This window comes from Camellia sinensis, chromosome 6 (assembly GCF_055761805.1).
Source record: "Camellia sinensis isolate YWXY chromosome 6, ASM5576180v1, whole genome shotgun sequence".
Taxonomy (NCBI): Eukaryota; Viridiplantae; Streptophyta; class Magnoliopsida; order Ericales; family Theaceae; genus Camellia; species Camellia sinensis.
The window spans coordinates 191,470,397-191,542,485 of record NC_138966.1 but is presented as its reverse complement, the minus strand read 5'-3'; the positions used below and the strand labels follow the sequence as shown (position 1 = coordinate 191,542,485).

Below are 72,089 nucleotides of genomic sequence, written 5' to 3'. Positions count from 1 at the left end.
AAACAAAAAGTGAAAGAAAAAAAAAATTTGATGCTTTTACTTCATTCACTTTTTCCTACCCTTTTCTTTTCCCCCCAACAAATTTAAAATCCAAACACAGTCTTTGAGTTGGATCTTTGACATGAAAAATGGTTTAACCTAAGTTATGAACAAACAGGAGATTCAGAAAACTGAAAATTGCAAAATACATATATAGGAAGAAAGCATATACCATGGCTGAAATTGTTGGTTGCAGTTTCAAGCTCGGAAAGGGAGAAATTCTGCCAGTAAGACTTGAAGCAATACAATCCAGTATCTAAAGTTGGGTCATCGTGTGCTGGCATGCTCTCTCTTGAGTTTCTGCTTTTAACCTTGGAGAGCCCTTTCATGGAAGGCAAGCTAGGATGGATGCTATTCAAGCCCTTTGTCGGTCCTTTTCTCAATCTATGGAAGAACCCATGCCATTGAGGACCAGATTTTTGATTAGGTTGAGCATCAGAATCTGAGGTCGGCGAAATAGTTTCTGATTCTGGGTCATCCTTAGAAACTTCACTTTTCAGGGAGGACTTTTCTACTTTCTTGACCTCCATACCTAAAGATCTCAAGTCTAAAGAAGTTCAGAGTAAGTTAGACCAAAACACTATAAACAGGTTTACTAAATATGACAACATAGTAGAAGTATAAGAAGTTTTCTTATGAAGTTTTGAAAAATAAAGAAAATGTAAGAGAAAAAAGATGTGTTGTTGAAATATGTAGATTTTACCATCCCCAGAAAGGAAGGAGGGAGCAGAAAATAGCATTTTCTGTCCAATGGTGAAAAACTCCCCTTCTGAATTTTCTGCAGCAATGTCGCCAGCATTGTCGCTGCCAATGCAAAACCAAATGTTAATAAAGGGCATGGAATATGAAGAAGTTGAAAAGATGCATAAGAAAGTTCAAACAGCCCCTTTAGGTTGTGTTTGGATCTTGGATTTGTGAAGGTGAAAAAGAGAAGAAAAAAAACTGCATTTCTCGCTTTCTTTCTTTTTTTTTTACAAATCCTTCCACAAATCAAGATCCAAACGCAGCCATAAGGTAGAAGTGCCAAAAATTAGCAAGGGACACAATGGAAGAAAGTTTCGAAAAATGTAGATACAATATATATTAGCAAATTCAACTTCGCACTGTTCACAAAATTCAGGTCTTCTTTTTCATCTCCCATCATTATTACTTGATAATTTCCACAACCATTGAACTTCAATTTTTATGGGCCCAAAAATTCTTTCACAAAATCAACTTAACATATAAATATAATCAGAAAGAAATAGAAAGGCCATTGAAACATTATCTCCCAAAATCAAGAAAAAAAAGAAAAGAAAAAGGCTGAGAAAACCTAATTCTTAATCCACAGCCTTGAACATATAAAACCCAATAGTGAGAAAAAGCCCAGAATCAGATATATAATTATGCATGTTTTGAGCTCCTTAAATTTGCATGTAAGATGTGGAAACTTTGTTATCAAAGGCACCAATCTCAATTCGTAACATGTTTCACAGCTTTCATATCCTTTCCCGCCTTTTCTTGGAAAACAAACGAAGCACCAAATAAAATAAAATGTCACTACAATCCAGCATATATCACAAGCACACAAACCAATGAAATTCAAAATTTACCCAATACATGTACATCTATAATGCATGAACCTATATATATATATATGTATAAGTATATGCACAAATGCATTGAAACAGAGACAATGTCCGATTAGATACTACATATGAACACAAAAACAGCCAAACCCAGAAACAGAAATTGAATTGAAGGAATGAGGACCACGGAGAAGTTGAAGATTCAGGGGAATGAATTGAAACAAAATGTAATCAAAATTCCGATTGGATACTGTATATTAAAAACAAAAACAGGCAAACCCAGAAGTTGATAAAATAAATAAATAAATAAATAAAAACGAGGCATAGAATTGAAGGAACGTACCATGGGGAAGTGGGGTGTTGAGGGTCAGGGACATTTTCCATGAAAATTCGAATGCTAAGAGGCAGGGCCGCCTCTGAGGAGCCAAAATGGAGGGGTGTCTACATGAAAAGATCTACATGAAAATGCAGAGAGAGAGAGAGGAAGAATTTGTGAAGAACAGCGACCGTGAAAAGGAAGAAAAGATCTACATGAAAATGCAGAGAGAGAGACACAGCTAGGGGGGAGAATTTTGAAGAATATCGACCGTCAAAACGAAGAAAATATCTACATGAAAATGCAGAGAGAGAGAGAGAGAGAGAGAGAGAGAGAAATTTGAAGAAGAAGAAGAAGAAGATCGGTCGATATTATTATGGGTCTCCAGAGTTTGTTTGAACTCCATGAAGGGTTTTCATGCATGCCTGAGACACTTCCCCGGAATTCCATGCCCCAAAATCGGTTTTCTCCTCAATTGCTCCCTCTATTTTTAAACCAAACAAAAAAGTTTAATTATAAAATATTAACCAAACAAAATGAGAGCAACATGATGTAATATGTTTTATCTAGAATTTTACTCAAAAATTTCAATGTGTGGTCAAATTAAATCTCAACCATATTTCTTAATTCATGATAATTTTCTGAATACGTTTTTATGTATACCATTTTTCTAGTATGGGATATAAATAAGAAGAAAATAGAATTGTAAACATGTTAAAATTGAGCCTAATGTTAGATTGTTCAATAAATTACGTTTTCCTATGTATCAAGTCAATCTCCAATGAATTTTTGGATATTAGTCAAGCTCAAATAATTTGATTATTACAATATTATAATGTCATTGAGACCCAAAAAAAGTAAAGTGTTTCTAGTTTGAAAAGTTAACTAATTTTAAAATATTTTTAAGTTTGACTTATTTATCTAATAAATTGATCTGAACTGAATTTTAAATGAGTTGAATATAAATCAAGTTTGAATAATTTGGTTCGTTTTACAGTTTTTTTTTAAAAAGAATAACGCATGGCATTGTTATATGAAGCCAAAAATTAGACCCAATTTTCAACTCTAATAATATAGCAATCAATTAGGATATCCAATGTAACACTCTCTCTCATATCTTCTCAATTATCAATCAATTATATCACATATACATCATTCCAAAAAATAAATTTAAAAAGTAGACTTATATATAATTTTCCATAAAGCATATATCCAAATAATTTTGAATTTTTTTGGGACGAGTGAAAATTGAACCCCAATTTCCTTATTTTCACTTATTTGATATTTTTTATAATTTTGGATTTTTTTTTTTTTTTTTTGCATAAATCCAAATAACAAAAAAAGTAATAATAATTTGGATGAGTTTCAAACTTTCCCCCCCTGTTTTTAGATTCTTTCTTCTTCTTCTTCTTTCATTCCTTCTTTCCTTTTTTTTTTTTTTTTTTGCAGGGTCTTTTTTTTTTTTTTTTTTCCCCAATTAATTCTTTACAGGTCCAAGATTCAAACAGAGGCTTAAGCATGCAGCCGTTAGCTGTATAAAGAATACTCAAGCACAAAAGACTTGCATTGCTAAAAGCATTTCTTGGAGTTCAACCAAAAAAAAAAGGCTATCTTAAAAAAATGGATTAAACTGCAATGATAGGAAAAATAGCTGTGGTGGATATGAGTCTCAACTGCAAGCATGGCCCTCATCACTCAAGAAGGTTTGCCAAACAAAAGTTTAAACCATTGGCAATGCAGACCTGGCACCAAAAATGAGATTAATATAGTCATCACATTTCACCCACCAAAAACAACACTGAAAAGAATCAATAATATCATTGCCATAGCCATCTTCACGGGTGCAACCGATTCCTATGTCAAGCCATGAAAGTGGACAGTTCTTCCTCTGCAATTCTCAATATCCATAAAATTTGAGAAATTTACAAAAAAAAAAAAAAAAAGAAAGAAGAAGAAGAAGTGAGGGTCAGGTCGGGGAGGGCAGAGGAGAGTGGGGAAGGGGCTGGCAGCAGTGGGGGGAGACGGGGGAGGGATGCTGGCACCAGGGAGGGTGGAGGAGGAGTCAGCCAATGGGTTAGCATTTACAGGGAAGAGGGAAGAGGGAAGAGATGATAGAGAATAGGGAAGAGAGTAGAGATAAGGGGAAGGGCATTTTGGTAATTTTACACAATATTCCCCCCATTATGTAATTATTTTGCATCATTCCATGGGTAGTGATTCCCCATTCTTCTATAAATAATTGCCCCAATTGCCATTATTTCTTAATTTTGCCTACAAATTTTGAGATTCAAGAATCATGCAGTGAATGACTTAGCAAATCTAATATCTACTTCATCTACTCTTCCCTTTTGCCACACTATAAGGAACTAACTCCTAGTCCATTAGACAAACTCAGAACAAGTCACCTAAACTTTTTGCTTATTTATTTTTTTCCAATAAAATTGCAATACAGTGGTTTGGTGTGAAATTGACAAACAAGTAACAGAGAATGATGTCACGACACAAATTATATATTTTACAGCATAAAACCACATGAGAAACTATACAGTGGTATCACAGCAATGCTTACAAACTTGAGGTACAGTTGCTGCTTCGTACACTGTCAATGGACATTACGAGTGATCAATCCCTCAAATACAGCATATAGGTCCTTGTTATCAGGGCCAAAAATCTCATCAGCTATCCGTAGAGTCTCCTGAAATTTTCCATATGTACAGACAGGTGAGACATTGATGGCAAGAGGAAATGCTAACAACAAAAAAAAAAAAAGAGGAGAGAGAGCGAGGGAGAGACTATAAACCTCTTTTGTCCGCTTGTGGGAATTCAATTCCTTGACATTTGCCAAAAATGCACTAAATTGCTCATAAGCCAATCGACTCCTGATAAAAGAAGAGGTGATCAGAAGGGTAATTTTTGAATTTCCAAAATTGACCATGGGCCAGGAGTTGAAATTGTAAGCAGAGGAGCACATTCAGAATCAACTAATGTTCAAATAAAATCAAAAAATAAAATAAAATCAAGTGTTATAAAGCATGAAACATATGGTGTGAAACAAGCAAAGAAAAAAAAGTATTAGGACTTTTGACAATTTGCCCCTTAAAGGATGTTAAAAAGTGCAATTGGCTCTTGAAACATCTTTCAAGAGTCCATGTTCTCACCATACTAGAGCGCTACATGATATACTTGTTTGCAAACTCAGAACATAGAACCAATTATTGGACCTGACACAACCCTCTCACATGGGGGTGAGAACAAGGACTACTACCCCAATAGATTAAAGTACATTGGAGCTCATTGCCAGGAAAAAGGTAGATGTATATTCATGCTGAATCTTGGCATGTTTCACTGCTTTGAAACAATTTATAAAAATTCTCTTCATTAATTCAAAATTCCAATCTCAGCATGCCTTTACCTGACTTGGCGGAAGAATTCTTTCCCATCAACTCTAGTTCGTCCTACAAAAAAAAAAATACAAATTGTTTACTAACATGGCATAACAACATACAAACTTACAAGGATGCCCTTAATACGATATCAATAAGAAGTCTAGCAAAGCACTCTAGCGCATGAGCACGTTGTGCACAAATATGGAAGACCTTGGTGTCTTTGAAGGAATTAGTTTTTTTTCAATGTGCAGTGTACTGCTGAAAAAAAGGGTAATCTCTCTCCTTTATGAATATTCCATAGAAGGAAGTTTTTGGAGCTAACCAGATTGTGATCCCGCATCCATGCTTGACATCGAACCATGCTGGCTAGAGGGCACAGAAGAAGACCTATCATCAAGCATGCTTCTTGTCGTTGAAAATGAAATTGAACGTCGCCTTGGGGATGATGCCTTGGATGTTCTTGTTGGAGATACAGATGCAGATAGAATGGGAGGAGAACCAGGAGGAGTAAACCGAGGTGTGCTAGCTTGTGATGCTAACAACAGGCCTTGTGATACACGAGGTCTTGAGCCTGCCATGATAAATAAATAAATTGGTCAAAAAGAAAGATGTTGTGCACTTGATTGAAGAACTTCGCTGATTTTATCTAAGCTTGAATAATGGCAGTATACCATCTGGCTCGTGATCCTCTGAATACGAATTACCCATTTCTGACAACTGACTGCGTAATGAGGAAGCACTTGAAGGTGGCAATGTAGCATCATCTTCTGAAACAATTAGACAACTTTCGGTTAAGTGATAGTTGCAAATTGGTATGAGTTAATATCAAATAAATGTTTCACCCCTGGAATGTTCAAATAATCATCCGAACATTAAAAGTGTAACCATTCTTAAGGAATGGATCTAATTAGCCAAAACTATTGTGTTCTTTTAAACAGTCATCAGGGGAAAATAATTTTCTTAGAAGGCTTTGATAGACACTGATTTTGAATGATCTTATGCATTCAATTTCAGATGTGGGTAAACCATTGTTATGATAACTAAACTGGACACCTCAGATTTTCCCCGATTTGACATAACAAATAGAAACAGCTAATGAAACTGTAGATGAACGGTTGACATGACCTCCAGCAAGTGATTGAGTGGACAAGCTTGCGTAACTTGATATATGTGTAGCAATCTGAGATGCTCCAGTCTGTAGGCAAAATAAGATTTTGTTAGCAGTTAAAGTTCACAAGTACTTTGAAACTTTTAACTAATGGCTTGGATTTGAGTTGCTATTATCATTAGTATTTTGTCAAACTAACAAACTAATACCTCATGTCCTCAAGCAATGAAATAGTTTTTGAACTTAAAAAAATCTATATGAAGAAAACTTACAGGCTGGTTTTCATCCTCTTGAAGTGATTGCATGAGTGTTTTCTTGAAGCTTTCCAACTGCATGTGTTAATAAATAGTAAGACCATTGTTATGAAATCTTGAATTGAATCGTGAATCGTTTTGCTAAATTATTGAATCGTGAATAGTAAGATTCGCTTTAATTAATATAATATAAAAATACACATATAGTGTTTAAACTGAAAGCCTCGTTTGGGAATAAGCTATTGTAGTAACTTATTGACTTTTTACGAAAAGATGTGCAGAAAAATAATGAGTGATGTGACAACTTATAGTGACTTTTTGATTTTTTGGCTAAAATATGTAGTTGCCAAAGTATATATATACTAATTTGTATATATGTATATATAAAATCATGTATAGCAATATAACTAATTGATCTCTTTTCTATTTGTTGACAAAAAGGCGAAAAAGACCGCGTTGCATGCATTATGCAAACAAAAACAAACAAACATAGAATTGAATCACGGTGAATTGAAGTGAATTAGAGTAAATAGCAAATTGAATCACACAATTTACTCAACTTCTGATTCAATAGCATGACAAAATGCAATTTGGATTGTTTCAATTCTCAACTCTTAGAATTGCATAAAATCGAGATTAATGATGTTTGGATGAAAATGGAATTTGGATTGTTTAATTTCTTGAAAATTTATCATTGCCAGTGCATGCAATGCAAGACAAAATGCAATCACATACAGCTAACTTGAAAAGGCCATTCATGCCCTTTGTAACTATGAAACAAAATTCTCAAAAGCCAAATCATCTTTTCTCTCTCTCAGATAACTATCTTAAGTCATCTTCTTTCAAAAAATTAACAAGATTTTACATATTTCTGGGACAATTTGTCAACTCCTTTTTTTTTTTCCCTCTGAAATTGCCAAAGGGAGCACTATTTTTGATAAATTAAACGTTATTTGACAGAAAAATTTTCATTGTTGATCATTTTATACCATGCATAACTCTCTGTTTGGTTGCATTTTCATTTCTGTTTTCTGTTTTAATTTTCCAAAAAAGACAAATTTTGTTTAGCAAATTCTTTCTGAAAACTGTTTTCAATAAATTTTTGTAAAAATATAACAATATAAAAACGATGAATCAACAAATTCCACAAAGTGAAACCAACAACGAGATCCAATTACCAATTTACCACAAGTCCTTATTTTCCAGTCTGAATTCCCAGGAAACAAACAGGCCCTAAAGATTCCCAGGAAACGAACTAGACAGCTTAAAACAATTACTAAAATAACTCCAAAACAGTTTCAAATCAAATACAAATCAACAAATTGAATCAAAGTCTAGAACAAGCACCAAAACATATCAACTTTATCCCAAATTCCAAATCACAAAGCCAGAGATAGAAATTCACTTGCCCACTTTGATCCTCCAAACACAACAAAATTACACAATTCAACCTCCCACTCACCTTGGAGACATCTCGATTGAGCTTCCTCACTGTGTTAGACAGCGCAGCGTTCTCTCTCAACAAGCTCTCCTGCAATACATAGACAACACAATTACATACATATAGAGAGAGTGAGTGAACCCGTGAATGAACCGGATTGAGATTGGACCGGGGACCTTCTCGTGGTCGGCTCGAGCGAGCTTGTCGGCGGCGTCGGAGAGAGAGGAGTCGAGCGAGTCGATCTGGGACTGGAGGTCGGCAATGAGGTTGTCCTTGTCGGTGAGCTGAGCGCGGAGGACAGACCTCTCTGATTCGAGGGAGGAGACACGTGTCGACAGAGCAATGGAGGTGATTTTGCGAGCAACATCGAGCTGTTCGAATGGATCGGAAGGAAGCACTTCTAAGACCTCCTCGGGAAGGTCGAAGTTCGGACCAGCCGATTCCTTCGCTAGCATTTTTTCTTTCGTTTTTTTTTTTGGTAAATTTTTTTATTTAATTTAATATTTATTTATTCATATGTATACTTTGTTTTGGGTGAGTATTCATATGTATACTTTATATACAGGTTATAGATACAGAAAAGAGAGATTGTAATGGAGGAGAGAGGGACTTCAATTAGAGGTATACAGTGTGTGTGAGAGACACGGAATGGGTAGCAGATAGTGTGATGGTAGTTTTTGGCAAAACGTGTGGTTTTCTAGGAAAGTTTGGGGATGGATAGAAAAATATCAGACAAGCAAGTGGCACAAATGGTGCGTTTGATTGGACGGACTGGATAAGGAGATTGAAATTTATTGGACTTGAGTTCTGGGATTGTGAATTTCTTGGACTATTTGATTGGATTGGATATGTATTATGCGTTTGTTTTTTTATGGGATTAGATGTCTGGAAATGACTATTTTTAGTGAATCCAACGTTTGGTTGGACAAACTGAATAGGATAAATGAACAAAAGATTATTTTACTGTTTTTTAATTGTTTACTAAGTAATAACAATATTAAATATATCTTTAATATTTTAATTATTTTTAGTTAGATTAAATAAAAATTTATTTTATTTTATTTTTTACACAATTAAATAAAATTATTTTTTTAATTAATAAATAAATAAATAAAATATCAATAAAAATTTATATTATTTTTTTAATTAAAATTTTAAATAAATTTGTTTTTAAAAATAATAATAATTAAACAATGAAATTAAATAAATCATCTATTAACATTTAAATAATGAAATTAAATAAAATATAAACAAAATTTTAAAATAAAACATCAATAAAATATCTATAAAAAATTATTTAAAAATATAAATAAAACATTAATAAAAATTTAAATTAAATTATTTTATTTTTAAATTGAGACATTTAAATTTTATTGAATTTTACTAAATATAATACATAATTAAATAGTAGATGGTCAAAATGATCATTTCGCCACCAAATCCAAACAGTAAATAATATCTCTAAAATTGTCCCACACCCCCCAGGATAGTATAATCCCCATATGGGGGATAAGGAGTCCGGCCGGACTCCATGTCCAACGGACTAAAAAAAACAAACATTGAATTGAATTTACTGTGCAGATTACAATCCGCACAGTAAATAATCCCCCCTCTTATCCCCCAATCAAACACACCCAAAGGATTTGTGCCCAACTAAGAGAGAACTTAGAAAAAATTGGAGTGCATCTAAATACATTCACTAAGGTATAAAATCGAAAAATTGGAATGTTAAATTTTAAAAATTTTAATCAAATTTGTTCAATCAACTCTTTGTAAGTGGTGGTGGGTTGATAGCCGAGTGTCAATAGTCGTAGTATGATAATAGTGAACATTATATTGGTGATTTTTAAAGTTTAAATATTATTATTATTATTTTTGGTTACTTTCATTTAATAAAAATAAGTAAATGATTTAGATAAGTAAATAAAAACATTAGGTATTAAATTCATAAAATAAAAAACTTAAAATTTATTTTACGGTAAATTACAAATAGATCTCTTGATATTTGTTTAAAGTATAGATTACCTCTGTAATTTAAAAAATTACAAATATTCCCTTGTTAAAAAATTTTATTTAATAGAATTAATTAAAAAAATAAATTCATAATTACTCTCCTATACAATAATAAAATTATTTAAATTATTAATTGAAATATATTTATAACATTATTAAAAACTGTGAATTGACTTGATGATTTATTAATAAAAGAGACAATTTGTTATGAAATTAGAAACCTTATAATTTCCAGAATCACAGTGAGCGATTTATGTTTTAATCAAATCTCAGGAAATATATTTATAATGTATAATCCATTTTAGGGAAAGTTATTTATAAGTCCTATTAGGGAGACTTATGTTGCATATGGTCCTACTAAAAAACTTATGTTCTCATAAGTCCTGTGGAAAGTTTGTTGACACATTTACCCTCAATATTGTTGTTAATATTACAAATAATAGTAAAATCATATATAAGAAATTGAATTTTACCATAAATCATATCTATATAAACGTAACGTAACGTGACACCTACATAAACGTAACGTAACGTAACACTTATGATTTATGGTAACATGCAATTTCCTATATATCTACATAAACGTAACGTAACGTGACACCTACATAAACGTAAAGTGACACCTATGATCTATGACAACATTCAATTTGAATGTTGTCATAGATCATATCTAAATAAACGTAACGTAATATAGGAAATTGAATGTTGTCATAGATTATATTTATATGAAACGTAACGTGACACCAACATAAACCAGCAACATTTTCACATTCAATTTAAAAAAATAAAAACGCATTAAAGCCTTGTTTGGCATAACTTATTTTAGTCCATTTTTTTATCTTTTTATATTTTTTGGATCACATCAATCAATATCTCATCTCTACTTTTCTACACATCTTTTTATAAAAAGTAAAAAAGTACACTTATTTAGGACATTCCAAACCACCAGTAAGTTTGCGAAACTTAACGTGACACATTACGTTACGTTTCTGTAGGTGTCACGTTACGTTTATGTAGGTGTCACGTTACGCTACGTTTATATAAGTGTCACGTCACGTTACGTTTATGTAGGATCTTGTGGAATACATTCCTATCTAAATAGGACTTGAGGCTCTATAAAAAATTACACAAGATTTAACCTACCATAAATGTATGAAAAATGACTTATAAATAAGTCTCACATTATTTTATTATAATGCTCAAACCTTATTTGGTACAATTTAAATCCTCAATTTTAACCGTTGTGTATGCTAAGCTTGTTTTATTGAAAAGTTGTGGAAGATTAAAAAAGAAGTAATAAGAGTTCACTTTGTTGCAATTTAGATATCAGCAAGTGGAGCATTCTTTACGACCTTTCTAATAGGAATTTCATTCTATTTGAAGGCAAGTAACTAATCCTCTGCATATACTACATATTCAAATTCAATCAAACTGCTTTAGTATCATTTTATTCGATGGATCATACGATGCTTTGAATTGAACAGGATCATGACATGCTTCTGAAATGGATTCCTATGTAAGTTCTAACAGGTATACTGGTAAGAATAATGTTTAATTCCCAATTTGTCTTTACCATATCAGTTATTCTAGGCTTGTACCCAAAAGCCTACATCAAGAAATTCCAAGATTTTGATAAATAGAGCCCATTGTTTTCTCATATCTTAATTCCTAAAATCAGCTCAGCTCTACCGGTGGTCGTTTTCGATGGGCTTGGCACCTATTTCATGGATCATCGTGACAGAGGCAGCATAGAATTATAAATTTTTTTATTGATCTTGAAGTGTCTTGACCAACACCAGGAAAACAAAATATGTAAAATAAAAAATTAATTGCTTTTATTTACTATGAGAATTAATCACTTTGATTTAGACTTCTGAATCAGATTATATGGTTAGATATACGGTATGTGATTTTTATCCATAACCTTTTTTTTTCAGACCCTCTTTCTGACTCTCTCCCAGAAAATAACGATCAAGCCATTTTGCACTGTGACTTGTATGGGTGATACTCATTTTGTAGTATCACTCCACTGCTGGGTTCGTTGACTGATCAGATTTTGGAAGCACGTGATTTACCCACGAGGTTGTGTCATTAAGGTATGATCCGAATTATTTTTATCCGCTGTGTTAATTTATAATGTTTTATGATTTACATTGGTATCAGAGCCTATATGGGTTTTTTTGTGCTTATTTTTTATGCATTAAAATGTGTTTTTTTTATATAAATATATACACATTATATGCATGAAAATTAATAGAGGAGGAAGACGAAGTGCACGGTTGTTTGCACTTCAACTGTCATTGATTGAGAATGCGATACACTTCATTTTTATGTTCATTAAATGTTATTTTTAATGCCATAAATGTTTTTATTGTGAAAAATGGAGTCTGGCAGTACAAAAAATCGAACCAGAAAACACCCTGGAAGGTGGAGCGTGGGCCTTACGCGCCACCTGACACCGTGGGAGGCTTCTACGCACCTCCACCCGCTCTCACACGCATCCACGCGCCTCCATGCCCGCGTTGTTCCGCGATTTCCACGCTCGCGCCCTCCGCACCACACACCCGCGGCGCGTGCTGAGCCGCGCGCTGAGCCGCGAGCCGAGCCGCGTACTGAGCCGCGCGCGCTGAGCCGTGCCGTTTTTCCTCCGCCGGCTTGGCTGCTGATGTGAGGGTCTGTTTGTTTTGTTTTTAAATTCAGAATTACATTAAATGGTCATAATTAATTTGTTATAGCTTTGTTTTAAGCGTGGTTAGTACCGTTAGACTCAGAATTATATTTTCTATCTTTTGTAAAATTTTATGAAAATAAAAAGTATTTTTCCTGTGATTATAATTCATTATTTATGCTTTAAAATGCTTCTGGTATTGCATAAATTATTTTCTGGGGTTGGATTTTTTATTGTAGACTTCTGAAATGTTTTACTATTTACTGGAATAATTTTTTCAGTTTATCAGATTCTGAAATTTTTTATTTCTAATTTAATGTGTGTTTATTAGTTATTTAGAATTCCCGAAAATTTCCGAAAATTTCTAGAAAATTTCAGAAGTGATACAATTTCTGTTATGGCATAATTTGAATATTAATTACAACATATTATTTTTTTTAGGGTTTGTAATATGTTGTGATTAGAATAGCATGATTAATTGTTTTTTATTTTAATTCCGTTATTAAATGTAACATAGCATGTATTGATTGTGAATCTACATTATGATGCTATTGTATGGAATTAGAAATTTTTGTCATGCTTTTAGACATGCCATAGTCAGTGGGAGGTTATTCGGTTGAGAGAAATCTTTGTAGATTAACTCCCGAAAATCAATATTTTGCGCATAAATTAAATTAAATTTTGGATAATTGTCACCTGTGGCGCAAGAGATGATTATGAGCATAGCGAATTTTCGATCTTGCGACTTGTGTAATATTGTCACTATTTAATTTAGATTTTTGTGGCAAAATTATATTATGCTAATCAAATTAATCTCAATACGAATTTCTCTCTAAATTGACTTAGCTTATGGAAGTTAATTGGTTGACCTAGACTTAGTAAAGATGTTCAAATGTGAACAATGTAATCCCATTCTTTAGATGAACAAAAGTTTTGGAGACTTTAGGTCAAGTCTTAATTGAGCCAAAGCAAGGGAACATGACTCAAAGTCACCGTGGTTTTGTTGTCTTGTTTGGCATAATAAAAACTAATGTGTGCGCTATGATTAGCGGCACGCTACGTAGTTTTGGTTGGCAAGTTTTGGAGTTATGAAATTAGTAAGCCCTCAATTGATCTGTATATGATCTTGACTATTGAGCTGCGTGGCTTGACTTTGTAATTTGACTTGTAAATAATGTTACATCATTGGATGAAGTAACATTCAAGACTCACGTCATCCAAGAAATGCGAGTTTAAATAAATTAGTCATTAAGTGTAAGACGAGTAGCCAATATGAGCAGTGTTTTGCTCTCTACCCAATTAATGGGAGTGGATAGAGCAAAATTTCATGCATTATAATAGTGTGTGTTGAATTAACACCAAGTGAAAAGATTAGCGCTTAGAAATTGCAAAATCTATTAACATTATGTGAAAAGAGTAGCACTTAGAAGCTGCAAAATTTATTGATACTAAGTGAAAAGATTAGCGCTTAGTAGCTGCAAAATCTATTAGCATTGCCAACTTGTCTAAGACTGGACACTTACTGTCTCCATACTTGAGTGTGAGACATGAGGAGGGGCTTCTTTGTATGATTCCTTAGCTAGGCTAACGTTTTTGAATGACGTTTACCACTAGGCACAAACGTTGCAGCATAATAATGAAAAGGTCAAGGCTGACAAGGTTGTTATAACTCTAAGAATTTGACGCATGGCTCGTAAGAGTATTGTGTTGAATTAGACTCTTTAGCCTAATTCGCGCTTAAGTTACTTCAGAAGCTGTCATAGTTGATAGCTTATTCTCTCATTCTTGTGGATAGTAGAATTAATTGTAAGTAACTATGAAGCAAGAAATAGATATGGCAAGAGGAGTATCGTCATCTTTCAACTAGATGCAGTAAAGTGTATGGAGAATAAAATTGACTTGAAGGTACAGGGGATTAGCACTTACTAGTTAAATTTGCGAATTAGGCGCACTTGATATCTCCATGACATCCTTTTATGATCTAGTGAATATGAATTAGTCGTGAGTTATTACCTAGTTGGACCTAAACCTTTAAAACTTGTCTTTGAGAACTCACACATTAAGATGATTGGAATTAGTTTATGACATTGGTCATGAACCAGTGGCTTATTATACTTAATCACATTAATGAGATGATGACATGATGGTTTGAGTAGGCCTTCTCGGGCCCACTCGCTTATGTCATCCTGCTCTCATGTGAATGTGTAACTTTGTTCGCAATGGGTGCGCACAAGTAAGTAGGAAAGCCGTAGAAGGTCATTTGTTTTGGCGCATTTAGTCCACTATGATATTTGTGACTAGATATGTGTAAGGGTATGATAGCTAAGCCTCAATCTCGACACATTTATAGATTACGATACGCATCTGAGTCAAGACTATTTGATCTCCCATAAGTCAAAAGTTTTGAGATGATTTTTGACATAGCACATATGAGGTTGAGAACAATGAGATAATAGCTTTCGTGCCTTTAGTTTTGACCAAGGTGGCGAGTATCTATTTGAGTTATTTTAGAAAACTCTGTGAAGAGAGATAAATACTTAGAAAATTGATTATTCCTAGTACTCAACAACACAATGGTGTAGTAGAGATAAGGAATTAAATATTGTTAATGTTAGGTGGATAATGGCGCAAAATGTTTCCCAATTGGGAATTGCACTAGTTTGTTGCCTATATCCCTAACTAAGTGCCCTCCATATTAGATTTTACACTCCATTTGAGTAATGGGTTAGCGGAGAGCCATCTATGGGCGATCTGTAACCGTTAAACAGCTTATCTTTATTTTACTTCTCATAAGATTGCGAAGTTAAGACCTAGGGTTCTATAGCGCATTATTGTATGCTGTCTTGTAAACACAAAGGGTCGTGTGGCGCATTATTGTATGCGGTCATGTAAACCCTCCGGGTCATGTGCATATAGGTAAGCAGCTTTGTGGTAGTGTAACTAAGTCACATAAAGTTTTATTAGTAAAGGTGACGTGAATAGAGTTTTTGGAACTCTATAAGATAGAGAATTCTAAGCATAGCGCTCTATGTAGCCTAGTTGAGAATGGAAATAAATTTCCAATATCCTAGGGACAGTGGGAGCGATGTGCCTACTAATGGATTACTCCATTAGAGGAGAATACTCTACATTCTTAGTTGCGTGGTAGCGAATGTGAAAATTTTTCACGTCATCACTGGTTGATTGAAAGGAAAACATTCATGATTGCTCCGCAAGATGATAAAGAGCCTAGGATAATGCCTGAGGCTCTAGTTCCCTATTTTTAGAAAGTGGATCAATGTTGCGCAGTTTAAGACAAAGTCTTTGAGGATTAACCATTTTTATAATTTGGTTGACTTTCCATTATGAAGCGAAACTATTCTAAAGTTATGCGTAATTTGGATAGTCATTGTTGAGGCATAAGGCTCGCTAGATACCGAAAAGTCGCACTATTGAGGAAAGTGTAGACCATGAGAAGACTTCCTCCTGGGGAGTGAGGTTATTTTGACTTAGGCTATGATTGACATAAGTTCGGAACATTGATTTGTGGACATTGTGACCCAACTTTCTCGTTAGAGAATTGAATAAGTAGATCCGTAGGGATTTACCTTCTGCTTTTATGGTGAAAAGTTAGGAGCGCAAAAAGGTTGTTAGTTTCAATAAATCTTTTACAGCCTAAAACAGTTATCCAAATAGTGGTTCTTAGATTTTGTCAAGCCATGATAGGCCAACGATGATCGATGAAGACCACTGAGGCATGATCAATGGTCCAAAAGAAGTTTTTTCCTTACTTAGTCATTATGAGCCAGGAATTTATAGGGTTGTCGCCACCTAGGGTGGGCAGTCCTCTGTTTTAGATATGATGGACATGGGTGATGTAATTTATATGCTCGGATGTACGATCTTTAGGGATTGTTTTGGGAGAATTCCTATTTTGTCTTCGATGACTTACATAAGGAATATCCTAAAATGTTTCTAGATGCAAAATTGCAAACCCATTGACTTACCTATCGGTGAAAGCCAGAGCCTTAGCTATTGAGTAAATCCTCGGATTGTCTTTGGGAGAAACAGATGACCTATATTCCTTGATTTTTTCCTTGTTATGGGAGCCTAAAGTACGCTATGTGGGCGTATTCGGCATGATAAGTATTATCTTTGGTAAATGGTCAACTGAGTTGTTTAGACAATTACCTTGCTCATTAGACTGTGGATAAAATGCTTTACTAGTAGCATATTAATTTGCTCCTTGTAAGATTCAATGCGCTAGTTGGGCGCATCTGCGCTAGTTAGGCGCATTAAGAATGAACGCAAATTGGTCACCAAAATATCTTTAGAGAGGTTATTGCGAAAGAGGTAGTAATCTTAAATCACTTCATGTGAGGCGCACATGGTGGATTCCGTTGTATATACTTATCGCAAGAGGTGCTGATAAGGCTTTTGTTTGGAATCTATAATTGCGCAAGCTGTGGTCAATTTTTTTTTAAATCGATCACTTATTTTGAGATGATGGGATGTTGACACTATTATGGTTTGTGTCATAATGATTAGCAGATGATGATGTCAGCAGGTAAGATTGGCTCACTCACACGAGTAATCGCCCTTGGCGCTTGGGAGCGAGCAAGGATGAAACTAGTGGTTTATTTTTATTTAGAGCCAAGAGAGGCTTAAATAATCCACTATGCATGTCGCCTTGGTCACAACCAAGATGACGTCGTGTTAAGGACCAAACATGGATGTTAGTACTCACTTTCCATGTTGTGCCTGTTATGGTTAGCCAGATGCGAGATCTCATTTGGCGCCTGGAAGGCGAGCAAATAGAGAATTCGGGTTAGGCGCTAGAAAGCGACTAGACTAATATCTGTACGGTGTATCGAGTATGACGTCACTCTTTATGGAAGAGTTACTCCACCGTAGCATGTATTCATACTATATGTGCTTGGCGACCGAGTAATGAGGTGAGAGAATGAATCCCTGTTTTCTCACCGTGTGAGTCTTACGTGTCATTATTGATATGACTTTCATTTATGTACCCTTTTGTGACTTTTGACTATATCATAAGGTAAGGGGTTGATGTTCTGTTACTTTGGTATGTTGCCTGCGGCCATGTATGATTCGTCCTTAAGGGACATCACTGGGAAAGCGGTCAATCCTAAACTAAATGGCATGAGGGCAAAGGGAAGATCATCTAGTATTACACCACTGTTGTATATTCTCTGCCGACAACTCACATCGCTCTGTATGAGAGGTGAATTGAGTGTGAATATATTGCAAGAATTGAGAGGGTCAAACATACTCTTTTTAAGGGATTAGAGATGTTTTTTAGACCGGTGTAATTAGATGAGTCTGAGGTATATGAGACACTATTTCTGTTCTTTTTGGGTTGATGTCTCTATGCTGACTCATTTTGAGTTTCTAGTATAGAGCTCCCACATGCAGGTGTTCTCAGCAATCGCACGGTGCATTGGCTAGTATGAGATTGTTCTTTTTTGGGGAGATTGAGATAAGAGATGTGGCAGTGTCATGCCAACTCATGTGCGAATGGGAGATGTTAGAAATTGGGCACCCATGTGGCATGACCCTTTGAACCTGAACCTTTTGAACCTTATACATATAAGTTTGAATTTGAATTCAAAACTTATTTGGATAATCATTCAGGATATCTATATCTATCATATCAATAGATATGAATAGATGGATAGATTGATATATATGTGGTTATATATCAGATTATATGGTTAATCTATGAGATATGTATATCAAATATACGTTATGTGGTTTTTACCCATAACCATTTTTCCTATACTCTCTCTCTGACTCTCTCCCATAAAACAACGATCAAGCCATTTTGCGTTGTGACTTGTGTGGGTGATACTCATTTTGTAGTATCACTCCATTGCTGGGTTCGTTGTTCAGATTTTGGAAGCACGTGATTTACCCACGAGGTTCTTCGCTACAAGGTATGATTCTAATATTTTTTCCCGCTGTAATATAATACTTTGATTTACATATATATATGTATTGGCCCAGACAAGTCCAACCCAACCTCACACTATGCACCCAACCCGCCCGAACGGCGGTGGTCCGCTTGTGTTTATTTTTGGGTCCAATAGGTCTAGCCTACAATCTCTCCCTTCTACACCCTGGAAAGCGGAGCGTGGGCCTCACGCGCCACCTGACGTCGTGGGAGCCTTCCACGTGCTCTCACGCACCTCCGTGCACTCTTACGCACTCTCACACGCCTCCACGCACCTCCATGCCCGCGCTGTTCCGCGCTTTCCACGCACGCGCCCTCCGCGCCACACACGCGTCGCGTGCTGAGCCGCGCACCGAGCCGTGAGCCGAGTCGCGTACTGAGCCGCGCGCACTAAGCAGTGCCGTTTTTCCTCCGCTGGCTTGGCTGCTGATGTAAGGGTCTGTTTGTTTTGTTTTTAAATTCAGAATTCGTTAAATAATCATAATTAATTCGTTATAGCTTTGTTTTAAGCGTGGTTAGTACCGTTAGACTCAGAATTATATTTTCTATCTTTTGTAAAATTTTAAAAATTTTATGAAAATAAAAATTATTTTTCCTGTGATTATAATTCATTATTTATGTTTTAAAATGCTTCCGGTATTGCATAAATTATTTTCTGGGGTTGAATTTTTTATTGTAGACTTCTGAAATGTTTTACTATTTACTGGAATAATTTTTTCAGTTTATCAGATTCTTAAATTTTTTATTTCTAATTTAATATGTGTTTATTAGTTATTTAGAATTTCAAAAATTTTCAGAAAAATTCCAGAAAATTTCAGAAGTGATACAGTTTCTGTTATGGCATAATTTGAATATTAATTACAGCATATTATTTTTTTTCACATTTGAATATCTTTACTAAGTCTAGGTCAACCAATTAACTTCCATAAGCTAAGTCAATTTAGAGAGAAATTCGCATTGGGATTAATTTGATTAGCATAATATAATTTTGCCACAAAAATCTAAATTTAATAGTAACAATATTACACAAGTCGCAAGATCGAAAATCCTCTGTACTCGTAATAATCTCTTGCGCCAAAGGTGACAATTATCCAAAATTTAATTTAATTTATGCGCAAAATATTGGTTTTCGGGAGTTAATCGACAAAGATTTCTCTCAACCGAATAACCTCCCACTGACTATGGCATGTCTAAAAGCATGATAAAAAATTCTAATTCTATACAATAACATCATAATGTAGATTCACAATCAATACATGCTATGTTACATTTAATAACGGAATTAAAATAAAAAACAATTAATCATGCTTAGAAAATTGATTATTCCTAGTCCTCAACAATACAATGGTGTAATAGAGATAAGGAATTAAATATTGTTAATGTTAGGTGGATAATGGCACAAAATGTTTCCGAATTGGGAATTGCACTAGTTTGTTGCCTATATCCCTAACTAAGTGCCCTCCATATCAGATTTTACACTCCATTTGAGTAATGGGTTAGCGGAGAGCCATCAATGGGCGATCTGTAACCGTTAAGCAGCTTATCTTTATTTTACTTCTCATAAGATTGCGAAGTTAAGACATTGGGTTCTATAGCGCATTATTGTATGCTGTCTTGTAAACACAAAGGGTCATGTGGCGCATTGTTGTATGCGGTCACGTAAACCCTCCGGGTCATGTGCATATAGGTAAGCAGCTTTGTGGTAGTATAACTAAGTCACATAAAGTTTTATTAGTAAAGGTGACGTGAATAGAGTTTTGGAACTCTATAAGATAGAGAATTCTAAGCATAGCGCTCTATGTAGCCTAGTTGAGAATGGAAATAAATTTCCAATATCTTAGGGACAGTGGAAGCGATGTGCCTACTAATGGATTACTCCATTAGAGAAGAATACTCTACATTCTTAGTTGCGTGGTAGCGAATGTGAAAATTTTCCACGTCATCACTGGGTGATTGAGAGGGAAACATTCATGATTGCTCCGCAAGATGATAAAGAGCCTAGGATAATGCCTAAGGCTCTAGTCCCCTATTTTTAAAAAGTGGATCAATTTTGCACAGTTTAAGACAAAGTCTTTGAGGATTAACCATGTTTATAATTTGGTTGACTTTCCATTATGAAGCGAAACTGTTCTAAAGTTATGCGTAATTTGGATAGTCATTGTTGAGGCATAAGGCTCGCTAGATACCGAAAAGTCGCACTATTGAGGAAAGTGTAGACCATGAGAAGACTTCCTCCTGGGGAATGAGGCTATTTTGACTTAGGCTATGATTGACATAAGTTCGGAACATTGATTTGTGGACATTGTGACCCAACTTTCTCGTTAGAGAATTGAATAAGTAGATCGGTAGGGATTTACCTTCTGCTTTTATGGTGAAAAGTTAGGAGCGCAAAAAGGTTGCTAGTTCCAATAAATCGTTTACAGCCTAAAACAGTTATCCAAATAGTGGTTCTTAGATTTTGTCAAGCCATGATAGGCCAACAATGATCGATGAAGACCACTGAGGGATGATCAATGGTCCAAAAGAAGTTTTTCCTTACTTAGTCATTATGAGCCAGGAATTTATAAGGTTGTTGCCACCTAGGGTGGGCAGTCCTCTATTTTAGATATGATGGACATGGGTGATGTAATTTATATGCTCGGATGTACGATCCTTAGGGATTGCTTTGGGAGAATTCATGTTTTGTCTTCGATGACTTACATAAGAAATATCCTAGAACGATTCTAGGTGCAAAATTGCAAACCCATTGACTTACCTATTGGTAAAAGCCAGAGCCTTAGCTATTGAGTGAATCCTCGGATTGTCTTTGGGAGAAACGGATGACCTATATTCCTTGATTTTTTCTTTGTTGTGGGAGCCTAAAGTACGCTATGTGGCGTATTCGGCATGATAAGTGTTATCTTTGGTAAATGGTCAACTGAGTTGTTTAGACGTTGACCTTGCTCATTAGACTGTGGATAAAATGCTTTACTAGTAGCATATTAATTTGCTCCTTGTAAGATTCAATGCGCTAGTTGGGTGCATGTGCGCTAGTTGGGCACATCAAGAATGAACGCAAATTGGTCACCAAAATATCTTTAGAGAGGTTACTACGCAAGAGGTAGTGATCTTAAATCACTTCATGTGAGGCGCACATGGTGGATTCTGTTGTATATACTTATCGCAAGAGCTGCTGATAAGGTCTATGTTTGGAATCTAGAATTGTGATCTTGAATCACTTCATGTGAGGCGCACATAGTGGATTCCGTTGTATATACTTATCGCAAGAGGTGCTGATAAGGCTTATGTTTGGAATCAAGAATTGTGCAAGCTGTGGTGAATCCCAATAGTCTTGCGCCCTAGCGGCAAATCAACCAAGTCCCAGACATGATTTTTCTTCATAAACTCTATTTCTTCATCCATTGCAGTACTCTGTTCTTTACTAGCAGGGGATGAAAGAGCCTCTTTGAGATTCTTAGGCTCCATCTCATCACTTGGAGCAATCATGAATGCTTCCCCTTCAAGCTCAAAACGACGATGGGGTATGGCTCCACGTTTGTTTCGATAAGGTTCAAAAGGTTCAGGTTCAAAGGGTCATGCCACATTGGCGCCCAATTTCTAACATCTCCCACTCGCACATGAGTTGGCATGACACTGCCACATCTCTTATCTCAATCTCCCCAAAAAAGAACAATCTCATACTAGCCAATGCACCATGCAACTGCTGAGAACACCTGCGTGTGGGAGCTCTATACTAGAAACTCAAAATGAGTCAGCATAGAGACATCAACCCAAAAAGAACAGAAATAGTGTCTCATATACCCCAGACTCATCTAATTACACCGGTCCAAAAAACATCTCTAATCCCTCAAAAAGAGCATGTTTGACCCTCTCAATTCTTGCAATATATTCACACTCAATTCGCCTCTCATACAGAACGATGTGAGTTGCCGGTAGTGAATATACAACAGTGGTGGAATACTAGATGATCTTCCCTTTGCCCTCATGCCATTTGGTTTAGGATTGACCGCTTTCCCAGTGATGTCCCTTAAGGCCGAATCATACATGGCCGCAGGCAACATACCAAAGTAGCAGAACATCAACCCCTTACCTTATGATATAGTCAAAAGTCATAAAAGGGTACATAAATGAAAGTCATATCAATAATGACACGTAAGACTCACACGGTGAGGAAACAGGGATTCATTCTCTCACCTCATTACTCGGTCGCCAAGCACATATAGTATGAATACATGCTACGGTGGAGTAACTCTTCCATAAAGAGTGACGTCATACTCGATACACCGTACAGATATTAGTCTAGTCGCTTTCTAGCGCCTAACCTGAATTCTCTATTTGCTCGCCTTCCAGGCGCCAAATGAGATCTCGCATCTGGCTAATCATAACAAGCACAACATGGAAAGTGGGTACTAACATCCATGTTTGGTCCTTAACACGACCTCATCTTGGTTGTGACCAAGGCGACATGCATAGTGGATTATTTAAGCCTCTCTTGGCTCCAAATAAAAATAAACCACTAGTCTCATCCTTGCTCGCTCCCAAGCGCCAAGGGCGATTGCTCGTGTCAGTGAGCCAATCTTGCCTACTGACATCATCATCTGCTAATCATTATGACACAAACCATAATAGTGTCAACATCCCATCATCTCAAAATAAGTGATCGATTTAAAAAAAAATTGACCACAGCTTGCGCAATTATAGATTCCAAACAAAAGCCTTATCAGCACCTCTTGCGATAAGTATATACAACGGAATCCACCATGTGCGCCTCACATGAAGTGATTTAAGATCACTACCTCTTGCGCAATAACCTCTCTAAAGATATTTTGGTGACCAATTTGCGTTCATTCTTAATGCGCCTAACTAGCGTAGATGCGCCCAACTAGCGCATTGAATCTTACAAGGAGCAAATTAATATGCTACTAGTGAAGCATTTTATCTACAATCTAATTAGCAAGGTCAATGTCTAAACAACTCAGTTGACCATTTACCAAAGATAACACTTATCATGCCGAATACGCCCACATAGCGTACTTTAGGCTCCCACAACAAGGAAAAAATCAAGGAATATAGGTCATCTGTTTCTCCCAAAGACAATCCGAGGATTCACTTAATAGCTAAGGCTCTAGCTTTTACCGATAGGTAAGTCAATGGGTTTGCAATTTTGCATCTAGAATCATTCTAGGATATTCCTTATGTAAGTCATCGAAGACAAAATAGGAATTCTCCCAAAACAATCCCTAAAGATCGTACATCCGAGCATATAAATTACATCACCCATGTCCATCATATCTAAAACAGAGGACTGCCCACCCTAGGTGGCGACAACCCTATAAATTCCTGGCTCATAATGACTAAGTAAGGAAAAAACTTCTTTTGGACCATTGATCATGCCTCAGTGGTCTTCATTGATCATCGTTGGCCTATCATGGCTTGACGAAATCTAAGAACCACTATTTGAATAATTGTTTTAGGCTGTAAAAGATTTATTGGAACTAGCAACCTTTTTGTGCTTCTAACTTTTCACCATAAAAGCAGAAGGTAAATCCCTACGGATCTACTTATTCAATTCTCGAACGAGAAAGTTGGGTCACAATGTCCACAAATCAATGTTCCGAACTTATGTCAATCATAGCCTAAGTCAAAATAACCTCACTCCCCAAGAGGAAGTCTTCTCATGGTCTACACTTTCCTCAATAGTGCGACTTTTCGGTATCTAGCGAGCCTTATGCCTCAACAATGACTATCCAAATTACGCATAACTTTAGAACAGTTTCGCTTCATAATGGAAAGTCAACCAAATTATAGAAATGGTTAATCCTCAAAGACTTTGTCTTAAACTGTGCAAAATTGATCCACTTTCTAAAAATAGGGGACTAGAGCCTTAGGCATTATCCTAGGCTCTTTATCATCTTGCGGAGCAATCATGAATGTTTCCCTCTCAATCACCCCGTGATGACGTGGAAAATTTTCACATTCGCTACCACGCAACTAAGAATGTAAAGTATTCTCCTCTAATGGAGTAATCCATTAGTAGGCGCATCGCTCCCACTGTCCCTAGGATATTGGAAATTTATTTCCATTCTCAACTAGGCTACATAGAGCGCTATGCTTAGAATTCTCTATCTTATAGAGTTCCAAAAACTCTATTTACGTCACCTTTACTAATAAAACTTTATGTGACTTAGTTACACTACCTAAAAGCTACTTACCTATGTGCACAGGACCCGGAGGGATTACATGACCGCATACAATAATGCGCCACACGACCCTTTGTGTTTACAAGACAGCATACAATAATGCGCTATAGAACCCTAGGTCTTAACTTCGCAACCTTATGAGAAGTAAAATAAGGATAAGTTGCTTTGATGGTTACAGTTCGCCCACAAATGGCTCTCTGTTAACCCATTACTTAAAATGGAGTGTAAAATCTGATATGGAGGGCACTTAGTTAGGGATATAGGCAACAAACTAGTGCAATTCCCAATTGGGAAACATTTTGCGCCATTATCCACCTAACATTAACAATATTTAATTCATTTTCTCTACTACACCATTGTGTTGTTGAGTACTAAGAATAATCAATTTTCTAAGCATCTATCTCTCTTCACAGAGTTTTCTAAAATAACTCAAATAGATACTCGCCACCTTGGTCAAAACTAAAGGCACGAAAGCTATTATCTCATTGATCTCAACCTCATATGTGCTATGTCAAAAATCATCTCAAAACTTTTGACTTATGGGAGATCAAATAGTCTTGACTCAGATGCGTATCGTAATCTATAAATGTGTCAAGATTGAGGCTTAGCTATCATATCCTTACACATATCTAGTCACAAATATCATAGTGGACTAAATGAGCCAAAACAAATAACCTTCTACGGCTTTCCTACTTACTTGTACGCACCCATTGCGAACAAAGTTACACATTCATATGAGAGCAGGATGTCATAAGCGAGTGGGCCCAAGAAGGCCTACTCAAACCATCGTGTCATCATCTCATTAATGTGATTAAGTATAATAAGCCACTGGTTCATGACTAATGTCATAAACTAATTCCAATCATCTTAATGTGTGAGTTCTCAAAGACAAGTTTTAAAGGTTTAGGTCTAACTAGGTAATGACTCACGACTAATTCATATTCACTAGATCGTAAAAGGATGTCATGGAGATATCAAGTGCGCCTAAGTCACAAATTTAACTAGTAAGTGCTAATCCCCTGCACCTTCAAGTCAATTTTATTCTCCATACACTTTACTGCATCTAGTTGAAAGATGACGATACTCCTCTTGCCATATCTATTTCTCACTTCATAGTTACTTGCAATTAATTCTATTATCCACAAGAAGGAGAGAATAAGCTATCAACTATGACAGCTCCTGAAGTAACTTAAGCGCGAATTAGGCTAAAGAGTCTAATTCAACACAATACTCTCACGAGCCATGCATCAAATTCTTAGAGTCATAACAACCTTGTCAGCCTTGACCTTTTCATTATTATGCTGCAACGTTTGCGCTTAGTGGTAAAGATCATTCAAAAACGTTAGCCTAGCTAAGGAATCATATAAATAAGCACCTCCTCATGTCTCACACATAATTGTGGAAACAGTAAGTGTCCAGACTTAGACAAGTTGGTAATGCTAATAGATTTTCCAGCCACTTGGCGTTAATCTTTTCATTTAGTGTTAATAGATTTTGCAGCTTCTAAGCGCTAATCTTTTAACTTCACGTGATATTTCAACGCACACTATTATAGTGCATGAAATTTCGCTCCATCCACTCCCAATAATTGGGTAGAGAGCAAAACATTGCTCATACTGGCTACTCGTCTTACACTTAATGACTAATTTATTTAAGCTCGCATTTCTTGGATGACGTGACTCTTGAATGTTACTTCATCCAATGATGTAACATTATTTACAAGTCAAATTACAAAGTCAATCCGCTCAGCTCCATAGTCAAGATCATATACAGATCTATTGAGGGCTTACTAATTTCATAACTCCAAAACTCGCCAATCAAAACTACGTAGTGTGCCGCTAGCTATAACGCACACATCAAATTTTGTTGTGCCGAACAAGGCAACAAAATCAGGGCGACTTTGAGTTATATTTCCTTACTTTGGCTCAATTAAGGTCTGACCTAAAGTTTCCAAGACTTTTGCTCATCTAAAGAATGGGATTAGATTGTTCAAATTTGAACATCTTTACCAAGTCTAGGTCAACCAAATTAACTTCCATAAACTAAATCAATTTAGAGAGAAATTTGCATTGGGATTAATTTGATTGGCATAACATAATTTTGCCGCAAAAATCTAAATTAAATAGTGACAATACTACACAAGTCGCAATATCAAAAATCCGCTATACTCGTAATCATCTCTTGTGCCACAGGTGACAATTATCCAAAATTCAATTTAATTTATACGCAAAATATTGGTTTTCGGGAGTAAATCTACAAAGATTTCTCTTAACCGAACAACCTCCCACTAACTATGGCATGTTTAAAAGCATGATAAAATATTCTAATTCCATACAATAGCATCATAATGTAGATTCACAATCAACTCATGCTATTTTACATTTAATAACGGACTTAAAATAAAAAAAATCATGCTATTCTAATTACAACATATTAGAAATTCTAGGCAAAAATAACAATATGCTGTATTTAATATTCAGATTATGCCATAACAGAAAGTATATCATTCTAAAATTTTCTGAAATTTTTCTGAATTTTTTTTGGAATTTTTCTGGAATTTTAAATAACTAATAAACACACATAAAATTAGAAATAAATATTTCAGAATCTGGTAAAATGCAATAACCATACCAGCAAATAGTAAACTACAACAATAGTCTGCAATAAAAAATTCAGCCTCAGAAACTTAATCATGCAACACCAGATGCATTTTAAAGCAGAAATAATGAATTATTATTTCAGGAAAAATATTTTTTATTTTCATAAAATTTTCAAAATTTTACAGAAGATAGAAAATGTAATTCTGAATCTAACAGTACCAATCATGCTTAAAACAAAGCTATAACGAATTACTTATGACCATTTAACGTAATTTAGAATTAAAAAAGAACAAACAGAGCCTTAGAACCAAGCCAGCTGGGAAAAACGGCTCGGCTCGGCTTGTGCCGCTCAACTCAGCGCGAGGCGACTCAACGGCGGCACGGCGCATGGCGTACGCGTGTCGCGGCGCGAAGCGGCACGGCTAACGCGCGCGTGGGAATGGCGTGGACAGCGCGCGCGTGGGAAGAGCGCCTAGTGCGTGGTGGCGCGTGGAAGCGCGTGGTGGCGCGTGAGCGCTCGTGGTGGCGCGTCGAAGCACGTGGAACCGTTGGGCGGCGTTATATAGCGCGTGAGGCACACGTGCCGCCTTCCACGGTGTTTTCTGTTCTAATTTTGGTACTGCCAGACTCCACTTTTCACAATAAATACATTTATAGTCTCAAAAATGACATTTAATGGACATAGAAATGTGATGTATCACATTCTCAGTCTAATTTTCATGCAAATAATATGTATATATATTTGTATAAAATTATACACATATTTTATCGCATACAACTAAGCACGAAAATATCCATATTAGGCTCTGATACCAATGTAAATCAAAGTATTATATTACAGCGGGAAAAAATATCAGAATCATACCTTGTAGCAAATAACCTCGTGGGTAAATCACGTGCTTCTAAAATCTGAACAACGAACCCAGCAGTGGAATGATACTACAAAATGAGTATCACTCACACAAGTCACAGTACAAAATGGCTTGATCGTTGTTTTATGGGAGAGAGTATGAGAAAAATGGTTATGGGTAAAAACCACATAACGTATATCTGATATACGTATCTCATAGATTAACCATGTAAAACAAAGTATAACATAGAAGAATAAAAATTATGGTCTTACCTTTAGAACAGAGTCTAAATTGAAAGATCTCGTAGGTAAATCACGTGCTTTCTGAATCTGATCAGTTAACCCAGCAATTGAGTGATATTACAATAGTGAATGTCACCCACACAAATCACAGTGCAAATGGCTTTGATCGTTGGTTTTTGGGAGAGAGTCAGTGTATGGGAAAAACTCAAAACATACGTTATTTTTCTCTTAATCACCCATATCTCATATTATCAGATATATAATCTGTTTATCTCATTTATCCATATCAATTATATGAGATAATATATAAGATGTATCATCTATCCATATCAATTATATGATAGATATATATATATATATCCTGAGTGGTTATCCAAATAGGTTTAAATTTGAATTCAAAACCCATTTGGATAAGGCTCAAAAGATTCAAAAGGGTCATGCCACATGGGCGCCCATTTCTAACATCTCTCACTCGCACATGAATTGGCATGACACTGCCACATCTCTATCTCAATCTCTCCAAAAATGAACAATCTCATACTAGCCAATGCACCGTGCGACCGCTAAGAACACCTGCATGTGGGAGCTCTATACTAGAAACTCAATATGAGTCAGTATAGAGACATCAACCTAAAAAGAACAGAAATAATGTCTCATGTACCCAGACCCATCTAGCTACATCAGTCCAAAAACATCTGTAATCCCTCAAAGAGCATGTTTGACTCTCCTAGATCCCGCATTATATCCACACCCAATCAGCATCCTATAAAGAGCGATGTGAGTTGTCGATAGTGAATATAGAACAGAGATGTAGAACTAGATGATCTTCCCTTCACCCTCATATCATTCAATTTGAAATTGACCGCTTTCCCAGTAATGTCCCTTAAAGCCGAATCATACATGACCGCAGGCAACATACCAAGGTAGCTGAACATCAACTCCTCATCTTATGACGTAGTCAAAGGTCACAAAAGGCACAAAGTGAAGTCATTTAGGGAAAAATGACTTTTAGGACTCACACGGTGAAGAAGCAGGGATCCATCTTTCACCTCGCTAACGGGTCGATAAGTACATGCAGTATGAATGCACGTTATAGTGGAGTAACTCTTCCAAAGAGTGATGTTAAACTCACACACTATACAGATCTTAGTCTAGTCGCCCTTAAGCGCACAAGTCGCTTCCTAGCGTCTAATTCGAATTCTCTATTTGCTCGCCTCTCAGGCATCAAATGAGATCTCGCATCAGGCTATCCATAACAGGCACATCATGGAAAAAGTGGGTACTCTCATATCCATGGTCGGTCTCTAACAAGACCTTATCTTGGCTCCAACCAAGGCGACATAGCTAGTGGATAATTTTGGCTTTTCTATTTGCTCCAAATACAATAAGCCACTAGTCTCATCCTTACTCGCTACCTAGCGCTAATGGTGATTGCTCGTGTGAGTGAGTCAATCTTGCCTGCTAACATCAATTTAATTATTTTGTGTATGCTAATTCACAAATCATTGCAAAAGGTAGTAAACATAAATGTGTAATAGAAACAAATATGAATACTAATGGCATAAATATCCCAAAAAATATGAGTTCAACTGAATACACATAAATATATCACCACCTACGTAGTCCTAAAGCTCTAACATGAGTAAGATAAACATCTCTAGTAATGGGCTTAGTCAAAGGGTCCGCAACCATGCGACTCGTAGGGATGTGCTCCAGGATCATTTCTTTCTGCGCCAAAATGTCTCTGATAAAGTTGAACCTCACATCAATGTGTTTGGTTCTGCCGTGGTGTTTAGGATCCTTAGCGTAAGCGAGTGCAGCCATGCTGTCACAATGGATAGTCACAGGGTCTGAAGTGTGTGTGACAACATCCAAATGCTGAAGGAATCTCCTCAATCACACGGCTTCCTGAACGGCAGATGAACAAGCCACAAATTCAGCCTCCGTCGTCGATAAGGCAATACAGGATTGCCTCTTACTGCTCCAAGAAATAGCGCCATCGCTAAGCAAGAAAGTATATCCTGAAGTAGACTTACGCTCATCTAGGTCTCCTCTCCAGTCAGCATCACAATAGCCAACTAGATGTAGATCTAAACTCTGGTAGCAAAGTGTGTAATCTGCAGTCCCTCTAAGATATCGTAATATCCTCTTAACTGCTTTCCAATGAGCTGGTCCTGGGTTAGATTGGTAATGACTCACCAATCCGACTGCATAACAAATGTCAGGACGCGTACATATCATAGCATACATCAAGCTTCCAACAACATTTGCATAGGGAACATGGGCCATCTTTTCATTTTCTTCTTGAGTCTTAGGACCCATATCAAGACTTAGGCTCTCGTCTTTTGCAACAGGAGTGTCAATGGGTTTGCAGCTCTACATCTGGAATCGCTCTAGAATAGTCTTAATGTAAGTCTCTTGAGACAAACCAAGAAGTCTCCTAGAGCGATCCCTAAGGATCTTAACACCGAGCACATAGCTCGCCTCACCCATGTCCTTCATCTCAAATGTAGAGAACAACCACATTTTAGTGGCGACAATCATCTCCTTGTCATTTCCAACCAATAATATGTCATCTACATATAATGACAATATCAGAAAAATGTCCTTGGACCGCTTAACGTACACACAGTGATCTTCATCAATCATCGTAAACCCATTGGAAATAATGGCTCGATGAAATCTCAGATTCCACTGTCTGGATGATTGCTTTAAGCCATAAATAGATCATTGAAGCTTGCAAACTTTGTGCTCCTGACCTACTGCCACAAAGCCTTCTGGTTGATCCACATAGATCTCTTCATCCAATTCTCCATTGAGAAATGCAGTCTTAACGTCCATCTGATATAGCTCTAAGTCCAACTGAGCTACTATGGCCAGGATTAGGCGAATAGAGGCAAACCTTACAACTGGTGAAAAAGTTTCCTCATAGTCCACACCCTCTTGTTGGGTGTAACCTTTCGCCACTAGGCGAGCCTTATACCTTTCTAGGGAACCATCTACCTTGCGCTTGATTTTGAGAACCCATTTGTTCCCAATAGTCTTGCGCCCTGGCGGCAAATCAACCAAGTCCCAGACATGATTTTTCTTCATAGACTCTATTTCTTCATCCATTGCAGTACTCCATTCTTTACTAGCAGGGGATGAGAGAGCCTCTTTGAGATTCTTAGGCTCCATCTCATCACTCGGAGCAATCATGAATGCTTCCCCTTCAATCTCAAAACGACGACGGGGTATGGCTCCACGTTTGCTTCTACGTAGTTGAGAATCCTGAGAATCCTCATCCATTGGATCTAATCCATGGGTAGGTAGATCACTCCCACTATCCCTAGGAGCTTGAGGAATTATCTCCTCATTCTCTACCAGGCTACTAAGTGCGCCTTCAAGGGGGTCCTCCATCTCATAGAGTTCTACTTCTCTAGTTACCTCACCTCTGCTAGGGAAATCCTCCTCTAGGAAATCCACATCTCGTGACTCAATTTTAGTCACACTTCCATCCGGATGCTCCCCAACAAACACATAGCCCTTAGAATGCTCACTATAGCGAATGAAGATACATTTCTTTCTTCTAGGGCCCAACTTCCCAAACTTATGAGAAGCGTTGTGTATGTAAGCTGTCGAACCCCAAGGCTGCAAATTGCCCAAATCAGGCTTTTTGCCAATCCACATCTCATATGGGGTAGAAGGAACTGATTTGGAGGGCACACGGTTAAGGACGTAGGCAGCAGTCAACAAAGCATCTCCCCAATAAGAAATGGAAAGATTAGCTTGCACCATCATTGATCTAACCATGTCAAGCAATGTGTGATTCCTTCTCTCTGCTACACCATTTTGCTGCAGAGTCCTAGGAATTGTCAATTGCCTGATGACTCATTTTTCCTCACTGAGCACTTTAAATTGCTCAGATAGATACTCACGTCCTCGGTCAGTCCTTAAAGCCTTAATGCTCTTGTCTAATTGATTCTCAACCTCATTAACATACCGTCTAAAGCAATCCAAGGCTTCTGACTTGTGAGAAATCAAATAGACATGACCAAAACGCGTGCAATCATCTATAAATGTGATGAAATAAGGGGCTCCATGCCTTGCCCTCACATTCATTGGTCCACATACATCAGAATGAATAAGTTGCAATGGGATAGATGCCCTTATGGCTTTCCCAAATGGTTTTCTTGTTGCCTTTCTAGCAAGACAGTGCTCACAAGTAGGCAAAGTGACTCTAGCGAGTGGGCCTAAAAGATCTTCTCTAGCCAATCTAGTCATCATGTCTTGCCCTATGTGGCCTAATCTAGCATGCCATCTCATAGAATCATTATCACAAAAAGATGCAATATTAGAAACAGAGCCATTGGCATTTTTATTAAAACTAGAATCATCCACTTCCAAAACTAAAAAACCATCTGAAAGATAACCAAAACCATAAAAAATTGTTTCCAAACAAATGCTAACACCATTATTCTCAAAACAAAAGCTAAAACCAAGGCTCATCATGCTAATAACTGAAACTAAGTTTCGTCGAATATCCGGAGCATAAAGAACATCATGAAGATACAAGGTGCGCCCTCGTTGCATTTCTAACTTGAATGTGCCAATGCCAAGCACCTCCACACTGGACTCGTTCCAAATATAAACTTTTCTGCTCCCAGCAGGTACTCGGTGATACTCAACAAACCCTACTCTATCCCTCGCGATGTGGTCTGTTGCTCCGGAGTCTACAACCCAAAAATGAGGAGAATGAGCAATTAATGCTTGACTAGACACAAAGCATTGAATGCCAGAAATTAAGTAAGGGAGTACCTTCTTCTGCTCAGGGCAATCCCGAGCGAAGTGTTATTCTTTGTTACAGTTAAAGCATGTCAATTTAGCCTTTGCCTTCTTACCACATCTCTTGCCCCTACGCTTGAAATTTCTAGAGCCATTGGGCTTAAGCGCAGCTGCTGCTTGCTTCTTAGGGGCACCTTTTGCTTTTCCACATTTGAACTGAGAAGTCCTATGTGAGCTTGACTCAACCACCATAGCAGAACCATCAGACTTAGCCGCCTTAAGGCGCTCAGCCTCTAGCTCAAAATGACGCGATATGTCTTCGAATGTTTTCACACTCTCATTATGCATTATGTTCTGCTTCATCTGCTTCCAAGAATTTGGCAGAGAGCGAATCACAGCTTGTACTTGCTGCTCTTGAGTCAAATTGTGCCCAACAGCCGCAAGCTCACGTATCATGGCTGACATGACCCTCAAATGCTGCTTCATCGAGTGATGCGCCCTTTTCTGATATGAGTCAAACTTCATAGTCAGCCCACGTAGCTTTGCCAAAGAGGTAATACCAAACTTTTGCTTAAGAGCTTCCCACATCTCAAATGCAGTCGGGCAATGCTCAAACTCACTAATCAAGTCGTTGTGCATGCTGCTCAACATAGTAAAGCGCGCACACCGATCTTTGTTACGCCAAGTCTGAAAGGCTTCAAGATCACGACGATGTTGAGCTGTATTGCCCTGCTCTGGCTCAACCATCACTTGTTCAAGTGTGGTCAACACTTCTTGCTCATTGAGGAGGTATTGGATCTTACGGCACCATATATCATAATTGTCGCCATCCAATTTCTCTCCCTTGGTTAAGTCTACCACCACTGTCTTAGCAGCCATTTCTACATACAGAGTAAACAAATGCGCAGGGGATATTAATGATAACAACAGAAAAAAAAAAAATTTATTTTACAGCAAAAGAATCTAAATTAAATAATGATAATTTTACACATGTCTCAAGATCGAAAATTTGCTATACTCGTAATCATATCTTGCGCCTCTAGTGATAATTATCAAAAATTAATTTAATTCCATGCGCAAAAAAAAAAAATCTCCCACTACTTATGGCATATACAAAGCATGATAAATTTCATACAATAGTATCTTAAAGTAAATTTACAATTAACTCATACTATATTCATTTAATAATGGAATTCAAATAAATAAATAAAAAACTAATCATGCTTCTTTAATTGCAACATATTACAAACCCAAAAAATATGCTGTATACAATATTCAGATTATGCCATAATAAAATGTAATCATTCTGAAATTTTTCTGGAATTTTAAATAACTAATAAACACACATTAAAATTAGAAATAAAAAATCCAGAAACTGATAAACTGAAACAATATTCAGATTATGCCATAATTCAAATGTACATCATTCTGAAATTTTTTAGAATTTTTTTGAAATTTTAAATAACTAATAAACACACATTAAAAGTAGAAATAAAAATTTCAGAATCTGATAAACTGAAAAAAAATATTCCAATAAATATTAAAACATTTCAGAAGTCTACAATAAAAAATTCAACCCTAGAAAATAATTTATGCAATACCAGAATCATTTTAAAGCATAAATAATGAATTATAATCACAGGAAAAATACTTTTTATTTTTATAAAATTTTCAAAATTTTACAGAATATAGAAAATTTAATTCTGAATCTAACAGTACTAACCGCGCATAAAACAAATCTATAATGAATTAATTATGACTATTTAACGCGATTCAGAATTAAAAACAAAACAAACAGTGCCTAATACATCAGCAGCCAAGCCAGCCGAGCCGGCGGAGGAAAACGGCGCGGCTCAGCACGCGGCTCGGCGCGCGACTTACGCGGCTCAGGCCACCGCGCGCGTGCGTGGCCCGGAGGGCGCGCGCGTGAACAGCGCCGTTGACGCGCGCGTGAGGGCGCGTGTAGGCCCGCCGGCAGGGCGTGGAGCGCGTGGGAGCGGCTCACGACGTCAGGTGGCGCGTGAGACCCGCGCGCCGCCTTCCAGGGTGTTTTCCGATCTAATTAATGTGCTGCCAGACTCCATTTTTTAAAATAAAACCATTCATGGTATTAAAAAAGACATTAATGAACATAAAAATAGGTATTTATGCTCTTAATCTAATGAAAGTAGACATTTTTCCTCATTTATAAACATTCATCTATATAATGTATACATATACATATCATTAAATAACAACATGAAAATACCCATTCACGCTCTGATATCAACGTAAAACAAAGTATAACGCAGCGGAATAAAAATTATGGTCATACCTTTAGAACAGAGTCTGAATTGAAGGATCTCGTGGGTAAATCACGTGCTTTCTGAATCTGATCAGTCAACCCAGCAATGGAGTGATATTACAATAGTGAATATCACCCACACAAATCATAGTGCAAATGACTTTGATCGTTGGTTTTTAGGAGAGAGTCAGTGTATGGGAAAAACTCAAAACATACATTATTTTTCTCTTAATCACCCATATCCCATATTATCAGATATATAATCTGTTTATCTCATTTATCCATATCAGTTATATGAGATAATATATAAGATGTGTCATCTATCCATATCAATTATATAATAGATATATATATATATCCTGAGTGGTTATCCAAATAGGTTTGAATTTGAATTCAAAACACATTTGGATAAGGTTCAAAAGATTCAAAAGGGTCATGCCACATGGGCGCCTATTTCTAACAATTGCAGATATTTCCTGTAAACATAAAAGGGAGTGAGTGCTGGAAGCTTAGCAACATGGGTAAACTGGTTCACTCTTTGGTTGGTCACATATACTTTCAACTTTATCATAAGCTGGAGCTACACAGGTGAAAACAATTGCTAAAGTGTAAGACTGTGTTTGGATCAAAGATTTGAGAAAAGTGAATGAATGATTTTTTTCATTTTTCCCTTCCCTTTTTCTTTCTCTCCACAAATTCTCTCTTAAATTCTTGATCCATACACAGCCCTAGGCAATCAAAACAAACATTTTGTACTAATGCATGGATGCTCACAAGTGAATCCATAAACTCACTAAAGCACCCATTGATAGTGATGAGGTTTTTAACTAGTTAGTTTTAGAACTAGAAATGAACTGAGTTGTTATGAATAGCTCAAGCTTCATTCGTTTGGACTTGGTTTTAAGTTGCTTAGTAAACGAGACAAGCTTGAGCTCACCAAAAATCAGCTCGATTAGGAAAGTCTTAATTTAAGCTTATTAATTAAACGAACGGAATTTGAACACTGCACTACGCAGCTTGGTTCGACTTGATTCGTTTGCAATTGGTGCATGAGCTCAGTGACACTACTGAGTGGTTAATGTTTCAAGTACTTTCTGTTAGATAAATTCGACAATGGTGAATTGATCGGTGATCCCATGAGGGTGTTTATCACGCAAGAAAGTCGAGAATACAAAAAGTGCAGAATGTAATATTCATTAGGAAATCAAGACAGCACAATGCATTGCTCTGGCCAAGTATTTATAGACATCATGGTGTCTTTACACAAAGTCACAACCTTTAGAATATTATACAAGAGGTAGAGTCATAATACTTCACAAAGCATTGTGCCTTTTCATTCAAAATTCAAACTTCACTTTCCACATTCTCTTTTCTTCCTGTGGGAAAGTTTATGAATCACCACTTATATGGGCTATGATTCGGTGTGAGAAGATCCACCATATTATGGTGTGAACACCTCTCATACCTTCACTTTCTACCTATTTTCTGGCGTTAGTATGGTAACAATTTTGTTTGTCACGAAGTTGGTACCGGAAACAAAGAGAAGAACCCTAGAAGAAATTCAAGCATCCATGAATACATTCGATGCCTAACCGGGAATAATAAGTTCCAATGTAAGGCATAGAATTGTAGCTTGCCAGATAATAATTTCTCTAAATTTTATGATATTTTTAGAATCTTATAATGAGTTAAGTTTGAAGGTTTTTTTTACTTTTTTTTATTTTTAAGATCTCTTTTCTTGTTTTTGTGGGTCAGTAGTGCACCAATATAATGAAACGAGTTGACTCATTTTTGCTAAGTTTTATGGACATCAAATTGCATGTGAGAGAACTACAAGGCATGCAAATTTTCAGCCATATTTTTAGTTTTCCATCATTCTAAAAAAAGAGAACCAAAATAGTCTCCAACCAAAGATTTTACATATAGTAGCAACCATTACTGCCAAACACTAACAACTATCCCTCCTGTAGTTGTTAAATTGTAATTGTATATGAGAGGGAGATTTCATAAATTGGCATCGGGCCGAGATAATGACCGAGCTAAGTTGGGCCAAGTAAGTTTGGGCCGAGCCAAGTTGGGCCAAGCAATTGGGGTGCACTCGGTCAAGGCCCCAGTCCAGTTTAGCCGGGGTAACATCAGACTGTCAGCCCGATTAACTTCATTCCCTCATTGAGTTAGACGAGTTAGGTCTTTCGTAGATCAGTCCAACCAAGTAGGAGCTAGGTCATAACTTAGGACGGCTAAGCCGCAGTGAGATTCTTTAGTGAAACCAAACATTTAGCACGGTCGTGGTGTGACGATGTAGCGCCGTGCTAGGCGTAGCTCGGTTTAAAGCATTGCACATCTCAGAAGTAACACGGTCGTGGAGTGATGGGGTGGCGCCGTGCTGTCCATTCGCACCAATGCCATTTGGCGGTTTTGTTAGGTGGTGTTTAGCTATATTTGCACTGACACGTGGGGAAATGGGAGAGGAGAGCAGGTCCACTCATCCCAAGGGGAATGGATACAAAAGCGCGCGCAGAAATTATATAAACAAGGCTGCGCCCCCATACGTGGAATCGACTGGTGATTACTCAACTACCACATTGTCCCCTCTCCTTTCTCTCTCTAAAGATGTGCTAACTTGATCGTCGGAGGGGTTTTCAAGCAACACACTGCCGGGTAGCTCACCGCCGTTGTGTTCGCAGGTTAATCGGAACGAAGCGAAGCTTGGACACGAGGAGTACGGACGATATCGAATATTTGGCTTCTATACAATTGGCGCCCTCTGTGGGAAATAACTTTGACAGACAACCTTGTCCTCCAAGCTCGTACGATCATCCTTCATAGCAAACAACGACGACATTCCGTTGTCCGCCATCGACAGCATCACTCTGGAGTCCGTTCGGAGAAGAGATGGTCTTCCTGCCATCCCTACCATGGCTGGCCTGGAGACCTCTCCTGGAGAGCACCCTAGAGATGCGCGAGACAAGCGCGCAAGGAGTACTAACCACTTGCGAAGCCCTGACGGGCACCGGCGGTGAAGGAAGTCACACGCTCAGCGCTTGGAGCATAAGTTGAGGGACCTAGACGCAATCATTCGAAGGATGGCGGTAGAGATGGAGACACTAAAGCGGCAGGTCAAAGGGAAGGGTGTTGCTAGAGTGGGTAACCACAGTGAGCGTACCTAACCCCATCGCTCAGGAAGCCAGAACCAGCGGCACACACCCTCTCTCTCCATCACTAGAAGTTATAGGGTTGGAGACTCTGACCCGCAAACAAAAAAGTCTTGTGCACAAGACAGCAGTTACCGTCCCTCACGTCCACCAATGACGTCGAGGTATTCCTACTCCGCTCATTCGAAGGACTTGAGGGACATCTTGGAAGAGCGTGCGCGCCAATGGGAGGCGCAAAGCGTGCCGGCGCTGCAGCGGTTATCCTACGGAGGTCGCACCAGTGAATAAGTCGTAATGTCGCCCCTCATCCAGTTGTACATGTCCCTTTGGACAAAAATTTGGCAAGGTTGAATGCCACTCTCTTCTCCCTTGAGATAGAGACCACACCGCTTCCTACGGGTTTTCACCAGCCCAAGTTTACTCTCTATGACAGAAAAACTAATCCATACATGCATGTGAGTCACTTCCGACAGATTATGGCTGGATACAGGTGTAACGATGTTCTTATGTGCCTTATTTTTCTATCCAATTTGGGTGAGTTGGGCCTGAAATGATTTGAGAGGTTGCCGAAGGAAAGTATCGAAAGGTGGCAATAGTTAGTGGAAGCGTTCGTAACTTGATTCAAAACCAACACTAAAACACCGAAGGAATTCGATCCCCTTCTAAGCATCAAGATGGAACTGGGTGACTCCCATAACGTATACAACGCCAAATATTGGAAAACCTTCAATGAAATTCTTGATTGCCCGACCAACCTGGCAATCGCTCAATACAAGAGCGGTCTCCCGATCGAGCATAGACTAAGGGACTCGCTCACCATGAACTAACCGACGACCATGGAACTAATAATGCAGCGCATTAATGAGCACATCCGAGTAGAGGATGATGCCACTACGGCCACCGCAAAGGCAAATCTGGTGGCCACAGACAAGAGAATTGCTAGAAAGGTTCACACAGTCGGACAAGAGGAAAACTGTCCGAGTAATCGCGCGAGGGGATCAGATCGCGGTGCCGGCCGTGGCAACCGGGGTAAGGGTCGTTGCAATGACCGAGCTGATTACCCACATGACGTCGTGGAGGATACAAAGAGAAGGTTGAACGCCCGAACCGGCATCACCATGGTTTTTAGGATCCCAATTTATCGCATCCTTAGCAAAATCCGTAACAAGGTGTATGTCCGGCGGCTAAGTTGGGTGATGCACAGAAGGACATCAATCCACAGTATCAGTGCACCTTTCATAGCGAGCAAAGGCATCGTATAGAGGACTGTTTGCCTTTGAAACAACATTTAGAGGAGTTAGTGGCTGCCGGTCATCTCAACCGCTACATTCACGGGGGCATCAAAGCCGCGCATCACGATCCGGCCAAGCCAAATGGTTTGGCTGCCCTAGAAGTGCTACCAGAAGGAGTAATCAACGTGATCCATGGTCTCATCGAGCTAGTTCAACTATACAAGCTCTAAGGGATGATCAAGAAGGCTGAGCATATGAGGGAAGTCCTATCAGCCCAACCCGCGGTCAAAAAGAGCAAAACTGAGATGAAAGATGTGCTTAGGTTTTCCAACCGAGATCTTAAATGAATTCAGACGCTGCACAACAACACGTTGGTGGTTACCTTACGCATCAAGGACTTTGATGTTCGGCGAATTTTGATCGACTAGGGTAGCTCGGTTGAAATAATGTACTATGACGCGTTTCAGCAACTCAGGCTGAATGATAAAGACTTGGCCCCAGCAACCTCGCCATTGGTCGGCTTTAACTCGCAACCGGAATGGCCCCAAGGAAAGATCATCTTGCTGGTCAAAGCGAGGTCTGTGGTCAAACAAGTGAAGTTTTGGGTGTTGAAGGTGTCTTTCATGTACAAGCTGATCTTAGGCCGAGGATGGCTTCATGCCATGCAAGTGGTGGCATCGACCTACCACCAAGTCATGAAGTTTCCCTCGGCCACAGTGATGATTGAGGAGATCTGGGGCGATCAAGTCATGGCCAAGCAGTGTTTCATGGCCGTAAATGGGAGCCGTGCAGCCAAAGGCTTCGTGCAAATGATCGAAGGTCCGGGAGATCAAAACGTCCTGGATGATGTGGGTACTAAGGCCGAAGGAAAGGCTATTAAAGATTTGGTGGAGGTCCGGATCAGCGACAATAATCATGACAAGTTCTTTTTGTTAGGATCCAGCCTGACCGTCCAAGAACGAATGGAGATGGTGGAGCTCTTGGTGGCGAATATCGAAGTGTTTGCATGGACGCCTTATGATATGCCTGGCGTCGATCCTAACTTTATTTTTCACCAACTCAATGTTTTTCTAGATGCCCGGCCGGTCATTCAAAGAACGCGGAGATTAGCGCTTCATCACGCCAAGGTAGTGGCTGAGGAGGTCAAAAACTTGCTTGAAGCAAAGGCAATACAAGAAGTGCACTACCCTCGGCGGGTTTCCAACACGGTCGTGGTACCGAAGAAGAATGGAAAATGGCGAGTCTGCATCGACTATAAGACAGTCAACCGAGCTTGCCCCAATGACGATTTCCTCTTACCCAGAATCGACTAATTGGTGGACTTAACGGCTGGACATAATCGACTCAGTTTTTTGGACACATACCCCGGTTATCACCAGATCGCCATGTATGAGCCCGACCGAGAGATTACCTCTTTCACAACGCCGAAGGGACTGTTCTGCTACAGAGTCATGCCTTTTGGCTTGAAAAACACCGAGGCGACCTTTTAGAGAATGGTGACCAAGATGTTCGCCCCATTGCTCGGTTGCACAATGGAGGCGTACATCGACGACATGGTGGTCAAAAGCAAATATGAGGCCAACCACTTGGCCGACCTGGCAGAGATGTTCGCCATTCTTAAACAACATAAGCTGCATTTGAATGCATCCAAATGTGCCTTCGGCATAGGGTCAAGAAAATTCCTGGGCTTTCTGGTCACCAACCGCTGCATTAAGGCAGACCCCACCCAAATCAAAGCCATATAGGAATTGAAGCAGCCCAACTCAGCAAAGGACGTGCAACGTCTTGCCAGTATGGCAGTCGCGCTTAACCGATTTATAAGCCGGTCATCAGATCGTTGCCGCCCTTTCTTCTAAGCCTTGAAGTCCAAGTTTTCCTAGAACGAAGACTGTGACAGAGCCTTGGCCAAGCTAAAGACATATCTATCTTCCGTTCCACTCTTGGTCACGCCGAAGCATGGTGAGGACCTCTACCTTTATTTGGTTGTTTCTCAACATGCTGTCAGCGCGGTACTCGTTCGGGCGAAAGGCATCCAACAACTACCAATCTTTTACGTAAGCAAAACCTTGCTACCGGCAGATTCAAGATACTAGCCGTTGGAAAAACTTGCTTTGGCACTAATGATGGCCTCCAGGAAATTGGCACACTACTTTCATGGTCACACAATCGTGGTGATGACTGAATTCCCTTGAAAAGCCTTATTTCAACGGATAGATTTCTCCGGCCGAATTCTGAAGTGGGCATTCGAATTGGGGCAATTCGACATCAAGTTCCAACCCCGAACCGCCATCAAAGCCCAAGCATTGGCCGACTTTGTTGTTGAATTCTTGCTTGGAATTCACCTGGTATGCCTGGTAGATCTTACCGAGGCAGCCGGGTTGAAGAGGGTAAGCACTACGGAAATTGCACAACCGAATGATGATGACAACACGGAAGTTGCGCACCCGTCTATAAACCCATCACTTGAAGGTTTACTTCAGCCTGGCAATGCGACGTTGGATTTGAGAATAACAGGCCAACCTGTTGGATCCAACACCGCATCGCCGAAGGGGGATGATGGCACGTCTATTGCAATCGTCAACGGCGAGCTTATAGCAGAAATAGCCAAGCAGCCGAGAAGCCATGATCACCTTAACCTTCAAGCATCCCAAGATCCCTCAGAATGTTGGAAACTTTTCATTGGCGAAATGTGGAAACTTTATGTAGATGGCGCCTCAAACCGGCATGGAGCTGAGCTAGGCGTAGTTTTGATCTCGCCAGACGGACTAACCATCGAACATTCTATTATGCTCAGATTCCCAGCATCAAACAACGAGGCCAAGTATGAAACATTGTTAGCCGGACTGAAAACCGCGCTCCACTTGAGAGCATCCGAGATAATGGTCTACAACGACTCTCAACTCGTTATAGACCAAGTATCTGGAGAATATGAAGCCGAAAACAACAAAATGGTGAAATACCAAACTCTGGTGAGAGAATAGATCGAGAAGTTCCAAGCCATAAGAGTCCAACAAATCAGCCGAGAAGATAACGGCCGGGCAGATGAGTTGGCCGGTTTTGCTTTCATGGCCGACAAATCTTCCCCCAACCCTCTCCTAATTGAATTTCTCCCAAGACCTAGCATTGAAGACTCAGAGCAGATGAAAGTTCTCTATACCAAGCAAGGTCCTTCCTAGATGGACCCTATCATCCTCTTCCTTAAAGAAAGGATCCTGCCAACTGACAGGGAAGAGGCACACAAAATTCGGGTGAAGTCTGAGTGGTTTTGGCTCTCACCATCCGACGCTTTGTATAAGAAGTTGTTCACCGGTCCATACCTTAATTGCGTTCACCCAAGTAGAGTCGATGCTTTCCTTTACGAGATACACGAGGGCATATGTGGAAGCCACGTTGGTGGAAGATCTTTAGCCTACCATGCTATTTCGCAAGGATAATGGTGGTCGTGCATGCAGACAAATGCACAGAAATATGTGAGGAAGTGTGAGAAGTTCCAGAAGTTCGCCTACCAAATCCATCAACGGGCCAGAGAACTCTTTCCTCTCACAAGTCCTTGGCCTTTCGCAATGTGGGGGCTTGACATAGTTGGACCACTCTCAACCGCGCCGAGCAACTGCAAGTTTTTCATAGCGACAACAGACTACTTCACCAAATGGGTTGAAGCCGAGCCCTTAGCGATAATCAAAGAAAATGATGTCAAGAATTTTGTTTGGCAGAACGTGATAACGCGGTTTAGTGTCCCCAAAGCTTTGATCTCTAACAATGGCACCCAATTTGATGGACGATTGTCCAGAAGATTTTGTGAGGAAGTAAAAATAGAATTCTACAATTCCACCCCGGCCTACCCTCAGTCCAACGGCCAAGCCAAAGCATCAAACCAGACCATTCTAGATGGATTGAAGACAATGCTAGAGAAAGCTAAAGGCAAGTGGACTGAAGAACTTCCTAGTGTCCTTTGGACTTACCGGGCAACTCCGAGACGCTCGACCAGGGAGACTCCTTTTGCCTTGGCATATGGCACAGAGGCAGTCATCTCATTGAAAATCGGCATACCCACCATCCGCAGCGAAAATTTTGAGCTCGACTTGAACGCTGATGCCATCGCCCTGGAATTGGACCTCGCTGACGAGCGCCAAGAAAAAGCATTAATCCACATGGCTGCATATCAACAAGAATTGTCCAGAAAGTACAACAAAATAGTGCACCCCAGACCGTTTAAAGTCGGAGATTGGGTTTTAAGGAAGGTGATGGGCAACACTCTAGTTCCAGGCGAAGGAAAGCTAGGGGCAAACTAGGAAAGGCCTTACAGGATAATCGGTCTGGCGGGCAAGGGGGCATACCACCTAGAGGACATGGACAGCAAAGTTGTACCCCCGCCATGGAACGCGGCCAATCTCAAACTGTACTATGTTTAGTCTCTATCTTTTGAATGTAATTTTTTGAAAAGGGACAAGTTTTCTCCTCCATTTACCAGTGTAATAATCCTCTCAGTCATTATGTGAATTTATGAATGCAATATGTAATAGAAATGAATTATTTTACATAGGAAGTTAAAGTTTGTTGTGGTTGAAGCACTGTAGTGCACGAGGGGCAACCGCCTCTAGAGCCGAGATGTTTCACTGCGGCTAGAAGAGTTGATGATTTGTTCGACTCTAGGATTTTAGCCGAGATGCCTTACTCCAGCTAGAAAAGTTCATGAATTGTTCAACTCTGAGATTTTAGCCGAGTTGTTTTATCCCGACTAAAAGAGTTGATGGATTGCTCAACTCTGGGATTTTAGTCGAGACGTTTTATCCCGACTAGAAGAGTTGATAGATTGTTCAACTCTAAGATTTTAGCCGATATGTTTTATCCCAGCTAAAATAGTTGATGGATTGCTCAACTCTGGGATTTTAGACGAGATGTTTTGTCCCGACTAAAAGAGTTTATGGATTGTTCAACTCTGGGATTTTAGCCGCGATGTTTTATTCCGGTTAAAAGTATGATGAATTATTCACCTCTAGGATTTTATCCGAGATGATTTTCCTCCGTTACAAGTCAGTGCACAGTTTTTCCCAGATAAGAATATGGATGGTTTGTTCCTCTTTATTAAAACCGAGACGTCTTTTTCCCAGTCCAATCCGTTGTGACAACCCTCACTACTGATTAGTACTAAATCTATGATTAAGCATGTTAAGTGACTGATTGACTGAAATTCTGACTGATTGATTGAGTGTATTAGCTTAAATGCATTTCTATCTATTTGTCATTGAATTATCTGTTCATGTTTTAAGTTTCGAACTATAAATTGAAGGCCTTATCGGCGATCGAATCCAGAACTGATTAGTGTTTTATGCTAATTAAAATTGATGTGATTTTATGATAAATTTAGTTGGAATTTGATTTGTTATCACTAAATGAGATTAAGGGCTGGTTTGGGGTGTCCTAAAAAAGTGCACTTTTTGTCTTTTTGGACTAAAAAAGTTGAGAAAAAAATATGGAGGTTTGGGTTAACTTTTTGACTTTTTATAGAAAAATGTGTATTAAAAAATTGTATAAAAAAAGTGTGTAAGAGATGATTAGAGAGGGGTGGGCCCCAGCCGTACAACCGGCTGGAGTGAATTGGGGTTGGAAATTATTGGCTAATTTTTGTACAAAGCACTGGACGGTTTTGTTTGGCCCGTGGGGGTCATCACGGGTCCTATTTTAATAATCTGAACCGTTCAATGTGTGTAACTCGTCGAACACTATGTACCTATTAAAAATCACGTTAATCGGATATCGATAGGTATCTGATCAGATTTATTTATTTTTCAATCATTAATTATAACACCATCCATTTGTTGTACATAACTGATTTGATCATATAGTTATCGATATCCGATCAATGTGATTTTTTGCAGACATATAGTACTTGAAGATTTCTACACATTGAACAGTTCAGATTATTAAAACGGGACCCGTGATGACCTCCATGGGACGAACAACGGTGTGTGTAAAAACCACACCCAACCATTTCTTTTTCCTCCACTGCCGCACACATCAATTCGGTGAATAGTGATTTTGAAGAAAATTGATTTTTTAATTTTTTTTTTTGGTGAATAGTGATATCTTTTTGGATTTTGGAGTAACTTTTTGACTTTTTGACTTATACAGGATAAACCAAACCAGCCCTAATAATGTTAAATTACATTAGTTTGAATAAACTATCATTTTGCCACTTAGTGGGCCATTTACTAAGGCACCTTGAGACTTATTCAAACACATTTCCTTAGCCATTTGAGACCCATAACCGACTAGAGAGAGAGCGGGTTAGGAAAGGATTGATTTCAACAAGTTTTGGCTAGGAATTTGAAGAATTAAAGTGTAGATTGCGCAATTGAGCTTCTAGACTTGAAATTGAAGACTTAAGGTAGAGCTTTTACCTTCTTGTTTATGAATTGAGTTGGTTCTTGCATGGTTTAGAAGAATGTTGAAGTCTAGAGCCAAATTATGGCTTTAAATGTTGTATTGAAGCTTAAATCATGCATGCATGTACATGTTCTAGCATTTTGAGGTTGTTTTCATGGAAATCATTACATGCATGTCCATACTCTAGCTTTGGTCCATGAATTCAGCATGTTTTTAAAAGTTTTGATTCATTTGATTGTGTATTGGAAACTTTGAATTCAATTGAATACATGCATGTTATGTTTGAGCTTGTTCTTGAAGTTTATTTAGAAATGGTGTTCAATTGACTCATCCTTGGGCTTTGATTTCTCAAATTGATCTTCAAAACATGTTATACTATGAGTTTTAAAGTGTTTTCCTAGAAATTAGACCAAAAGGATCGGATTTGATGTCTTAAAAGTTGAATTTGAGCTTGAAGGTTCAATCTGGAAATTCCAGATTTTGGACCCACGCTTGAGCGTGGGACTTCACGCTCGAGCGTACCCTCTGAGTCATGCACTTCTGCTCGAGCGAGTAAAGTAACGCTCGAGCGTGAAATGCGTGTAACTAGTACTTTTCTTGTGTTTACAGTCCGCTCGAGCGAGAGAGTTCACGCTCGAGCGAGGACCTGTGTCTCACGCTCAAGCGTAGATCGAGCGCCCATCGAGCGTGATTTTTGTGCATCCAGTACTTTTACTGTAGTTTACAGTCCGCTCGAGCGAAGGAAGTCACGCTCGAGTGGAGATCCTTTGTCTGCATGTCCGCTTAAGCGTAGAAAGTCACGCTCTAGCGAGACCCCTGTTTTCTAAAAATTTTGAAAAGTGTTTTAAAGTGCATCTTTGCATCCTCATTCCATCCTAAGCATTCCTAGGCCTAGTTTAAGGCATCTTAATGAGGATATTGATGTAGAACCACACCGTGTCAAGATAGAGATTAAGTTATTGTTTCCCAAACGTGCAACTTAGTTTGTGTTCATCCTGTAACTGTGTAGGGTTGGCATCCGAAGACGCTCACTAGCCTATCTGTAGCCCAGAACTCTGTTAGTAACAATGTTGTAAAGATATATTCAACCATGAATATTTTCTGAATGATCAACTGTACTACTTTCTGAAATGATATTTCTTACTGAATGAATACTTGTCCTATTTGTGAACTGTATTCGTGGCATCCATAGCAATTTACTGTTACTGCATTGTACTGCTACTGTCACAGAGATCTCTGTCAGTTCCCATGTTTGGAACCACTACTGTCTACTGATATGATGTCCATCAACTAACTATTCGGTCTGTTAAGACCTACTGTATTGTTTGCTATTGGATGTACCACTTATGACTGCTATGATCGAATAACTGATATACTATTCAAATGACTGTTTTAAATACTGAAAGGACATTCATTCTTAACCTCTTTACGCATATGTTATTCACTGAGCGTTAGCTTACTGTTTATATATATATGTAGGTGTCCAGGCACCGGATCAGAGCTAGGAGCGTTGGGTTTAACTCCTTTTTGTCAAGCCAACCACTGTGCCTCACTGAAAGGTTCCAAGTCCTTCAAGCTAGGGCTTTTTGGGGTGTTTTAGATTCCCCCTTTCTGTTTCTGTTTTGTATAGACTGTATGAGACTTGTACTGTACTGTTATGGTTAGGGATTGGGACCCTAACCTGGATGCCTGTATATGACGTATATATATACTGTTATGGTTTGAATGTGAATATGTTACGAAAAGTCTTTTTGTATACAAACTGTCACAGCTCATTGGACATCTTTCATTTACTGTTTTGGTTTCCGCCAGCCCCTATACTCTGTATTACTGTTATTACTGTTAAGCAGGCCTTCGGTAATCACAGATTACTGGCCGGTTATGGTACTAAACCCATAGGGGCGGGTTTGGGTCGTGAAAGAGTGGTATCAGAGCGATACTAAACCACGAGTTATACCGCACACACGTGTCCAAATGAGCTATAGGATGTCCAAGAAAAGTGAATAAGGCATTGCATAAGCATTGATAAGTATGTGCGGCCATGACATGAATATATGTGCTAATGTGTTAATATGTTATGTATGCAACTGTTTATGTTTATAATTGCCATAATTGTCTATAGTGAAATGGATAATGCCAGAAATGCTGATGAACCTGAATCATCTGAGGCCAGAATGGCAAGGCTAAAAAGAATAGTTGAAATGTTGACTGAAGCCTTGAGGCTACAACAGAACCAACAGCCTTCATCTCCTCCAGTTCAACCTGAGCAGAATGTGAATGATGATATAATTGCTCTAACGCAGAAGTTCAGTAAAATGAAACCACCGTCATTCCAAGGAGGCCTCGAACCACTAAAGGCTGAAACCTGGGTTCTTGAAACAGAGAAATTATTTGAAGTTTTTCCGTGTTCTGAAGCACACAAAGTGCTACTGGCTACCTTCACCTGACAATAAGAGGCCAGAAGGTGGTGGATGCTGGTCCGCGACACCAATACTGCCATAAATTGGGCTCAGTTTAAGGGAGCCTTATTTGAGAAATACTTTCCACAGTGTGTCAGGGACCGAAAAGTGACTGAGTTTGAACAACTGAAACAAGGCACCATGTCGGTAGCAAAGTATGAATCTAAATTCACTGAACTCGCCAGATATGCACCACACATGGTTGATACCGATTACAAAAAGGCCAGGAAGTTTGAAGGCGGCCTTAATGTTGAAATCCTTGACAGAATCAATGTTCTGAAACTACTGAAATATGTAGATGTTCTTGACTGAGCAATAATGGCTGAGTCGAACATCGAGGCACTGAAACAGACTGAAACACCAGCGATCAAGTGGCGTGGTAAGAGACGAGGCTTCAAGTTTAAGAAAGGCCGGAATAGTTCATTGAATAAAAAGAAAAATATAGGGTCAACAACCAGTTCCAATCAGGGAAGTAGTTCCATACCACCCTGTTCCGAATGTGGTAAGAAACATAAAGAGGTTTGTTATAAAATTTCAAGTGTTTGTTACAAGTGTGGCAAGGTGGGCCACATGGTCAAAGATTGCCCTTCTGCTCCTCAGGGCAATAGTAAAGCTGCAGCCAGCGCCGCAGCATCAACTGTTGCACTGAAACCAAATCCGAAAGCTACCAGAAAAGAGCCTATGAAGCAAGGCCGAGTGTTCGCACTCATACCGGGAGATGTACAGAATACCGAGACCGTTGTGTCAGGTATACTCTCAATTTGTGCTCAAAATACTTATGTTCTGATTGATTCGGCGTCTACACATTCATATGTATCGCATGCTTTTTCGCGAAAATTAAATAGACCATTGGAACCTATGAATTATCTGTTAGCTTTATCTTCACCTGTTGGAGGATCTATGACTTGTGCTTATATGTACCCTGCATGTGAAATTATTGTTGAAGATGCGCATTTGTATATTGATTTACTGCCATTGAATATTGATCATTTTGATGTGATATTAGGAATGGACTGGTTAACAAAATATCATGCTACCATAGACTGTGTAACAAAACATGTTGTTTTCCGTCCACCTGGATTGCCTGAATTTGTGTTTAACGGAGTTGGAGTATGTTACGAGCCAAACCCGCCCCTATGGGTTTAGCACCGTAACCGGCCAGTAATCCATGATTACCGAAGTCCTGCTTAACAGTAATTACAGTAATACAGAGTACAGGGGCTGGCGGAAGCTAAAACAGTAAGAAAATATGTCCAATGAGCTGTGACAGTCTGTATGTAAAAAAACTTTTCATTCATATGCACATTCATAACAGAACAGTCTATACATACATGTACAATCATCCAGGACAGAGACCTAATCCCTATCATCACAGTGCAGCACCAATTTATACAGTATTACAAAACCGGTATAGAGACAAATGGGGGAAAACTTAAAACACTCCAAAAGCCGTAGCTTGACAGGCTCGGAACCTCACAGTAAGGCACAGTGGTTGGCTTTGACAAAAGGGAGTCTAACCCACGCTCCTAGCTTCGGTCTGGTGCCTGAACACCCACATATATATATAAACAGTGAGCTAAAGCACAGTGAATAACATAATGTGTAAAGAGGTTAAGAATGAATGTCCTTATAGTAACGAAAATAGTTCATTGAATCAGTATATCAGTCATTCAGTCATAACAGTCATATGTAGTACATCCATTAGCAAAACAATACAGTAAACAGTAGGTCTTAAAAGACCGAACAGTCAATGATGGACATCATAACAGTAAACAGAAGTTCTAAGATAGGAACTGACAGATATCTCTGTAACAGTAGCTGTAACAGTAGCAGTAACAGTAACAATAGTTGCTAAGGATGCCACAATATAGTTCAGAATAGAGGACAAACATTCATTTAGTTAACAGTAAACAGTTCAGAAAATAGTTCAGTTGATCATTCAGAAAATATTCATTTTCGAACATATCTTTACAACATTGTTACTCACAGAGTTTTGGGCTATAAGCAGCTAGAGCGCGTCTCCGAAAGCCAACCCTATACAGTGACAGAACGAACACACACTAAGTTACATATTCGGGAATCAAATACTTAGTCCCTACTTTGGCTCAGTGTGGTTCTACATAAATATCCTCATTAAGATGCCTTAAACTAGGCCTAAAATGCCTAGGATGAAATGAAGATGCAAAGATGCCCTTTTAAAAACACTTAACAAATTTTCAGAAAATAGGGTTCCCGCTTGAGCGTGGGTTTACCCGCTCGAGCGTACAGGCAAACAAAATACTCCGCTCGAGCACGAGTTACCCCGCTCGAGCAGACTGTAAAACATGTCAAAAGTACTGGATGTGTGAAAATCACACTCGATTGGGCGCTCGATACCCGCTCGAGCGTGTGACACAAGTCCTCGCTCGAGCGTCCAATACCCCGCTCGAGCGGACTGTAAAACAGTATAAAGTGCTGAATGCACGAATTTCACGCTCGAGCACCAGTCACTCCGCTCGAGCGTGAGTCCAAAATCTGGAATTTCCAGATTTGAACCCTAAGCTCAAAAACAAGTTTCAATGTACCAAATTCGATCCTTTGGGGCTGATTTTCTGGAAAACACTTCAAAACTCATAATATAACATGTTTCAAAGATCAATTTGAGAAATCAAAGACCAAAGGTAGTTCAATTAAACACAATTTTGAGCCAAATTTCATGAACATGACTTCAATGCAACGTGCATGCATTTAACTAGCTTCCAAGCTTCAAACCATGGTGAATTCATGCACTAGAACTCTAATATGAACATGTATGTAACAATTTTCCATGAAAACAACTTTAAACTCATCAATATAGGCATGCATGCAGGATATATGCTATAATTCAACATCACAAGACCAAATCTTGACTTTAAACTCCAATATGAGAAGAGCCATGCAAGAACTAACTCAATTACATGAACAAGAAGGTGAAGACTCTACCTTAAGTCTTGAATTTTAAGAAGGGAAGCTCAATTTGCCAAATTCTCTTCAAAACTACTAAGTTTCCAAGCAATGCAAGATGAAGACAAGTTTCTCCTAGCTCCCTCTCTCTCTAGTCGGTTGAGTCTAAGGAAATGGCTGAGGAAATGTTTTGCCTAAGTGTATTCAAGCCTCAATATGTGTAAGGAAGTGGGCCACTAAGTGGCAAAGTTGCAAATAAGGCCAACTCTTGTAATTTATCAATATTGATCCAATTAAATCATTCCAAATCACATTTCAGATAAATACACCATAAAATCATATGAATCTCAATTAGCATAAAACACTAATCAATTTCGGGTTCGGCCGCTGATAAGGCCTTCAATTTGCAGTTTAAGGCATAAAACATGAACAGATAGTTTAACGGTCAACAGATAGAAATGCACTTAAACAGACACACTCAATCAATCAGTTTGGTACTTCAGTCAGTCAGTCAATTAACATACTTAATCACCGATTAGCACTAATCAATGGTGTTATCAGTAAACAGTGGTGGGGGTTATTACAGAGTAGAACCTCTCCCATATCTGATTTCATCCATGAAAGCTTTTAAACTGATTAAAAAGGGTGTAAAGGGTATCTGTGTTGTGTATTGACTGTACCTACTGATGCTGAAACTGATTTGAACAGTATTCCTATAGTCAGAGAATTCCCAGATGTTTTTCCAGATGATTTGCTAGGGGATTTGATTGATAGGGAGACTGAATTCACTATTGATGTGATTTCGGGTACACAGCCAGTATCTAAAGCTTCTTACAGAATGACACCGACTAAATTGAAAGAGTTGAAAGTTCAGCTGCAAGAACTGTTAGATAAGAAGTTCATCAGGCCCAGTACTTCACCGTGGGGCGCGCCGGTTTTATTTGTAAAGAAAAAAGACGGCTCACTGAGACTTTGCATTGACTACCGTGAACTGAACAAGGTAACAGTGAAAAATAAATATCCATTACCTCGTATTGATGATTTATTTGACCAGTTACAGGGTGCCCAAGTGTTCTCCAAAATTGACCTTAGATCTGGATACCACCAGTTGAAAGTCAAGACAGGGGACATTGAAAAGACTGCCTTTCGAACGAGATACGGACATTATGAATTCTTAGTTATGCCTTTCGGAGTTACCAATGCACCTGTTGCATTTATGGACCTTATGAACAGAATTTTCAAACCATACCTTGATGAATTTGTAGTTGTTTTCATAGATGACATTTTGATTTATTCTAAAAGTATGGAAGAACATGAACATTATTTGAGAATTGCCCTACAGACCCTAAGATAACAGAAACTGTATGCTAAACTGACTAAATATGAATTTTGGCTTGATAACGTGATGTTTTTGGGATATGTAATCAGTAAGGATGAAATTTCAATTGATCTGCAGAAAATTAAAGTAGTAGTGAATTGGCCTAGACCGACAAATGTTACCGAAGTCCGAAGTTTTCTAGGCTTAGCCGGGTATTACAGAAGGTTTGTCAAAGACTTCTCCAAAATTGCCCTACCACTGACTCAATTGACTCAAAAGGGGATATCATTTGATTGGACCAGACAGAGAGAATCAGCCTTTCAAGAGTTAAAGACTCGACTTGTGACTGCACCGATTCTTACCTTACCCTCAGGTACGGATGGTTATACTATATTTAGTGATACTTCTTATAAGGGTTTGGGATGCGTTTTAATGAAGAAGGGTAAAGTTATTGCATATGCTTCCCAACAACTGAGACCACATGAAAAGAATTACCCAACCCATGACTTGGAACTTGCTGCAGTAGTATTTGCACTGAAAATCTGGCGTCACTACCTTTATGGGGCAACATGTGAGCTGTATACAGACCGCAAGAGTTTGAAGTACTTCTTCACACAGAAAGAACTGAACATGAGGCAACGGAGATGGTTAGAACTGATAAAAGATTATGATTTGCAAATTTTGTACCATCTGGGAGAAGTTAACACCGTTGCCGACGTACTGAGTCGGAAATCGATTGGAAATTTAGACTGTTTACTCACCGGGCAGAACGAATTGCTAGGTGACCTTGAAAAATTTGAAGTTGAGATTGTTTTGTGTGAACAAGGTGGAACAATAGGTGTTATTTCTGCTCAACCGACACTTATCAAAGAGATTAAAGAGAAACAACAACAGGATGACTTTTTTAAGAAGATCATCGATGAACGAGAATCTAAACCGAGGCTGGGTTTCAAATTTGAGAACAATGTGTTGAAATTCCAGGAAAGATTATGTGTACCAAGTGATTCTGAATTGAAAAGAAGAATTCTGCAAGAGGGCCACAATTCAAAACTGTCTATCCATCTGGGAAATACGAAAATGTACCAAGATTTGAAACTGAACTTCTGGTGGTCGGGAATGAAGAAAGCGATTGCTGACTTTGTGTCGAAATGTCTTCATTGCCAACAAGTTAAAGCCGAACATCAACGCCCCGCAGGCTTACTGCAACCCTTACCGATACCGGAGTGGAAATGGGAACATATCACTATAGATTTCATTGTTGGTTTACCTCGCTGCAGTAAAGGTATGGACTCAATTTGGGTTATTATTGATAGACTGACTAAATCTGCTCATTTCTTACCTATCAAAACAATCTATAATGCGGACAAATTGGCTATAATCTATATTGATGAGATTGTTAGATTGCATGGAGTGCCTGTGTCCATTGTTTCTGATAGGGACTCGAAATTTATATCGAGATTCTGGCAAAGCCTATAGACAGCATTGGGTACTGAACTGAGACTGAGTAGTGCATACCATCCTCAGACAGATGGCCAGTCAGAAAGAACCATCCAGACTCTGGAGGATTTACTGAGAATATGTGTCCTTGATTTTTAGGGAAATTGGGAAAGCCACTTACCGTTGGCCGAATTCGCCTACAACAACAGTTTTCATTCAAGCATTGGTATGGCGCCTTTCGAGGCTTTATATGGTAGGAAATGTCGATCTCCTATCTACTGGGCAGAAGTTGGAGATGGGCCCTTGCTTGGGCCCGAGATTGTACAGGAAATCACAGAAAAGGTGAAACTGATTCAGCAAAGATTGAAAACCGCACAAAGCCGAGAGAAAAGTTATGCGGATGTCCAAAGGCGAGACAGAGAATATGAAGTAGGTGATCATGTTTTTGTTAAAGTGACACCGATGAAAGGGCAGACCCATTTTGGGGTTAAAGGCAAGTTAGCGCCGAGATATGTCGGACTGTACGAGATTATTGAGAAAATCAATCCGGTGGCGTATCAAGTAGTGCTTCCTTCTGAAATGGAGCATATGCATAGCGTGTTTCATATTTCAATGTTAAGGGGTTACCTCCGGGATCCCTTCCATGTAATTGAGCCTACCTGTCACGAGCCAAACCTGGCCCTATGGGTTTAGCACCGTAACCGGCCAGTAATCCGAGATTACCGAAGGCCTGCAGAACAGTAGAACAGTAAAACAGAGTACAAGGCCTGGCGGAAGTCAAAACAGTAAATAAACAATGTCCAATGAGCTGTGACAGTCTGTATACAAAAAGACTTTCATACATATATACATAATCAGTACAGAACAGTATGCACAAAATGCACAATCATTCAGACTAGGGACACAACCCTTTACATCACAGTACAGTAAGCATTCGGTCTATACAAAACAGTAAGACAGTACAGAAGGGGGAATTGTAAAACACCCCTAAGCCTTAACACGATAGGCTCGGAACCTCGCAGTGAGGCACATAGGCTAGCTTGACAAAACTGGAGTAACCCTGACGCTCCTAGCCACGGTCTGGTGCCTGCACACCTACATATATATATAAGCAGTGAACTAAAGCCCAGTGAATAACATAATGCGTAAAGGGGTTAAGAATGAATGTCCGTACAGTACGAAAACAGTTCATTTAAACAGTATTTCAATCATTCAGTCAGTACAGTCATATGTGGTACATCCATTAGCATATTAGTACAGTAAACAGTAGGTCTTAAAAGACCGAGCAGTAATGATGGCCATCAGTCAGTAAACAGTAGTGGTTCCAACAAGGGAACCGACAGAGAATTCTGTCATAGTAACAGTAAACAGTAGGTGCTAAAGATGCCACAATACAGTTCAGAATATAGGACATACATTCATTCAATTAACAGTAGTCAGTTCAGAAAGCAGTAAAGTTCAGTTGTTCAGAAAACAATCATTTGTGAACATATCTTTACACAATCGTTACTCACAGAGTTTGGGCTACAGTATGCTAGAGCATGTCTCCCCAGTCGCCAACCCTACACAGTTAACAGATTGAGCACACTAAGCTACACAGCTGGGAAAGATAATAACTTAATCCCTAATTTGTCTCGGTGTGTTCTACATCTACGCCCTCATGAAGATGTCTTAAACTAGGCCTAAGAGTGCCTAGAATAGGATGAGGATGCAAAGATGCACGTTTAAAAATAGTTTCAGAGAAACAGAGTCCCGCTCGAGCGCAGGTTTCCCTGCTCGAGCGATCATGCAACAAAGGTACACGCTCGAGCGTCAAATATCCCGCTCGAGCGTACTGTAAAAGTACTGGATGGGTGAAATCTCCGCTCGACGGACGCTCGACGCCCGCTCGAGCTTGAGACACATGACTCCGCTCGAGCGCCCAATCCTCTGCTCGAGCAGACTATAAAACAGTGCAGAGATACTGGATGCTCGGATTCCACGCTCGAGCGTCACTAGTCCCCGCTCGAGCGGAAGTGCAAAATCTGGAAAACCCAGATTGCACCTCCAAGCCAAAAACCAAGTTTTAACAACTCAAAACTCAACCTCTTGGGCTGAATTTCCAGAAAACATTTGTAAACACATAGTTAAACATGATTCAAAACTCAACTTTGAGAAATCAAAGCCCAAGGGTGTTTAATTCAAACTCAATTTCAAACCATTTCAAGAACAGGATGAACATGCAAACATGCATGAATTCAAATCAATTCAAGCCTCAATTTCATGCTCTAGAGAGCCAAATCTTTCAAATACAAGATGAGTTCATGGTCTCTTGTAAAAAATTGAGCATGCATGTACAATTTATAGAAGACAACTTCAAAACTTCAAATCAAGGCATGCATGCATGAGCTAGGCTCCAATTCAACATATATGGACCAATTCAAGGCTCAAATCACTAGAGGCTCAAGAACTAAGCATGAACAAGTTCAAATACATCAATAGAAGGTGAAATTCTCTTACCTAAGTCTTGGATTCTAGGCAAGGAAGCTCAATTAGCAATCTACACTTCAATTACTAAGCAATCTTCAAGTCAATGCGCAAAATCAAGTTGGATCACTCTCCTAGTTCACTCTTTCTCTCTCTAGTTCGGTGTTTCTTGAGGAATTGAGCTGATGAAATATGTTTGTGTGCAAGTGCAATGAGCTCAAAAGTGACTAGATAGTGGCCACTCTCATGGCAAGGGTGTAATTAAGACAACTATGCTCTTTATCAATATTTAATCTAATTTAATCATACCTAATCAGTTTTCAGATAAATACACCATAAGATCACATTAATTATAAGGATCACAAAACATCAATCAATTCTCGGTTCGGCCGCCAATAAGGCCTTTAATTAGCAGTTTAAACATAAAACGTGAACAGATCAAATAATCAATCAAACAGATAGAATACAGATTAACACACACATACACAGTCAATTCAGTTCCATTTTTCAGTCAGTCAGTTCAGTACTTTAATCAGTTCAATTATCAGTCAGTTCGGTACTTTAATCAGTTCAATTATCAGTCATAATCAGTTCAGTTTGACGGTAATCAATGTTTATCAGTAAGCAGTGATGAGGGTTATTACACTACCCGTGTAGTGCTAAGTGATGACTACACTTATGAAGAGCAACCTATTCAGATTGTAAACAGACGGATCAAGAAGTTGAGGAATAAAGAAATTCCGTTAGTGAAAGTTGATTGGCAAAACTATGGTGGCGTATATGTCACTTGGGAAAGGGAAAACGATATGATCAAGAGATATCCTGAATTGTTCTCTCTGGATCCGGTATTCTTCCAAAATGAAGGTAATTCGAGTTTGGAGGACCAAACTCTTTGTAAGGAGGGGAGACTGTGACAACCCTCACCACTGATTAGTGCTAAATCTATGATTAAGCATGTTAAGCGACTGATTGACTGAAATTCTGACTGATTGATTGAGTGTATTAGCTTAAATGCATTTCTATCTGTTTGTCATTGAATTATCTGTTCATGTTTTAAGTTTCGAACTGTAAATTGAAAGCCTTATCGGCGACCGAATTCGGAACTGAAGTGTTTTATGCTAATTAAAATTTATATGATTTTATGATAAATTTAGTTGAAATTTGATTTGGTATAACTAAATTAGATTAAATAATGTTAAATTACATTAATTTGAATAAACTACCATTTTGCCACTTAGTGGGCCATTTACTAAGGCACCTTGAGACTTATTCAAACACATTTCCTCAGCCGTTTGAGACCCATAACCGACTAGAGAGAGAGAGGGTTAGGAGATGATTGATCTCAACAAGTTTTGGCTAGGAATTTGAAGAATTGAAGTGTAGATTGCGCAATTGAGCTTCTAGACTTAAAATTGAAGACTTAAGGTAGAGCTTTTACCTTCTTGTTTATGAATTGAGTTGGTTCTTGCATGGTTTAGAAGAATGTTGAAGTCTAGAGCCAAGTTATGGCTTAAAATGTTGTATTGAAGCTTAAATCATGCATGCATGTACATGTTCTAGCATTTTGAGGTTGTTTTTAGGGAAATCGTTACATACATGTCCATACTCTAGCTTTGGTCCATGAATTCAGCATGTTTTTGAAAGTTTTGATTCATTTGATTATGTATTGGAAGCTTTGAATTCAATTGAATACATGCATGTTATGTTTGAGCTTGTTCTTGAAGTTTATTTAGAAATAGTGTTCAATTGACTCGTCCTTGAGCTTTAATTCTCAAATTGATCTTCAAAACATGTTATACTATGAGTTTTAAAGTGTTTTCCAGAAAATTAGCCCAAAAGGATCGGATTTGAAGCTTTAAAAGTTGAATTTGAGCTTGGAGGTTCAATTTGGAAATTCCAGATTTTGGACTCACGCTCGAGCGTGGGACTTCAAGCTCGAGCGTACCCTCTGAGTCGTGCACTTCCGCTCAAGCAAGTAAAGTAACACTCGAGCGTAAAATGCGTGTAACCAATACTTTTCTTGTGTTTACAGTCCGCTCGAGCGAGAGAGTTCACGCTCAAGCGAGGACCTGTGTCTCACGCTCGAGCGTAGATCGAGCGCCCATCGAGCGTGATTTTTGTGCATCCAGTACTTTTACTATAGTTTACAGTCCGCTCGAGCGAAGGAAGTCACGCTCGAGCGGAGATCCTTTGTCTGCATGTCTGCTCGAGCGAGACCCCTGTTTTCTGAAAATTTTGAAAAGTGTTTTATAGTGCATCTTTGCATCCTCATTCCATCCTAGGCATTCTTAGGCCTAGTTTAAGGCATCTTAATGAGGATATTGATGTAGAACCACACCGTGTCAAGATAGGGATTAAGTTATTGTTTCCCAAACGTGTAACTTAGTCTGTGTTCATCTTGTAACTGTGTAGGGTTGGCATCCGAGGACGCTCACTAGCCTATCTGTAGACCAAAACTCTGTAAGTAGCAATGTTGTAAAGATATATTCAACCATGAATATTTTCTGAATGATCAACTGTACTGCTTTCTGAAATGATATTTCTTACTGAATGAATGCTTGTCCTATTTGCGAACTGTATTCGTGGCATCCATAGCAATTTACTGTTACTGCATTGTACTGTTACTGTCACAGAGATCTCTGTCGGTTCCCATGTTTGGAACCACTACTATCTACTGATATGATGGCCATCAACTGACTGTTGGGTCTGTTAAGACCTACTGTATTGTTTGCTATTGGATATACCACTTATGACTGCTATGATCGAATAACTGATATACTGTTTAAATAACTGTTTTAAATGCTGAAAGGACATTCATTCTTAACCTCTTTACGCATATGTTATTCACTGGGTGTTAGCTTACTGTTTATATATATATATATATATATGTAGGTATCCAGGCACCGGATCGGAGCTAGGAGCGTTGGGTTTAACTCCCTTTTGTCAAGCCAACCACTGTGCCTCACTGAAAGGTTCCAAGTCCTTCAAGCTAGGGCTTTTTGGGGTGTTTTAGATTCCCCCTTTCTGTTTCTGTTTTGTATAGACTGTATGAGACTTGTACTGTACTGTTATGGTTAGGGATTTGGTCCCTAACCTGGATGCATGTATATGACGTATGTATATACTGTTATGGTTTGAATGTGAATATGTTACGAAAAGTCTTTTTGCATACAGACTGTCACAGCTCATTGGACATATTTCATTTACTGTTTTGGCTTCCTCCAGCCCCTGTACTCTATATTACTGTTATTACTGTTAAGCAGGCCTTCGGTAATCACGGATTACTGGCTGGTTACGGTGCTAAGCCCATAGGGGCGGGTTTGGGTCGTGACATCCGTGGTCTACATTGCAAAAATACAAGAAATAAGTTACTAAAAAGCTTTCATTGATTGAACATATAAGTACATAATGAGGGACTTGTTGCCCAGTTACAACAGTTCAACACAAAAAGATAGGGAATTCATAGCTACGCTAAGGGAGAGTGGTCGGCAAACTCGTCCCCGGTCCCCTCTAGAGCAGTATCCAAGTCGACCACGGTCGCCATTTCTTTGTCGTCGGGCTCCTTCTCCCCAGACTCCCCCTCAACTTCTTCTTCGGCCTCCGCTTGCAGAGAGTTGAAGACCTCATTGGCATAGGGTATCAGGTAGACCGGCAGGAAAGCGGGGGAATGAGAGATAAACACCTCGGTTTCAGATCCTTGGCCAAGTTTTTCACAAGCGGCCTTCTAACCGAACTTGAAGTAGATGTCCTTGGTAGCTTCAACTTGTTTGATGTAATTGTCTTCGGCCTCCTTGAAACCAAGGTTGTTGGCCTCATCCACGGCGTTTTGTCTCGTTTTCTTTTCAGCTTCCGGCTCGGCCTTTAGAGTGTCCCTCTCTTGCTCAGCCCTACCTAGCTAGACAAGAAGTCTGGCATTGTCAGCGTTGGAGATCTCAAGAGAGGCCTTAGCTCGACCTAGCTCAGCCGAGATGTTTTTACCGGTGTTGTTCAGCTCGGTGAATTTGTGGTGCAGATTGACAATGCGATCCATGACTAGGTGTTGTTTTTGGATGGCCTACAAGAAGTAAGAAGGGGGTTAGGTGAAGCAAGAAGATTAACCAAGCAAGGACTTGGTGAAATTCTTAATCATACCCTAGTCATGGACTTCACCGCTGATTTCACGAGCCAGGTGTCAGAAACATGATCGCTCCCGGTCACATCGCTTGGCAGCAAGAATGCCTTCGATAAGTCAAAGGCCAGGAGGTGCTCCTTGTCCCCCTTGACAAACGTGGTGGCCGGGATCTCTTTGCCCCGGTGTTTGAGCTCCGGCTTCCACGGTGGAGTTGGCTCGGCTTCTTGTGCTGTTTGTTCAGTGCTTAGCTCGACCACAAGATCGGCAGAGCGGTTGGCTGACCGGACACGCTTGCCAGCGTAGCGGGATTTAGGAGGGACAGCCGTAGAGGCCAGGGCGATCACGGTCCCCGAGCTCTGGCTGACGAAGGGAGTAGGAGGTGGCACGCTCGGAAGCTCGGTGGAAGTAGCGGTAATCAGGTTCCTAATCCTGTTCTCCTTCGCTATTTCTCCTTCCTCAGTTAGTTGTATAAGTGGCACGTCTGGCAAACTTGGGTCAGGCGGGGGAGAAGGAGCCCGATGAAAGTCTATAACCTTGCTCCTGAGCGGAGCTAAATAGCGATAGGTCGGGACGGAGCTGAAAAGCTCATGGCAATCTCGGTGCCGGTATCTCAGTGCGGCCCTGATCGCCCCTTCATCTGGATACTGGTAGTTGGCTTGCAATTCTTCGATGGCTACAAAAAGGAAGTAATTAGCTCGGCACAAACTATATTGACAAAATAAATCAGTCAGGAAGATGGGCTTACAAGAAGAACCGAAGTGCTTGCTGATGTACTAATCGGGCACGTCAACTGTTTCATAATTACTGGACACCCAAAAGAAATCATCATCATGCATATCTTTGTCCGGCATGCCGGTCACTAAAACCTACTGTTATCATGCCCTAGACTCACCTATGGCAGTCACAGTTCAAGCACACAAGAAAAGCATGAATAACAGATGAAGAACAGTGAAGGGTTGAAGACTTACAAGTTAAGGCACAGATTGTGGTTCGAATCCATGGGATGGGGCCCCAGCGACGGCGACAAAGCAGAATAGGCTTGCGAGAATGTTCTAATCTCAATAGAGTGAGTGAGAGACGAAGACTAGGTGCTATGGATCACTGGATCACTCGAGAAGAAGATAAACAGTGGAGGAAGAAACACAAAGGGGTAAGCGACATACTTATAAAGGGAGAAGAGGCGCCAAAAATTTGAATTCGAGGCGACAGCGTGTGACGACTGGGTTGGTTGCACAAGGCCAATGAGCAGAGGACACGTGTCTGTGACAAGATCGATGTTAGTACTGAAAAGACAGGTAGAAAAGTCAAAATATCGACCGAACAAGTGATGTAGCTGAGCAAGGGAGTTAGCATGGCGAATAAGTTGAAGATAACAACTGAGCAGATTAATTATCTCGGCTAGAGAAGGTAATCTCGGTCACGCTAGCGCGGATGGAATTAAGGGGTAATTGAGAGGGAGATTTCATAAATTGGTATTGGGCCAAGATAATGACCGAGCTAAGTTGGGCCAAGCAAGTCTGGGCCGAGCCGAGTAGGGCCAAGTAAGTGGGGTGCGCTCAGTCAAGGCCCCGGTCCGGTTTAGCCGGGGTAACATCAGACTATCAGCCCAGTTAACTTTATTCACTCGTTAAGTTAGATGAGTTAGGTCTTTCGTAGATCAGTCCAACCGAGCAGGAGCTAGGTCATAACTGAGAACGGCTAAGCCGCAGTGAGATTCTTTAATGAAACCAGACAATTAGCATGGTCGTGGTGTGATGATGTGGCGTCGTGCTAGGCGTAGCTCGGTTTAGAACATTGCACATCTCAGAAGTAACACGGTCATGGAGTGATAGAGTGGCGTCGTGCTGCCCGTTTGCGCCAATGCCATTTGGCGATTTTGTTAGGTGGTGTTTAGTTGTATTTGCGTTGACACGTGGGGAAATGGGAGAAGAGAGCAGGTCTACTCGTTCCAAGGGGAATGAACGCAAAAGCGCGCGCATAAATTATATAAACAAGACTGCGTCCCCATACGTGGGATCGACTGGTGAAAACTCAACTATCACATTGTCCCCTCTCCTTGCTCTTTCTAAAGGTGTGCTAACTTGATCGTCGGAGGGGTTTTCTGGCAACACACCGCCGGGTAGCTCACCGCTGTTGTGTTCGCAGGTTAATCAGAACGAAGTGAAGCTTGGACACGAGGAGTACGGACAGTATCGGATATTTGGCTCCCGTATAGTATATTTATAAATTTGGCATCAACATGGCAGTAAAGTGGAAAACAACATAAAAATTACACTTATATGAAGATGTATAAGTGACATTATATCACATACCACAATTTTCACTTGAATTGAACACAGAATCACTTGCAATTCCATAGAAGTTGTAATTATTTTGAATTATTTCTATTGTTTTGTAATTCTCCCACTTAAATACAAAAGCAATCTCTCTAAAAAATGAGATCCGGACGCATTCATCTTGTTATTTTCAAATTTTAAATTAGGAGAGCCTTGTGTAGTAGCATTTTAAACCACGAGTCCACTTAAATGGGTATCATCAAAAAATTAATTTAATGCATAGAGCTCTCGTTAAATTGTGATTTGGGATAGCAAGATACGTGCAACTTTATTTATATTTCTAGATAAATTATTTTCATCGAATTTTTGTTATCACTACAAAAAAGCTAACAATAAACCTTACCTTTTAAGTACAATTGCCCCAATTTAATTCCATTAGATGAGTATTCATGTTTATTGCATTTCCTCTCTTGAATTTTCTCATAAACACACTTCCCCTTTAATCTTTGTTGGATGAGCTAATCCTTCAACCCTAGTGTTCGTTCAAACAATCCAATGGTATTTATTTTTCAGCTTACCTCTCCTAACTAATCACATGATAGTTTGCCAACATTTGAATGGTCAAAAGAGAACCATAGTATAAGAGTTTTATTTTCAATATATTGCATGTGGGGTTGGTTTGAATTATTAAATGTTTTTCCTGGCAAGTGTGTCCCATGGGCTGCAAGTTGTAATTGAAACTTATCTCCTCTCAGATGACTCATTTATTAACCAATAAAGAGTACAGTATGACAACTATAGCGATAGACAGAAGGAACCCAACTTACAAAGCGGGCAGGAGACGTCGATGCTCATCAACTTGGGGCCCAGCTTGCGCTACAAAAAAAAAAAAAAAAAAAAAAAATTAAAGTTTTAGAAGTTGAAATTTAAAGATAAGATATTTTTATAGAAATTAAATATTTTTGTTATAGAAAGTGTTGTTATCATATTTTTAAGAATGAAAATTAGACATTAGTGATTAATTATTATCGTTTTGAAATCAAATTTTTTGTTTTAAAAAATAAATTATTTTGAGACTAAATTATTTTGTCTCTAAAAGTCTACTTATTTGTGACATTTTTAAAATTATGTCACTAAAAGTCTTATTTTTGACTTTTCAAGGCGACTTTTTAACAACTATCCTTACAATGATAGAAATTAATCCCTAAATATTTTTTGTAACAAAATTTTCACTTTCAAAGGTCAAAACATTTGATTTCTAAAATTATTTAATATGTCGTAGTGTTGACAAAGTCCTACAATTGATTTTTTATATTAAAAAATAATAATAATAATAAATTACATTGATCTTTTTGAGGTTTGAAAAAAGAAAAATTTAATCAAAATTCCTCTATTAGAGCATCTTTATCAGACTACCTAAATTTTACTTTAAAATATTATTAAAAAATTCATTCTCTATATTAAGAATTACTTTTTCATTTACTTCTCCCAACAAATTCCCTATTCTTTCTCTATTCTATTAAAATAATATTAAAACCGGCCAGACGATCAGACGGTCGACTGGTCAAGCTGATTTTGGACATTTTTCTTCTTTAGCTCCAGGACTATCACGGGACATCCGGGGGAATGTCCGAGAGACGTCTGGGAGGACATCCTTTGCGAAATAAAATAAAAATTTATTAGATATAAGGGAGCTACAGTGACTCCTTATTTGGCGGGAATCGCTGTAGCAATACTTATATTTGGGGGGTTGGATAGGGGAATTGCTGAGAATGTATTTTGACAAAAAACCTCCTGCTTTTGAGTAAGGAGGGAATACAAGGAAAGAGATGGGGATGCTCTTAGACCCTTATTTGGTGAAAAGTACAATCCAATTTATTTTGCTTCATAAACTCTCTAAAGAAAAAACACATAATTGAGTAAGGACAAAGTAAAATATCTTTTTTTTTCTTGAACAATATTGCCAAAATAACATGCTACTATGAATTAAAGTAACATGTTACTGTCAAACAAAATAACATATTATTGTTACTGTTTACATCAATTTCGAAGGCAATATTTTTTTTTTATAAAGAATTTCATAATCAACATAGATCCTATTTGATAGATCTTGATGAGAGAATTCTAAAAATATTAATTTTATTAAAAATAGACATCTATATCAAAGTTATATTATTTTAAAGTTTAATATTTTGATAATAGTGGTACATGTTGAATTTTTCAAGAAATTTTTTTTGTACTTGTCCTTAATATATTAAAGTTTTATTATGAGAGGGTTTTGACCAAATCTCCCTTGAAAAAAAGATAATAAATCTTACAAGTTTGATATAATTATATTGTACTCTTTTAATAATTCATATAGCACATAATCTAATTTTTATTCATAATTTGTTTGCCATATAGAAGGAAATATGATATTGTCATTACTTTTACGCTGAAATATATATTTTACCTTATTTATTTTTGTATTTTATACTATTCGTATTAGTTTCGATCTTTTTTATCCCCTAAAAATTGTGGCTAATGTAAATTGTGAAAAGAGTAAACAATAGATTTACTATTTACTTTCATTTTCTTTTCTTTCCATAAATTTAAGGTCCAAGCGGATTGAGTCATGACAACCTTCCTTAAAAAAAAAATTATGATTTAACATGTTACGGTAATAAAATGTTATAATTTGATAATAATGCAAATGTAATTTCTTTTAACTTTTTAACAAAATAAAAAAGGAATTTTTATTGATAAATTCCGTTTAGAACTGTTTTAACCTAAAAAGTCCATGAAGAAATTTATTAACCCATTTAATCCCATATATGTATAGTTTTATTCCATAAAGTCTTTTTTCTTGATTTACACTCTTTTTTTAGACTCTTATGCCCTTATATTTAATTTTGATACTCTTACAAATATTTTTTGAACGGTTAATAATTTTATGATGTAAATATTCATATTTTAACATTCGCATTGGTAAGAATGTAAAATTGGCCCGTGGCCTGTGGACGGCCCGAAAATCGCCCCCGGGCCGAGGCGGGCCCGGTCCGTTGACAATGTGATTATTCACATTGATATATTAACATTCACATTGATAGAAGTGTAAAATTGGCCTGCGGCCCGAAACCCGCGCATGGCTAGTGGACTGCCCGGGGCGGGCCCGGCCTGGCCCGTTGACAATGTGAATATTCACATTAACATATTAACATTCACGTTGATAGAAGTATAAAATTGACCCGCGGCCCGTAGGCGGCCCGAAACCCGCCCGCGGGCCCGACCCAACCCGTTTACAATGTGAATATTCACATTGACATGTTAACATTCACATTGATAGGAATGTAAAATTGGCCCGCGGCCCGTGGGCAGCCCGAAGCCCACCCGTTGCCCGGGGCGGGCTGTAAATATTCATATTTTAACATTCACATTAGTAAGAATGTAAAATTGGCTCGTGGCCCGTGGGCGGTGCGAAGCTCGCCCCCGAGCCGGGGTGGGCCCGGTCCGTTGACAATGTGAATATTCACATTGACATGTTAATATTCACATTAATAAAAGTGTAAAATTGGCCCGCGGCCCGTGGGCGGCCCGAAACCCGCCCACGGCCTATGGGCTGCCCGGGGGGCTCGGCCTGACCCGTTGACAATATGAATATTCACATTAACATATTAATATTCACGTTGATAGGAGTGTAAAATTGACCCGCAACCCGTAGTCGGCCCGAAACCCGTCTGCGGGCCCGGCCCGGCCCGTTTACAATGTGAATATTTACATTGACATGTTAACATTCACATTGATAGGAGTGTAAAATTGGCCCGCAGCCCGTGGGCGGCCCGAAACCCGCCCGAGGGCCCGACTCGGCCCGTTTATAATGTGAATATTCACATTGACATGTTAACATTCACATTGATAGAGGTGTAAAATTGGCCCGCGGCCCGTGGACGGCCCGAAGCCCGCCCGTTGCCCGGGGCGGGGCGGGCTGTAAATATTCATATTTTAACATTCACATTGGTAAGAATGTAAAATTGGCCCGTGGCCCATGGGCGGTCCGAAGCTCCCCCCTAGGCTGGGACGGGCCCGGTCCGTTAACAATGTGAATATTCACATTGGCATGTTAACATTCACATTGATAGAAGTGTAAAATTGGCCCGCAGCCCATGGGTGGCCCGAAACCCGCCCGCGACCCGTGGGCTGCCCGGGGCCGGCCCGGCCCGGCCTGTTGACAATGTGAATATTCACATTAACATATTGACATTCACATTGATAGGAGTGTAAAATTGACTCCCGGCCTGTAGGCGGCTCGAAACCCGCCCGCAAGCCCGGTCCGGCCCGGTCCGTTTACAATGTTAATATTCACATTGACATGTTAACATTAACATTGATAGGAGTGTAAAATTGACCTGCAGCCCGAAATGGGTTCGACCTGTTGACAATGTGAATATTCACATTGACATGTTAATATTCACATTGATAGGAGTGTAAAATTGGCCTACGGCCCATGGCCCAGGGCAAGCTCGTTTGGACCCGGGCCCGAGAACTTGGGCTAGGACCTGGGCCATCACTTTGAAGCTCGACCCGCATAAGGCCCATTTAAAGCTCGGCCCGAGGCCCAGCCCGCCAGAGGCCCAGTGTTTTTTTTGTAAAAAATAATAAAATTTTTGGAGAAAAAATTAAAAAGAATTAAAAAAAATAGCGAGGCTCACCCAAGCCCGACCCAAGCCCGAGTCTAAGCCCAAGCCCCTTGGCTCGACCCACCGGGGCACCCAAAGCCTGAACACCTTTGTGTCAGGGCTAGGGCCTAGGCCTAATTTTTTGGCCCGTGGACCGATCCGGCCCGGCCCGAATTTTGGCAAGCTCCCACGAGGCTTTACATGGGTTGGCCCCGGCTCGGACTGGGCCGAGCCCCTACACATTGATGATATGAACATTCACATTGACGGTGTGAACATTTACATTGACGGTGTGAATATTTACATTAACGATGTGAACATTCACATTAGGGGTATTTTGGTAATTATGTCACCCATAGGACTTATTGAAATATAAGAAAATAATGTGGACTAAATGGAACATAAGTAGATGAAAAGAGTATTTTGGTCTTCTTACCTCAAATAGGAACATTCACATTGACGGTGTGAACATTGACATTGACGGTGTGAACATTTACATTGACGATGTGAACATTCACATTAGGGGTATTTTGGTAATTATGTCACCAATAGGATGTGAACATTTACATTAGGGGTATTTTGGTAATTATGTCATCTATAGGACTTATTGAAACATAAAAATATAATGTGGACTAAATGGAACATATGTAGATAAAGAGGGTATTTTGGTCTTCTTATCTCAAATAGGAACATTCACATTGACGATGTTAGGGGTATTTTGGTAATTATGTCACTCATAGGATGTGAACATTCACATTAGGGGTATTTTGGTAATTATGTCACCCATATGACTTATTGAAACATAAGAAAATAATGTGGACTAAATGGAACATAAGTAGATGAAAAGGGTATTTTGGTCTTCTTACCTCAAATAGGAACATTCACATTGACGGTGTGAACATTCACATTGACGGTGCGAAGATTCACATTAGGGGTATTTTGGCAATTATGTCACCTATATGACTTATTAAAACATAAGAAAATAATGTGGACTAAATGGAACATAAGTAGATTAAAAGGGTATTTTGGTTTTCTTACCTCAAATAGGACCTAATGGAATAGTAAAAAAGAATATGAGTTGGATGGAATAAAACTCTTACAAAAAGAATTTATCAAAAAAGCTCTCAAAAAAAATATATAAATATTTGTCAACCCTAACTTGAAAAGGACCAAGAAAAGAGTTTTTCTTGAATTTTGATTTTATTTTACAAAACTTTATGATAAATTTAATACATAATTTGGAATTGCCAAAATTTGACATGAAATATAACAACCCATTAAAAATATAAAAAAATTTAAAAGAATTAATGTTAAATTTTAACTTTAAATATTGAAGGCAACACTATTAAAGTTGAATTAAGACACTTTTTTGAGGCACACACATCTAAAGTTTCGAAGAATCTCCGCAAAAGAGCTTTTACTTTTTTGATAATATTACATGTATGTATGGATTAATGTATTAATTAATATATCAATATAGGTTATGATATTATTATTAAATTTATTTATTATATAAATTATAAATATTTTTAATTTTTAAAATTATATTATATTTTTAATTAATATATCAATCGATACGTGTAGTAGTGTGGAACTGAATTTTTGGTGAGGTCTGTTTTGTTTCTTTCAATGAGGATGTTTCACTAACCCTTCCCAAGATACAATTTTCATAAAGTTAGAAAAGAAGACAAGAGGGAGCATTATTGCTTCCTTGCAATTCACTTCATATAAAGTCGTTCATTTGACCACACTTTTTTCAAAAATTAGATTTGTTTCCACTTTTTACATATCTATTCTGGCTCTTTTTTTAATGAAAAATTATTAGGGTATTAGGTGGAAACCCACAAATTGAGGTCCACTCAAATTTTTTTTATTCATAAACTGTGGTGATACGTTCATTAATTAATATATTAACATTAATTATGACATTATTATTAACTCTACTCATTATATAAATTATAAATAATAAAAACATCTTAAATTATTTCATATCATCAATTGGTATATTAATTAGTATATTAATTGGTACATATAGTATTATTCATTGATAAATGATGCAAATAAATTAAGTGATTGTGGTGTTTTGAAAAGTAGGTTAAAAATTAATTTTAAATTTTTTGACTTTTTTTTAAAAAAATGTGTAACAAAGTAGAGAGATAATGTAATCCAACAAAGTCAAAAAGCTAAAAAATTAATTTTTAATCAATTTGCCAAAATAAGCTTGTTTAAAGGTAAGAAGAGAAAAAAAATATTTATGTATAAAATAAAATTAAAAAAAATTATTAAAAGGAGAGAAAAATCCCAAACAAATGTAAAGATAAAAAGACTCGCACATAATTAAAAGAGTTCTGCTACGTAGCTCGAAATTGGCCCGAATCCAAAATGACGTCGTTTTGGATTTTTTTTTTTTTTCTTTTTCTTCTTCCTTTCCATTTCCATAACTTGCAGAAGAAGAAGAAGAAGAGACGAGGAAAGGAGATGAGAGGTAAAGAAAAAAATAGTGCAGAGACACATGCACGCATAGATTTGGAAATGCACACACACAAAAATCAAAGAAATCCACATATACAAATCCATGAAACACATACACACACAGATCTGGAAACACACACACAGACATAGATCTAGAAACACACACACACACACACAAATCCATGAAACACACACAAATCAAACCCACATATACAAATCCATGAAACACACACATATAGAAAAAGAGAAGAGGAGAAAAGAGAGAGTGGTGACGGAGGTGGTGTAACGGCGACAGTGGTGGTCACCGTAATGATAGAAGAGGAAGAAGCGACAGCGACAACGTGAGAAGATTGATTGGCTCCCCCTCCCTCTTATCTCTTTCTTCTCTCTTCCTCTCTCTTTCTCTCTTCCTCTGTTTCACAAATAAAAGAGGAGAAAGAAAAAAGAAATTCAAAATGACATCGTTTTGAATTCGGGCCATTCGAGCTCTAGCAATTTCGAGCTCTGAATCATTTTCCTAATTAAAATGATATCCTTAATTTTGATTGAAGTGTTGAAATTTTAATTACTACACTAAACTCATTAGTTTAATGAGAAGTGATTTGGAAATGAAATGAAAATTTTACTCTTTTGGATGAAATGAAAAATATTATTAGTAAAGAAGGATAAATAATATTATAAAATAGGCATCTCAAAGCCTCTAATAAATAGATACATGGTCTCGGTTAAAAGTTGTTTTTTTTAGTTTTTTGATTTTTTTGAGTTATATAATTTTTTGATTTTTTTATATATTTTTTATGAAAAATTAAAAAAAATTAAAAAATCAACTTTTAATCTATTTCTCAAATAAAATGTGGAGGTGTCTCAATTCAAGTAGCATGATTTATTTAATTGTTAGAATCCTTGACTAAAATCAATGAACATAACACAAAGAAATATATATATATAGAGAGAGAGAAAGAGAGAGAAAAGTAGTTTTTAAACAATGACAAATTCTATAATGTTGTCATCTTAAATTATTAATTACTTTTATAAGTTGAGGGTTACCTTTAATTATTGGCTTTAAAATATATTAAAAAAATATGTAAGTAGGGTTTGATCACATTTGATAAGCAAGGGGTTACCTTTATATATATATATATATATATTAGTGAAAAATTCAGATTTTTCACAAATAGTTTAATTTTAAAGTGCAGCTCGATTAAGTTCATAATGTAAACAACAACAACAACAAATATATAAAAAAATCATTAAAAAAAATAAAAAATAAAAAATTCAAAAATATTTTTTAAAAACCAAACCAAACAAATTCTTGAACATTAAAGTTGAAATTCATGTTGAACAATAAAGTTGATATTCTTTATAATGGGGTGTCCCAAATGTGTCTTTTACGTCCTCCCACTTATTGCTTTTGGCCACACTGACAATGAGAATTTAGTAACTACTACTCATACAAGTGAAAAACATAAAAATTAGTTATAAATTAATAAAAACAGTGTTCATTCAAATTCA

General features: G+C 38.4%; 3 protein-coding genes across 9 annotated transcripts in view; 1 reads left to right on the top strand and 2 right to left on the bottom strand.

The window, feature by feature from the left end:
• LOC114292747 (receptor-like cytosolic serine/threonine-protein kinase RBK2) overlaps positions 1 to 4,617 on the bottom strand; it is a 7,008-nt gene extending 2,391 nt beyond the window's left edge. Inside the window, exons 1-4 of one of the 7 annotated variants that reach the window (XM_028236771.2) lie at positions 4,493 to 4,617; positions 1,951 to 2,062; positions 743 to 843; positions 212 to 586 (exon numbers count right to left, since the gene is read on the bottom strand). In XM_028236771.2, the coding sequence (XP_028092572.1) occupies positions 212 to 586; positions 743 to 843; positions 1,951 to 1,991 (517 nt within the window). In that variant the 5' untranslated portion in view covers positions 1,992 to 2,062; positions 4,493 to 4,617. Of the gene's footprint in view, positions 1 to 211; positions 587 to 742; positions 844 to 1,950; positions 2,408 to 3,597; positions 3,666 to 4,492 lie in introns of those variants that run through there. The other 6 variants (XM_028236773.2, XM_082875707.1, XM_082875706.1 and 3 more) reach the window with 6 other exon arrangements.
• On the bottom strand, positions 4,325 to 8,878 carry LOC114292748 (PH-response transcription factor). Its single transcript, XM_028236774.2, has 9 exons — positions 8,289 to 8,878; positions 8,134 to 8,202; positions 6,690 to 6,746; positions 6,435 to 6,504; positions 5,981 to 6,076; positions 5,632 to 5,880; positions 5,336 to 5,378; positions 4,724 to 4,802; positions 4,325 to 4,618 (listed from the first exon to the last, which is right to left on the bottom strand). Exons 1-9 carry the CDS (start codon positions 8,565 to 8,567, stop codon positions 4,526 to 4,528), a joined length of 1,035 nt encoding a protein of 344 aa, XP_028092575.1. The 5' UTR covers positions 8,568 to 8,878; the 3' UTR covers positions 4,325 to 4,525.
• A 31,642-nt stretch (positions 8,879 to 40,520) lies between these two features.
• Positions 40,521 to 41,387, top strand: LOC145793934 (uncharacterized). Its single transcript, XM_082876843.1, has one exon. It carries the CDS (start codon positions 40,521 to 40,523, stop codon positions 41,385 to 41,387), a length of 867 nt encoding a protein of 288 aa, XP_082732969.1.
• Positions 41,388 to 72,089: the final 30,702 nt, after the last annotated feature.

Bases quoted from the DNA above. Each gene is read 5' to 3' on its own strand.
- LOC114292748 (XM_028236774.2), bottom strand. From the start codon at position 8,567: ATGCTAGCGAAGGAATCGGCTGGTCCGAACTTCGACCTTCCCGAGGAG. The intron at 6,077-6,434 runs GTCATGTCAACC...TAATTGTTTCAG, and splicing joins CACTCAATCACTTGCTGGAG to AAGATGATGCTACATTGCCA. The intron at 4,803-5,335 runs GTAAAGGCATGC...TTCTTTTATCAG, and splicing joins GAATTCTTCCGCCAAGTCAG to GAGTCGATTGGCTTATGAGC.
- LOC145793934 (XM_082876843.1), top strand. From the start codon at position 40,521: ATGTACTATGACGCGTTTCAGCAACTCAGGCTGAATGATAAAGACTTG.